Source organism: Gymnoscopelus microlampas, assembly GCF_963454915.1.
Source record: "Gymnoscopelus microlampas genome assembly, chromosome: 5".
NCBI classification, from domain to species: domain Eukaryota; kingdom Metazoa; phylum Chordata; class Actinopteri; order Myctophiformes; family Myctophidae; genus Gymnoscopelus; species Gymnoscopelus microlampas.
The window spans coordinates 12,257,895-12,329,983 of NC_139942.1; the positions used below are offsets into that span (position 1 = coordinate 12,257,895).

The 72,089-nt window shown below is 41.5% G+C and overlaps 2 protein-coding genes and 1 pseudogene across 3 annotated transcripts; all 3 read right to left on the reverse strand.

Moving 5' to 3' along the window:
• Positions 1-14,067: 14,067 nt before the first annotated feature.
• On the reverse strand, positions 14,068-15,108 carry LOC311045924 (putative G-protein coupled receptor 34; the record flags this gene model as incomplete). The annotated part of the gene is made up of 1 exon (XM_084057996.1): positions 14,068-15,108. One exon carries the CDS (start codon positions 15,106-15,108, stop codon positions 14,068-14,070), a length of 1,041 nt encoding a protein of 346 aa, XP_083914122.1.
• A 6,107-nt stretch (positions 15,109-21,215) lies between these two features.
• Positions 21,216-26,231, reverse strand: LOC311044649 (tripartite motif-containing protein 16-like; annotated as a pseudogene). The gene is made up of 3 exons: positions 25,935-26,231; positions 25,379-25,808; positions 21,216-22,181 (listed from the first exon to the last, which is right to left on the reverse strand). The product of its transcript is annotated as a tripartite motif-containing protein 16-like (transcript).
• A 13,478-nt stretch (positions 26,232-39,709) lies between these two features.
• LOC311044908 (E3 ubiquitin-protein ligase RNF135-like) lies at positions 39,710-40,873 on the reverse strand (the record flags this gene model as incomplete). Its single annotated transcript, XM_084056718.1, has 1 exon — positions 39,710-40,873. The coding sequence occupies one exon, from the start codon at positions 40,871-40,873 to the stop codon at positions 39,710-39,712; it is 1,164 nt and encodes a 387-aa protein (XP_083912844.1).
• Positions 40,874-72,089: the final 31,216 nt, after the last annotated feature.

Below are 72,089 nucleotides of genomic sequence, written 5' to 3' on the forward strand. Positions count from 1 at the left end.
CATTATTGTTTGAATCAGTAGTTCTCACACATTTTCATGTCAAGGACCCCCAAATCCTTGTATTTGTCCACGGACACCCATCTGATTTTTTTTTTTTGCCAGGGACCCCAGTTGTTAAAATGTTTATAAAATATTCCACATGTTGCACAAGAATCTTTTTAAAATAGCAGATTGCCTATCTTCAAATAGCCAATGCAAATAGGTTTAAAGTGCTCATGTATTCTCTAATAGTCGCTTCTTTTGGGCTTGTTTTCATAGACCTGGTTGCTTATTTCCAGTGTTGTATTGGTGATTTTGTTACTGATGGGACGCGATTTTAGGTCGCTTAACACCTACACTAGGTCACACAATGCACAATTGATATGCATCTACTGTAGGCTCATTCCTTAATTCATGCTGGTGTGACACCCGGCAGTCGGGAGCCTTTGTAAACTTTGTTGGGGTGTGAATTAAGGGTTGTTTTAAATCGATATGTGTGCGTGCTCCTGCTCAAAAAAGGGGTTTCACAGCGTGTTACCACGTCCCAAGACCGATGCATCCCTGCTTATTTCTCTCGCAAAATCTGATCTTTCAGATTTTGAATAATCTGTTAACCCATGCCCAACATGCATAGGCCTACTGTAGAAATCTTTCCACTGAAACTGTTTTGATTGACATGACTGATGCCTGGCAGAATGCTCTTGACCACGGTAAACTTGTATCCATTGTACTTCTTGATTTTACAAGTAAAAGTCAGGAATTCAAAGTTTACTTGAGTAAAAGTATTGGTATCAAAATGTACTTAAAGTACCAAAAGTAAAAGTACTAAAATGTTTGAAAATAGCAGATCTACCAAAAGTAAAAGTGCTAAAATGTTTGAAAATAGCAGATCTACAATCTCACAACGCATTGCATCGCGCTTGTAGATCTGCTATTTTCAAATAGCTTAGATATGAAATAGGGCTAAAGTGGTTAATGTATGTTTTATAATGTAATAATGTATATCTGCAAAGTAACTAGTAACTAAAGTGTTCAAATACTTGTGGTGGAATAAAAGTACAATATTTGCCTCTGAGATGTAGTGGAGTAGAAGTAAAAGTACTGAAAATTGGACATACCCCATTAAAGTAAAAATACTCAAAAATGTTACTTAAGTAACTTACTTGAGTAAATATACTTAGTTACTTTAAACCACTGATGTTGATAATACAATCTAATGATATTGTCCTTTTTGTGGTAATCGCAGACAAAACACAGCAACACAATTACTAGATTTTTATTTTGTTTGCAATCACAATCATAATGTAGATGTATTTTAAAATGAATGGATTAAAAGGTGTTCATCAGCAGGTTACATCAGACACTCTTCTTAGATCCTGTACCAAACTCTACACTAACCATTACATCCAGGGAAGTAATTAAACCACATCAAACTCATGTCTGAACGTGCACCTGCAAGCTACAACCATTTGATCACACCTCTGATCAATAGACATGATAGAACAAATATTCACTGCAAATCATTTCAGGGAAAGTGTGTCAAATCACCTGCTATCAGAGTGAACTTGAGAAGTGATAGTTTCAGCTTACACTTTTACAACAATTAATAGGATTACATGCATTTTTTTGTACCATCCTGAACAATAATGTTATAATTATAATGTAATTTTCATAATAAATGTTTCTGTACCATGAGTAATTAAATAAACAACAACTTAACAAATAGCTGAATAATTTGAATCCATTCGTCTGACACAGTGGGAGATATAGATTCAATTTAAAACATACTATTACACACAGGTCTGGTAAGAGATCTATCCTGCTCTCAGAACCCCTTGCATGGCAGTTTCCCAGCTTTGTAGATGTAGAGCAACGGATGAACAAACCCTGACGTCATTTCGATTGTACTTGTGATGAACGTAGCAACTTGGATGGGATTAGTCAGAAAACTTAGAACATAAGTAATATGGTTCAGTATAGTCGCTACCATTACTATCAAGCTGATCAGAATGATTTTAAAAGCCCTTCTCTTCATGTCGTTTCCCTCCCCTCTGTCCCTCTGCCCTTCTCCTGGTCCAGGCTGTTTCAGAGCTCTGAGGACCGAGAAGCAGCAGAAAGACATCACAGAAATGCACACAATGCTAACGCACAGAGAGATGTAACTGGCCACTTCAATTGACCAAAACTGTAACGAGCTGAATGTAAGACTCATCAGCCAGACAACGCAGCAACAGGCCACCCTGTACTGAAGAGCTTTGTACCTGAGAAATACCACAGGGTGAACCACCGCTATGTAACGCTCCACACAGATACAGCACTGGAAACATGGACCAGAGAACCAGAACAAACAAATAATAACGAAGCCTGTAATAAAGCCAACAATAATATTGTACGTGAAGAGCCATGCTATGTAAAAGACAGAGGCCAGGGAAGAGATGATCATAGAAACAGTCAGGTTGAGATAACAGAACTCTGAGGCTATCGTCCCACCAGCTCCACTCAGTATCAGCCACACAACGTAGCTGTTGATGGGGAGACCCAGGATGATGTTGATAGAGTTGACAGCAATTCCTAGTGCCAGATAGGTGTCGATCTCTGAGGATATGAAGGGGATGGAGGAGTCGGTGCCATTTCCCTGTGTGTCGTTCATCGTAAGGCTGTGCGTGTGCGCTGCAACTGGTTCAGAAGAGAAAAAAAAAACTATTGGCTGGATTGGATTTAAGTGCAATGTAACATTGACACAAATAAACAACTCTTCTGAAAATAACTATTCTAATGAACACAAGGTTAAAGTGATCTCACGTTTTAGATGCCAGCAGAGAGTCTCAGATCTCTGAGTCGGGTGTTTTGGTGAAGTCTCTTCTTCAGACAGTCACTGTCTTCCTGACAGCAAATCCTCCAAATGATGTACTCTCTACTTTTCTTCTTCTAACCATTCCCTTCCCTCTCATCCTTCCTCTGTACTGCTTGTTGTACAACTGCACTTACAAGCATTGTCACCTTTCTTTTGATGGTTTTCCATGGAAAATGTATATTTAGTCACCCGGTCATTATGCAAACTTTGCCTTAGGTTGGATAACCTCGGACAACAGCAATGTGTTGACAATTTGTTTACCACACACCCTTAGCCCCGTAGCTGTATCCACTGCTCCAAAAAAAGTTGTTTTTCATCATGTGCAGAAAGCACTGTTGCTGCTCTTACTATCATTGTTATTGTTGTTGGTGGTGGTATACTAATACTTTGAGCCTGGGATTCTCAAATCATGTGTCGAGGGTCACACAAGTCACACAACTACTCTTTCTCTCTTTATCTCTTTCTCTCTCTCTCATACACACATTAACGTGCACGCACAACGCACCACACAATAATGACACGCGCAGACCACTTATTCAAAAACATGTAAGCGTCTCGGTCGCATCGCATTTGAACGGCTCTGCACCGACCAGAATGAAACCAAAATATTCCACGCAAAATTTCATAAAATACGCTTATTTAAAGTGCTGAATCCAAATCTGCTGTATGTCCAGCTCAAAAATGGCAGCCATGCCACTATGCTGAATATCAAAAACATCTGTTTGACTAAACAAGGTAGAAACTTGAATGTTCCTCTTTTAGATTTATGGGGAATCCAATGGCATATTCTGATTCGAAATAAATTGATAAGCTCCAGACTCTGAGGAACTGAGGTGGGTCATCGGGTCTATGGGAAAGATGGTCTCTTCAGTGGAGACACAGTGAAGAGACATGGACCCATATGGGCCTGGAGGGTGTGAGGGTCCGTGCAGAACTGTCAGAAACTACAGTGTCTACTGGGCGTCTACGCAGGGGTGGTGGAGGGCTGTAGCAGGGATAGGGTCTTTTTAGTCTCTCTGTCCATCTGTAAACGGCTAATGTCAGGCACCGCTGGACCAATCGGCGTGAAACTTTGCACGCAAACTCCCAGGAGGCCAAGGAAGAACTGCCACCCCAAATGTTTCAAATCAGCCTCATGGTAGCGCTATAAAAGGTTGCAACATAGCCCTAGGTAGGTGATAACTTAGAATAATTAGGGCAATATTATGCACCAATTAGCCCAAGCTATCACTGAAACCCGGACCCTGTGAAAGTGTAATTCGTGTAAAAAGGTGTTAGACTATAAAGGTATAGTTATAATAAATGAGACGACAACGACAGGTCAAAATAGGGTAATTATTATTAAATATGAGTTATAGTAATTACAGTTATTAATTACAGTTATATTACAGTTATTAATTGCAGTTATATTGAATTTGCACAGAGTTGCGAGATATAGAGGCGAAACAAAAACTAAGGTTATTCTAACCTTAGTGTTAGAATAAAATGTCACAACTGGATTATGGGAGAGAGATTCAGATATATAAAAGGAGCAACAGTCCGTTATCTCCAGTAGGAGGAGGAGGAGGGGGGCATGTTTGACCCTGCAGCATCGCTTCAAAGCTATCTCCATAGCTCCCGGCAGTAGGTGGACGTCAGAGGGCCCAGGCTGGTAGCTGCTGGTGAATCATATCCAATGGGGCAAGAGTCAATTTTGATAGGGAGGCTCCAGGAATCCATAACAAGACAGGGTCTCATGATGGGATAGACACAACTTTCCATGGGCAAGCGACGCCTTGGCCACAGACAGTTCTTGTTTAAAGTTCATGACTGCACTGGGGTTGGGGCAGTCTGGCCTTTGTGTAATGTCCAAGGTGGAAAGATGGCCTTCACGTGATGTTAAAAACCTTTATGCATATGTATGTCCTATACCAACAAATCATTAACAAACAAGCAATAATTCATAGTTATCAATTCTCCCTTTATGTTCATGATTTCAAGTATATGACATCACAAAAAAAATAAAATGCATCAAAGTGTTTCCCTACGACATGTCAAGATACAGATTGGCTTAAGGACAAATGGATTGGAAGTACAAATATATTTTAAGGACTGTATAATTTAAATCGAATTGTAGATTAATAAACCTTACATTGTGACAGAGTGGCTTAATACCTTTTTTAAAAAAAAATGGTTAGTTATGTATTTAATATATAGATATATATTATTAAAAACATTTTTTTTAAGGGGTTGTATAAGTTATTAACTTAAATTTATTCTTCAGATATAACTTAGAAATGTTTTTACTTCTTTGAAAGGACTGTATATAATGGTTATTCATTCAATTAGGAAGTAAAACAGGGTTATATTTCATGAGATTTCGAGACACCACACAAAGTTCTCCCCGTGTAAAAGCAGCACAACTCGAGCTTCAGCACATGGCAAACAACACACTGTCAATGTCCACTGTCAAGGACCATCCTGTTGTCAGGATGGCTTCAAAATCGGAAACTACTCAAACCGGCTATGGTTGTTATATTGAGAAAGACAGTATATATCTTTCATACCTTCATGCTGAAAAGCTACCCACCACATACACCATCTTCAATTTACCAGGGGCCTGCTACATTGGCAGCCCTCTCCAGTGGTCTGTTATTAGTACCCCTCATACTGACGTTTGAAGCAGTGAGTGGTTGGGTCTCGGTGGGATCTCAGATCCATCAGGACGTGCACTCATGATTCACCCTGGGGAGAACCACGGCAAATATTAACAACCTTACCAGCGGTCTTCTGGAAGTAGTAGTCCTACCTCAGTCCAGTGGAGGGACATTTGAACAGTGTGGTTTTGCCATGTACAACCTACAACCTGGTGCTTTATTTAGGGAAAAACGTACGTGTGATGGTCCAAACCCAAGAAATACTTCCCGATTGCAATACTTCCTGATTGTATGTATATGGGGTTTATTTTGGTAGGAGGAATCATGTTAAATGGGTTAAGTACAGCCTGAATTAAATACAAACTGTTTGTGTAATTTTCAATCAAATGTTTTCAATCTAATGTATATTCAATAAATCAAATCAATTATTCATCTACACATCTCTCCCCTTGTCACATTCAATGGGTAATGGAGGTGACATGGAAAAGAAACAAATCAGATTTAAACACAATGGGAACATGAAAATGTAAAAGAAAATATGGAAATATTTATTTGAGGTTCTATTCTGAAGGGTACATTTATTTCCACCGAGCTTAGGACAACTGTGAAAATGAATGACTCTTCACTGATTTATTATTTTATCTTTCATCCAAACTAAAAACAAACAAATGCATTCCAGGATTCGTATTAATATGTAAATCAGTTGTGGGGTTGTACCCCACTTACCTCAGAGGTCAAACTATTTACAGCGTAATACGAATTGGCCTAGAACGTGAGCTGTGTTTTGTTCTGAAAATAGACAAACAACAAAAGTGAAAGTACAAAAAGAAAACAAATAAAGAAATACATATATTCATATATCTATATACTGTACATATCTATGCATGGCATAACATCGCATAAATAAATATATATAACAATTTTAAACCTTCCAATACATTCATATACCTATAACCACGCATGGCGGAACATCGCGAAGATACAGTATATATGAAAGAATTATGATTAAAATATGTAAAATTAAAATATAACAATGAAAAAATGAAAATAAACATATTCGTTGTGAAGAGTTAGAGTTAGATAAAGTACATCAAAATAAATTGAAAAGAAAACACAAACTTTCAAAAACAGCAGATCTACAAGTTTAGTTAAAAATGATCAAATATCTTTAAAACTTTAAAATAATTCTTCTTATTCATCATTAAAATGTTTCCAAAGAATAGTATAAAGAATATTATAATATTTTAATTTATTAAATCTAATATTCAATGATAAGTATTGAATTTAATGGAATCTGTAGGAGTGACCCTGATAAGTATTGAATTTAATGGAATCTGTAGGAGTGACGTGGTAAAGTCACGTGGCAGGGAAGCTGATACTTCCTGTCGAATGAATTATGGGTAATGGAGTCTAAGAGAGGCCAGCTTTGATGTATGAGCACACAAATGGAGTCTAAGAGAGGCCATCTTGGATGGACAAGGATACAAAATTAAAGGAAATCAAAAAAAATGTAGAACTTATTATTTAAGGAATATATATATATATATATATATATATATATATATATATACATGTGTACATGTCTATATATATATACATACCCATACATGTGGCCAAGTGAGAGATGGAACTAGAACAGTCAAAATATGGTTACAGAGGTTGAGTTTAAGATGTGTTTCCATTTTCACTGCCGGAGCAGTGAGAGGGGAAATAAACAAGTGCTGCTTCTTGCAGCTTGAATGAGACCACAGAAAATAATCACATATCTGGGTTGAGTTTAATAGTCGACTTAGTCTGTCTAGCAGACGAATGAGCTCTTGTGATTGCTTAATCAACCATTTTTATCGATTAATGGTCTACCACTTGACAATAATTTATGAGAAACATATACGCGAAAAGCAATAATTTGTGAATGCAAGTCAGCTAATATTCCTACCAGAGTAAAATAGATATATTAGTTCGTGACAAACATTAACCTATGTTTCACATAGTACACAAAATTAATTTACGCGAATGACGAGGGGTCCGCACACTTATCTATATTTGATCACCACCACCTCCTGGTGTGAGACCAGCATAATGATTTATACATGCACCGAAAACCAATATTATGCACCAATTAGCCCAAGCTATCACTGAAACCCGGACCCTGTGAAAGTGTAATTCGTGTAAAAAGGTGTTAGACTATAAAGGTATAGTTATAATAAATGAGACGACAACGACAGGTCAAAATAGGGTAATTATTATTAAATATGAGTTATAGTAATTACAGTTATTAATTACAGTTATATTACAGTTATTAATTGCAGTTATATTGAATTTGCACAGAGTTGCGAGATATAGAGGCGAAACAAAAATAGCTCCTTAGTGTTAGAATAAAATGTCACAACTGGATTATGGGAGAGAGATTCAGATATATAAAAGGAGCAACAGTCCGTTATCTCCAGTAGGAGGAGGAGGAGGGGGGCATCATTAACATCAGATCCTCCTCTCCACCCTCGAGGGGATGGGTGTCTCACGCTCTGCACTCTCCCTGTTTGCATCCTACCTGACGGGTCGCTCCTACCAGGTGATGCTGGGAGGGTCTGTGTCAGAACCACACAGGCTCACTACTGGGGTTCCCCAAGGCTCGGTTCTGGGTCCTCTTCTCTTCTCTCTCTACACTACATCTCTTGGTGCTGTCATCCGCTCCCATGGCTTTTCCTACCACTGCTATGCCGATGACACCCAGCTGATCCTCTCATTCCCCCCCTCTGACACACAAGTGGAGGCACGCATTGCTGCTTGTCTGGCTGACATCTCGGAGTGGATGTCGACGAACCACCTGAAGCTCAACCTGGACAAGACCGAGCTGATGTTCATCCCAGGGAAGGGCTGTCCTCACCGAGACATGGCCATCACCATTGAGAACGCTGTGGTGACGTCAACTCGGACTGCGAAGAATCTGGGTGTGACCCTGGACGATCAACTGTCGTTCTCGGCTAACATCGCATCAGTGACACGGTCCTGCAGATTCCTCCTCTACAACATCAGGAGAATTCGCCCCTTCCTCACGGAGAAGGCAGCCCAGGTGCTCACCCAGGCTCTGGTCATCTCCCGCCTGGACTACTGCAACTCCCTCCTGGCTGGTGCTCCGGCATCTGCCATCAGACCTCTGGAGCTTGTTCAGAAAGCTGCGGCTCGTCTGGTGTTCAACCGCCCCAAGTTCTCTCACACAACTATCCTTCTCCGTTCTCTGCACTGGCTCCCCGTAGCGGCTCGCATTCAGTTTAAAACCCTGGTGCTAGCCTATAGGGCAGTGAAAGGAACAGCTCCTTCTTACCTCCGGGTTTTGGTCAATGCCCACACCCCTGCCCGACCACTCCGGTCTGCCACCTCGGGGCGACTGACTCCCTCCCCACTCAACGGTCCTTCTGGTCGATCGACACGGTCACGACTTTTTTCTGTTCTGGCCCCACAGTGGTGGAATGAACTTCCCACTGATGTCAGGACAGCAGAGTCACTGCCCATCTTTCGCCGCAGGCTGAAAACCCACCTCTTCAGGAAACACTACCCTTCCTCTTTGCCTAGCCTACTTGTTGTTAACTAGTTGTAGGAACTATTGTTGTATTGTTGTATTGGATCTATTAGCTCGTGCTCATTTGATTTGGCTATTTTATCTCATGTGTTTATGAAAGTAGATAGCTGATATATTGCACTTTTACCTTAGCGCTAGGTATACTCTTGGTTGCTTGTTTTTACAGGAAATGCACTTAAGACCTCTGGTGATTAGTAGTTTCGTTCCCTACCTATGTTGAATGCACTTATTGTAAGTCGCTTTGGATAAAAGCGTCTGCTAAATGACTGTAATGTAATGTAATGTAATGTAATGTAATGTAATGCATGTTTGACCCTGCAGCATCGCTTCAAAGCTATCTCCATAGCTCCCGGCAGTAGGTGGACGTCAGAGGGCCCAGGCTGGTAGCTGCTGGTGAATCATATCCAATGGGGCAAGAGTCAATTTTGATAGGGAGGCTCCAGGAATCCATAACAAGACAGGGTCTCATGATGGGATAGACACAACTTTCCATGGGCAAGCGACGCCTTGGCCACAGACAGTTCTTGTTTAAAGTTCATGACTGCACTGGGGTTGGGGCAGTCTGGCCTTTGTGTAATGTCCAAGGTGGAAAGATGGCCTTCACGTGATGTTAAAAACCTTTATGCATATGTATGTCCTATACCAACAAATTATTAACAAACAAGCAATAATTCATAGTTATCAGTAGGTAACCCGGCCTTGTGGGTATCTGCGCCCCAAGGAGCGCACTTTTCTAGTATTTTTCTAAACCATAGAACTACTATATGTTAAGTGCTTACATAAAATAAGTGATAAAATCCTGTCTGTTTGCCACTGCCTTTTATTTTAGTTATTTTCAAATGTCCTGTTATACGTGTTATGCTCTGTGACTTGTTTTTCTGTAAAGTTGCTTGTAAATATTGGTAGTTGCAGGGTGCCAAAATGACCTTGTTTAAACCTTGTTTGTACCCCCCCCCCCCCCCCCCCCCCCCTCCCATCTAAACACATGTTGTGCCAGGGACCCCTTACCAGATTCCCGTTGTCAAAATGTCAAAGAAAATACTCAAAACGTGTCACTTTGTTCCCACAATTGTTTTTGGAAAATAGCACCACGGCACGTTGTGACCTTGTAGAGGGTCTGTTTTGAAATATCCGTTGCATTTTAGGTTTAAATATCCGATGCATGTTCGGTTTAACGTGCTCATGTAGCACTAATAATAGTCACTTATTTTGAGCTTGTTTTCATAGAGCTGGTTGCTTATTTGTCTCGCATAATCTGGCAACACTGATTTGTGTGTGACGTTCAAATAATGATTGATGTGCTGCTCCATGATGCATCCACCACCTGCATGTTACAACAACAGCAGGCAGAATGACCCGTAGACACATGAGATCAGTATGTAAAGTTCTGACTCCACCTGACAACCTGTTTGAACTGGAGCGAGACTCATTGGAGGATTGGATTATTATGAAGTGACATAGAAAAAAATGTCTAAGGGATTTAGAATGGAGAAAATTACTCCGTGACCCAGAGGGGGGGGGGGGGGGTTAACGGAAGAGACGTCAGACGTAAGAGGGAAAGACTGAAAGCGAGACGGTAGAAGATGAGGAATAGATGTGGGGAAAAAATAGTCACGTTTCGATACGTTTGACTTCGTGCCAATAAAACTGTGTTGAAATTAAAGCCGACCCACTACTACGCCATTTTGGTCCGGGAGTATCCATTGACCCGAGATGTTAGTCAAGCATGTATCGATCTGCTAATTGGCAAACAAAAGAGCAGAGCTCATTAATAATACATGTGTTGAGCGTGGATGGAGAGGCAGGCAGGGAAACTGATCCCAGAGCTATAAACAGACTCCTGCATGCAAACTGTGTAACCTTCACGCTCTGGTCTCAGCTCTTAGTACGCACACACAAACACACACGCACATTTATACAGTATTGCTATACTTGTGAGGACATCCAACATTTTAGGATGCCAATTTTATGGATGCCATTTTAACCACTTAACCCCTATATGGTTGACCGGTGGTCCCTCATGGCTTCTATAGTGTTTTCTGTAATTGTGGGGAAAGCTTTCGCTGAAAATAGCAGATCGACAAGCTTGTCGATCGTCTATTTCGGCTATTTTGCTATTTTGGCGACCGGCTTGTCGATCGGCTATTTTCTGCGAAAGCTTTCGCCACAATACGGATGCTGGTGTTTAAGTGGTCATTCTCAGCCTCAACCCTATTGCAGAAAATAGCAGATCTGCAAGCTCACAGCCCGTAGCACTGCAGCGCGCTGTGAGGTCGGCTAGAGCGGCTCGGGCTAAGACTGGCATGCAACCAATAATAAATTGTCCGACCTGAACCTTTGCCTTATTGTAGGAACTTCTGGGATCATTTGGCCCTCACAAGTATATTAATACGAGCACACACACACACACACACACACACACACACACACACACACACACACACACACACACACACACACACACACACACACACACACAAAGGTTAAATGAAGTTGCAGAGCTGCAGATATTCCTGTGAGAATATCTGATGACCGAAACAAAAGGGTGATACTAAAAACAGTACAACAGCTCCAAATCTGGACCATTTATATATAGAGACACAATGAGAGATAAAGAAACAGAACACGAGACGGAGAGAGTTGACACTACAGTTCCCATGCTGTTGTTTTACAATAGTGGAAACATGAGGACAGTCAGTCAATTCTGAGGCTCAGATTTACGCTTTGATGGAAAATAAACCCACTGAGAAACATATGACGGCAAAAAAAAAGGATGATAAACGACAGTGGTGGAAATAAATATTCCTTTCTTTTTTTAAATCTACAAGCTCACAACGTGTTCCGACACGTGTGATCAGTGGGTTGGGTGGTTTAAACTGATTCTCATACTACACTAACACATTTGCCTGGGAACCCCAAGGAACCCCCTCAATGACCCCTGGGGGTCCCCGGACCCCACTTTGAGAACCACTGATAAGGGGACCCGGTTGACACAATCTGGCATATCATTTATGTATGCGTAGCCCTGAATACAAACACATTAGTGCAAGTAACACCAAAATAAAAATAAAGACAGTGCCCCTTTCGGCGAAAGACTAATTTCACGCACTATATTGTCACATAATACATTGTACACAATACAAGATGCCCACACAAGTGATTTTCACAATCTCTCACCACACCTGGAACAATGGGACAACACCCACCGATTTGCACATGCATTTGATTTATTTAGACATCATGTTACATTAGCCCATTAAGACCTGAGGCCGATTCTACAAATGTCTTCTTAATCCCAACAGTTTTCTATTGCTATATTTAGACCCTCCAGAAAAATGCGATTATGTGATCGCAGAATTTACCGCATAATCTACAAAATGGCGCATAATTATGTGGGGGTAACGTTTTTTCAAAAAGGCTGCATCGCATCGCATGAAAATTCTTGTTTTTTTTTTCCTTTTATTTGGGGTTTTTGCTAATTTAATTCTGCTAATTCGGTAGGGTTATTTTACAATTAAATTTTGATCATGAAAAAATATATTTTTTTTTGGGGGGGGGCTGCAGCCCACCCTAGCCCAACGGTAAGTCCGGCCCTAAGTTCCGCAGTTAAAGCGCCACGGCGCCATGCTTCTACCGTTTGAAACCCTAGTGCGCCTGCTCGGTGCTCAAGTCTTCTGCATTTGGGCACCAATATTTGGTGCTCAAATAAAGAAAAATGCGGAAGTAGAGCGTTCTTCCGGGTGCTTCAAACGCTGGTGAGCTACTTTCATTGAAATTAATAGCTGGGGGCGAGGCTAGATATATTATAACTCTATGGGGAAAGGGTGTGTGTCAAGTATGGGCATCACTTCCTGTTAGACATTCAATTCATTTGAGGGATCAAATCAGTCAACAATAATGTCGGAACACAACCTGATCAATGTCAAGCACTGGCAACATTCTTAGACAAAACATGGTTTGGATGGGTTTCTTTCCAAAACCAAAAACTTCCTTATAGGAATAAAGTTGATGTTCAACTCTTAACCATGTTTTCATTGTGTTTTCATATTGCTTTGCAAACAACTGTTTAAACTGATCACTAAACAACTAATCAATGTTGATATACTGTATTCTCAGGAAACAAAGTCATATGCACACCTGATCTTCTCAGAGACGGGTGCATAGGCAAAGGAAGGAGTGAATTCCATAGTTATATCTACTGCAGTGTTCTAAGCAGACCGGTTTGCATGAATCAGATCACAGAACACTCATTACAACTGTAAGAGACTTGACTGGGACTCTTGAACAATGAGACTTGAGACTTAAAGGGATATTTCACTTTCAAAACATGTTTGTGGTCATTCATTTTAACGTCTATCTCTGGCTTTTGTGTTTCATGCCAGACAGTTTTTAAGTTGCTTGATTCAGTATTTAGATATTTATCAGACACGCCCCCTTCCTAATCAAACCCATTGTAACTTCAAACTCCATTTTAACCATGTTAGATTCATTAAAACCACCCGTCCTTTATTATCTTTTTTATTTTTTTTTATTTTTTTATTATAAAACATAAATGAAAAAAGTATTTGAAAAAACACGGCCCCTCAGGCATTAGAAAGACAATATCAGTCACCAGAACCAAGGACGCGTGTTTTCAATGAGTCTAACATGTTAAAATGAAGTTTGAAGTTACAATGAATTTGTATTAGGAAGGGGGCGTGTCTGATAAAATGAATATCAAATATCTAAATACTGACTCAAGCAACTTAAAAACTGTTTGGGTTTTTAACGCATATTTCACCAGAGCAGTATTTCTCTCACTTCATTTCATACTACCACCAGGATGTTGTAATGCCCATGATGTCAGGACCCAGTTAATCCAATATCATAATATTCCTTTACTGAAGTCATTCTCCGTCCCGTATCCTGTATGAATGTAGCCTGGTTCCATACCACTCTCTGAGTGGACTGCCTTTTGGTCTGGACTTGTAAATGTGAACCTAGGACTTCTCCGGTACAAAATGCGTTGTCTGATAATCAGGCTAGTATGAATGCGTGCCTAGCGCACGCGCAGCCGCTTTGAGCATCAAGCCGGACATCAGGAAGTACATGACGGGGTCCAGGCAGCTGTTGAAGGTGGCGATCAGCACCATCACCTGATTGGTCTGGTACATCAGGCTCATGTACTCGCAGGACGATGGGCGGAGCTTTTGGGAGAGGACGTAGACGGGACGGAAGGCGTGGTACGGCACAAAGCACACAGTGAACAGGAAGAGGACAAAGAGGGACTTCCTGGCCGTGCGTCCGTAGCGGCTGGCGGCGATCTTCCCGTAGGAGGCCACCTGCACGATGAAAACCACCCAGAACATCACCTCCAGAGCCGTATTAATGTACGCTATGCGGCTGCCGTCACTCCACTGCGTGTCCTGGAAGCACTTGTTGTCGGGCGCCTCGTTGGCCCCTGCAGAGATAATGTAGGCTATCAGGCCCAGCCCCAGCCCCCACATCAGGCCACATACCACCCAGGTCCACCACACGCCGCACGGACTCCTCATCGTACACCGCGCTCCGCCCGCACGGCGCCTCAGCCAGGCATAGCGGTCCAGACTGATGAAGCCCAACAGGGCGATGCTGACATACATGTTCATGTAGAACGTGTCGGTCACCAGACGGCACGCCACGGCGCCCAGCTCCCACTGGCTCCCGTTGGCGAGGTATTGCACCCTGAAGGGCAGGCAGACCAGCAGCAGCAGGTCGGCCACGACGCAGTTCATGAGGAGGACGTGCATGGAGTCCCACCGGCGTTGGAGGAAGAGGAACACCCACAGGGCCAAGAGGTTCCCCGCCAGGCCCAAGAGGAAGAACAGGGAGTAGAAGACCTCCAGTGGCACGCGCAGAGCCTCGTCATGGGATGGACAAGTTGTCTGGTTGGGGTCAAGGGTGGGGGTGTTCTGTGAGGGCAGGAGGTTGGAGGAAGGTGACCAGAGGATGGTTGACATGGTGGAGGGTGCAGGGAGGATGGTTGACATGGTGGAGGGTGGAGAGAAGATGGTTGACATGGAGAATGGAGGGACGGATGGCATGGTGGAGGGATGGACAGAGGGGTTATAGTATGTGACAAAGGAAGGTTAGGTGGACAGAGTGGGATGTCTTCAGAGAGATGAGATCTTCTCTTCTGAGGGAGAAGGACAATACAGATGTTACACAAGTATTGTTCATTTAGCAGACTTTACTGATCAGGGTGTTCCACTAGTGGACACAATGTCCAGCTGGGTTTTGTTTTATATAATCGCCTACTTACTCCTGTATTTAATTGTAAAATGGTGGCATAAAGTAATTGTGAAAATATTTTTTATTTTATTTATGTTTCTAATAATTTTATCCCACAATTTTGTAACCCCTTTTTTCACCCAGTGCCAATGCCTAAACTTAACCCTGGGCGGTACTATCCCTCTGCCAGCCTGGGGAGAGCCCCGAACTGAGCTCATGCTTCCTTCCAATGCCTGAGGAGTTAGCAGACCGCTTCTTATCACCTGACAGGGGGAGTTTCCCCGGTAGGACGTAGTGCGTGGAAGGAACACGTTATTCCAACCAGTTCCTTTCCCCTCCATCAGGCGCCCCGGCTGACCAGGGGGAGGCAGTATAGAGACCAGTATTACTGCATGTTTTTGTAAGGGTATACCTACCCTAGGGGACACGGGGAGAACATGCAAACTCCACACAGAAAGGCCCTTTCGCCAACCCCACCTAGGCTATGGGCACTGATGACACGGAGGAGAGAACATACGCCCCCAGCGCCCACAGTGTCGAGGCAAAAGTTTACCTAACAACTCCCTGGCTGACTGAACACCTCCCTAACTGAACACCTCCCTGACTGACTGAACTGTTTAAACCAGTGGACATTTTCATGTCAAGGACCCCCAGATTAATATGAATGTGTCTGCAGACCCCCATCTGAAAATATTTTGGGCAAGAGACCCCACAAGATTTGTGTTTAAAAAAATATTCCAAATATTATTATTTTACAAAAAAGATACAAAATAAATAAAATAGCATATCTACAAGCTCACAAGTGAACTTGTAGATATGCTATTTTCTAATAGCTGATGTAAATTATATAGGGTTGAAGTGGTAAAACAAATTTTGATATTATTTGCTATACTAACTTATTTTGCTTTGGACCCCCGTTACCCCTTGTGAGACCCAGTTGCTTCTTTTAGACTTGTTTTCATAGACCTGACTTGTGAATTATGGTAACACTGGTTGGAACCAAATGATTATTTTTTATAATTATTAACAGGATGCGTTGTTAGTATTGCAGTTATGTGTCCTAACTTCAGCCTTTGAAAGGTCAAGTGTTATTTACCAGCCAAATGTTATCAGCATAGCAATTATTTCATCAGATTAATAAATCAGTTTACAAAACAACCAACAAATAAACACATTTTTAAAACTTACAAAATGTTCTGCTCGCTCTCTTCTCTCTCCCCTTTTCTCCGCCTTTACTTTGTGCAGGGTACCTCCAGTGTTGCCAGATTTAGCAAGAGAAACAAGCGGTCAGGTCTACGAAAACAAGCGACTACTGTAGGCATTCTCTCTCTGACAAGCACGCACGCACGCACGCACACACACACACACACACCCCCAGGGGGTCCCCAGCTAATTGACTTAATATAGCATCAACATCTGTTTTACCACTTGAACCCACATCTGCTGTTTGAAAATAACTGATAATAATAATCTGGAATATTTTTTAAACATTTCAACAACACAAATCATGGAGGGTCTCTGGCACAAGACATTTTCAGATGGGGGGTCTGTGGACAAATACATATTCATTTGTGGGTCCTTGACATGAAAATCTTTCAGAACCACTTGTTTAAACAACAATAGGAAACAAGACCAAATAAGCAACTACACTTTAGAAACAAGACCCCCAAAAACACCCGCAACTACCAATATTTACAAGTGACTTTACAGAAAAACAAGCCCTAAGTCACTTATAATAAGCAGACATGGCAACTCTGTACACCTCATCTCATCTCTGCCCCCCCCCCCCATTCTGTTATTTATTTTACTTAAGTAAAAGTACAAAGGTATTGGCAGCAGAATATACTTACTGTACAAAGGTAAAGTACACAATAAAAATGTAAAGTTATGTCTGACAGTCAAACAAGGCCAATAGGAAAACACGAAAAAGTCCAGGGGACTCGAGTAAAGTAAAAGTACCTCAGAATTGTACCTAAGTACAGTACTTGAGTAAATATACTTAGTTACTTTCTACCACTGCTCATCCGTGTGATTTTCTGCACGTATACCAAATATCTTCGCTGTAAGGCAGAAACCTTGTATCTCCAAACTTCTACTTTTTATGTTTTTTTCATAAATTAATGCCCTCCTTCATTATACAAGAGTGTCGCACAAAAGTAGTGAAAAAGCAGATCCACGAGCTCACAACGTCTCGAGACTTTGTGACCTTGTAGATCCACTATTTTCACTACTTTTACGTTTTACGTTTTTTTTTTAACTATTTATTTATTTTATTTTTTTATTTAACCTTTATTTAACCAGTAAAATCACATTGAGACCAATGTCTCTTTTACGAGTGCGCACTGGCCAAGAGAAGAGGCAAATAAATGTTACACAGCTCTGCCAGTAACAACATAACAAGACATAACAAAGACAAACATGTCATCCATAATACCGAAAATCTACTACCAAAAGCACCAAATACAGACTAATTATTAAAAGGCTAATAACAACAATACATCTTAAAACTATTAAACTAATACAAAACTAAGATCACAGCATTTGCTACTCGTCAAAGCAGGAGCAGTGGCTGGAGAATGTGCCCATGGCAATCCTCTTAAAACTCACTAGGGGGATCAAAGAAGCCAATTTTAGTCTGGTCTGTAGGTCATTCCATGACCAGGGCCCAAAAAATGCAAGGCTCTTTTTCCCTGCCTCAGATTTGGTGTCTGGTATGACGTAGCGCATCCAAGCATTTGATCTGAGGTTAAGCGAATTTTGGACTAAATTACATTTTGAACCAATATAACTAGGGAGATTACCAAGAATGGCTTTGTAGATAAAAGTGTACCAATGTAGCAACCTGCGAGATGCTAAGGATGACCATCCTACTAAAGAGTACAGCATACAATGGTGTGTCCTGTACATATGGTGGTGTTCATAACTAATTATGAAAAAAGCAACAGTTTTGGACGTACCCGGTTTCCACCTGACAGCAACGATATGTAAGCATATCCTGCTTCCACCTCAGGAAGTCATATCTATCTAACTGATCTAATAGCGTGTGTGTGTGTGTGTGTGTGTGTGTGTGTGTGTGTGTGTGTGTGTGTGTGTGTGTGTGTGTGTGCGCGCACGCGTGCGTGCGTGCGTGCGTGCGTTGGGTTTTACCATGCACCCACTTCACACCTTTCTACCATCAGTTCTGCAGCTGCGATTCAAACATCAGCGTTCTCAAACCTTTGCATTTCACAGACCCCAAAATTGATATTTTGGTCATCTGAGAAGGTTTGTGTGTCGTGGGAGGGAGGGAGGGGGGGGGGGGGGGTCAAACGAAAAATTTGTGTTTAAAGTTTCTGTCTTTTTTTTAAGATTATTCAAACTGTAGATCTGCTATTTGTAGGATTTGAACCCGACCTTTGGTACATGTAGAGAGCATCTTAACACAGTGAGGCCTGTACTTGCTGTGCAACAAAAAGCCAAATGGATTCAACACAAAAAAGCCAGAGGCTTGTTTCCATTGTGCTCCATAAACATTCAAACATCTAGACAAGCAACAAACAATGATTCAAGTAACAAGTGTTTGTTGTTAAACATTTGTTTCATTGATGGCTATACTATGTATTGAAACATACACATTAAATCAATTATTTCTGTGGTAATTGATTGATATGATGGCTTTCCTGCCCATGGAATTTGTCCTTTATGCCCTCGAAAAAACGTACAATACCAAAGGCCAAGTGGCCTTGTACATAAAATGATTAAATTCCTGTCCTGCCGCGCACACACATAGCCAAAGTACCAACGTTTAAATGTTTCAGACAGATAAAACTGCCTGAAGAGGTAAAAGGAAAGCATATTTCATACATGCGTTTTCACAGAAAATAACATGTCAAGGACACAAACATGTTAAAGCCAGATACCTATTTCCACTGTGGTCCATGGCCTTGTACACACAAAACATAACAGCTGGCTTACATTATATAAATATAAAAACACTAAAAATTATCAAATTGAAGGCTGTTCACAGCATGAAAATAAATGAATGTTTGCAACATTTTATAAAAGCCATAATTTGACTTTTTTTTCTTAAAGAAAACAAAGACTGCTATTGCTCTTTATCGTCAAGGGAAGCATGTTCCAGTTTACTTCTCCAGCGTATCTAAAGGAGCATTTACCCATTAGCTCTGAACTTGGGCAAGTATAGAGCAATGCTGGCTCTGGTGTTATGGGTGTGCATGTTATCCTCTGAAAGACATGCGTGACATACTATGGGCAGTGGTGGAAAAAGTGCTCAAATATTTTACTTGAGTAAGTATACTGCAATATAATATATAATAATAATAATAATAATAATGATAATAATGATAATAATAATAATAATAATATAATACTCCGGTACAAGTAAAAGGCCTGTGTTCAAAACGTTACTTAAGTAAAAGTACAAAAGTATTGGCATCAAAATATACTTAAAGTATCAAAAAGGAATACCATATCAGATTATGGAAATAACCCAACCCGCCAGGAGAAAACTAAATACAAACTACAGTATAATCTCAAATTCGACCAGTTTAGTGTTTCACTCTGTTTTATTGCTCCTAAGCAAACGTAGGAGAAACAAAAGTGATCCACAAATGAGAGAACTTTCTCTTGTTTCTGTCTCTTGAGCAATAGAAGATCTTGCACTGAGAAACACATCGTCCCTCTGCGAATCATCCAAACAAGAATTCCTTCTTCAAACCTTTGGGGTGCTTTGCAGCAAGGTTATTATAGTGTTGCATTTTTCATACATTTCTAACTTATTTTCAAAGATTTGTTTTCATTGTTTTGATGTTTTGATGTTTTGATAGTTTTAATGAGTTTTATTTGTTGGGGAAAAGGCTTAGTTTTTGTTTAGTTTTTATTGGGTTTAGTGTTTGTTTTTGTTTAGTTTTTTATAGGATAAGTCAGAAGCAGTCAAAACATTTTAGACAAATGGTGAAAGTAGCAGATCTACAAGCTCACAACACATTACAAAGTGAGCTTGTAGTGTGACTATTATTGTATTGGAAAATGTCATATCCACCCAAAATACTATCTTATGTATGAAACTAAAACTAAAAATAATTAATATTATTATAGTATCTTTAAACAAACAAACAAACAAACAAACAACAATACTAAAATATGTCCGTCTTGATCACATAGATATACTGTGTACCGATTTGCATGATGTTTGGACAAAATATGTAGGAGTAATATCAAAAACAATGTTTTGAAAAAATCTGCCTACTGGTGGCACTATAACAGGCCTATATGAAAACTTTGGGGTAGAGGTTCTGCTGGAATGTGTGTGCAGTTTCACATCGATTGGGCCAATGGGCAATGGTCATCGATATGTGTTTATAATGTGTTTATAGCCATGTGTAACGTGAAGCTTGACCAATCACTTTGTTGACGGGTCTGACCAATCAGAACGTTGACGGGTCTGACCAATCAGAACGTTGACGGGTCTGACCAATCAGAACGTTGACGGTGAACACGGACAAAGTCAGGTATAGAGCAGGATCCGCTCTATAGCGCTGCTAAAAATGTACACGAATCGTGAGCATTTTTCAACATTTGTATTTTTTTCTCTTTTTACTACATTTTGATTCCAATTTTGGCAACTAGGCATTTAGAGGACACACACAAAATAAAACAAAAATCAGCCACCATGAGGCCAATTTGAAACATTTGGGGTGGAGGTTCTTTCTTCTACTGGGAGTGTGGGTTTAAGGTTTCATGCTGATCAATCCAGCAGTACCCGAGATTACTGTCCGTCCGTCCGTCTGTCTGCTCACAGACAGACGGACGGACTCCTAGGACACAATCGCTTGCCTTCGGCCGTTCCGGCCTGGCAGGGGTAGCTACAACAATTATAAATGCACATCATTCTGGATTGAAGAGAAACGCAACCAAAGATCTACTTGAGGTCACAGAACTCAACCGAGGATCCATTAACTGATGAAAGCCCAACTCCAGCATAGAGGGGCTGGGTGAATGTGGTCTGCACCCTGTGGAGGAGAGTCATGGTGTCACAGACCTTGTAGAAGGACAGAGTACCTGCTCTGTGATCCAGGTACACTCCTACTCTGGAGGACACACGGCCTGCCATTTGAGTAGTAATGTTTTTGTGTCTGAAAGCAACACTGTATAATCCAAGATTTATCATTGCCTCCGAATAAGCTTTCATTTAGGCCTGTCCTGCTGATATCTTTATATGAGACAGCTACATTAACACTGAATCCACTCCACTCTAACTCCCAGTAACAGCGTCCAGTCAGACCCTCTCTACACAGAACCTGAAACCATTGAGTGAATCTCTCTGGGTGATGACGTCTGATGTCAAATTGAAATGTGGGGTAGCTGGTTACTTTTCTGTTCCCTTTAGACAGAGACAGGTCTGTATGTGCTGTGTTTGGGTCCAGTGTGATTGGACATAAATATTCTAAGAACTCATCTCTGGTCTTGGGTCCTGAGTTTGTCTCTTCCTCTTTAAGAATATCCTCTAGTTTTCCCCTTATCTTTGACACGGCCACAGTCACATCTTCAAAGTATCTCTGACGAATGCTGCTGCTCACTGGGTGTGTAGATTCACTGATCTTTGAGAGGGAGGAGTAACGCTGTAGAAAATGGATGTCATCCTCTGTATGTGAGAGCTGCTCCAGCTCAGCATGTCTCCTCCTCAGTTCAGTAACCTCCTGCTCCACACGGTTCCTCAGTTGTTCTTCGGCCCAACTCATGTCATTTTTCAGCTGGTCTCCGATCAGTTTAAGCACCTTGACGTGTTTCTCTCTGTCCTGGATTCTCTGCTGGATGTTCTGCTGACTCGTATGAAGTTCTTTCTGTCTCTCGGTCCTTTCTGCTGCAGCTGAGATCGTATCGTGACCTTTGTGTTCTTCAACGGAGCACAGATAACAGATACACTGCCGATCGGTACGGCAGAAAAGCTTCCTCACCTCGGGGATTGATAGTGAGGCTGGAGGTGAGTGTCACAGTAAGAGACCAGACACTGAAGAGAAGCCTTCACAGATTTCCGTTTTCTCCCGGTGCACGAATCACAGGCCACGTCTCCAGGTCCAGCATAGCAGTGATCAGGAGTGACAGCTTTGCTTCCGGTCTTCTTCAGGCTCTCCACCACGTCAGCCAACATGTTGCTTTTCTTGAGAACAGGTCTTGGGTAAAAGCTGTCCCTGCACTGTGGACAGCTGTAGAGTCCGTACTCCTTATGATCCTCCAGATCCCAGCAGCCTGTAATACAGCCCATACAGTAGCTGTGTCCACAGGGAATGGTCACTGGATCCTTCAGTAGATCCAGACAGATGGAACAGCAGAACTGCTCCTGGTTCAGTTCAACTCCTTGCTGTGCCATTTTAAAGCCGTTTTTTATCTCACAGACTGAATTTAGATTTATTTCACAGAACAATCACATGGTTGTGATGACTACATTGTGATGTCATCGCCTGATGACATCATTAAGTTATTAGGTACAATACACAAATTACACTGACTGGCCTCTCGCCAGATATATTATTTGAAATTAGATTTTCACTCTGGCATAGCCTGATTATCGGACTGAGGCTAGAAGCCATCTGACATTGCCTCAACTCTAGATGATTTGGAGGGTACTTGATTCTCCCCAACCAATCACCAGAGATCAACGTACCTGGTCCTATTGATAAACTGCGTAATTTGGGCCACTTTTCAATTAAATACAATTTTATATTAAGTTTATATTATTGAACTATGAGGCACAAGCCTGGTCATACCATAGCCTGAGGGCACGTTCGCCTGAATATAGCTCTCCTCTTCCATCTTCACCACTTCTGAAATCACAAGGTCTTTCCTTTCCTTCTTTGAGGCTTCATTATTGTGAACGAGAAGGTTGCGCGTACACTAGTCTGGCTCAAGGGCGCTTTGAGAGGTCACATGACTGGCATGGCCAATGAGTGTGTTACCTTCCGTTTGTTTACCCATGTGACTATAGATCTGCCCTGGGGGGTTGATTTTGACAGGTATTTGTTTTATTTTGTCTCGGTCTTAGTCCAGTGTCAATCACGGTTGTTAGTTTTTATCATATTTAGTCAAACTCATCCTTTTTTTATTTAGTCAAGTTTTAATCGACTTAAAGTCAAGCATTTTAGTCTCTATCTTAGTCCAAGAAAATGTGCATTTATTTGTCTAGTTTTAGTCGTCAAAAAGTATATAACTGTCATATCATGACAGCCACGACGAAACTTCAACCTGGTTTTTGCACTTTCTCCATTTACCCAACGTGGTGCTGCATGTCGGCTTAATGTTCCAACAATAGCGCTAAACTGACCCCAAACTAATGCTGGATAACTTATGTTAGCTTCTTAGCATGTAGCAACCTAGCCATGGATCACACAGCGCTCATCCGTTACAAGCATGCGTTACATCATGGCTGATTTCAACCTGGTATTTGCACCTTCTCGATTTACAGCCCGTCTACATAAACATTCAGATTTAAAAAATAAAGTGCTTACCCCATGGCCATGGATGTTACAATTCACTTTGGGTGGGTATAAGTACTGGTAGGCCTATCTTCCGTATTGTTCAATAAAAAGCATTTTAATCTGATTGCCGGCCATTTTCTCATAGTTATAATGTATCAGAGTGCAATACACCTCCCAACCGATAGGGTCACGTAGTTAACCCTGGAGAAAATACGGAGAAAATGGCCACTGATCATATTAAAATGCTTTTTATTGAACAACACGGAATATGCAGGTACTTAGGGTTACCCAAACAGAATTGTAACATCCGTGGCCATGAGGTAAGCACTTTATATTTGAAATCTGAACATTTAAGATGTACGGGCTGTAAATGGAGGAAGTGCAAACACCAGGTTTAAGTCCAGCCATGACGCTCGTGACGGACGAGCGTAGTGTGATCCATGGCTAGGTCGCTACAAGCTAAAAAAGCTAACATAAGTTAGCCAGCATTAGTTTGGGGCCGGTTTAGCGTTATTGTTGAAACATTAAGCCGACACGCAACACCACTTTGGTTTTATGTTACGTTGTAAACACCACCACCAAACTTTTTGTTAACTTACATAGATTTCTTTGTGGTGAACGCGTGTCTCTTCAGGTTTGTTGTGTTTTTTCCCAGCTATCTTGTGCCCACAATCATTGCTTCCCTTTGGATAAAATCAAGCATTCTGTTTTGTTTTTCACATCGATGTAGCGAAAATGTGTCCATGCAAAGTTTTTTACTGTTTTATTTTTAAAGTTTCGCTCTGAATCCTCCTCCTTTCATTTGTCTGTGTGTGTGCCCGCTACAACTTTGAAAGGGGGTGTGTGCGAGAGTGTGAGGAACAGCATATGCTGCGCATCAAAGGAGACAGGAAGTGACTAACAAAATTGCATAATGATTTAGTCCCAGTTATTGTTTATTCATGTGGGTGGTCATCTTGTCTTCTTCCTTTGAAAAATGTGCATTTCGTCATCGTTTTTGTTAAAGGGGAACACCACTCCTTTTCAACATTGAACCATGTCATAATATTCCTTGGAGCTGTTGTGTGGAAATAAGAAAAAAGTCCCCCCTTCTAATTTGCCTAGAACTGGAGAATTGATTGTTGGGGTCATGTGATCAGTGACATACGGAGGTGTACTCTTTGGCCCGCCCTCTAGGCTGCCTCATCCAGCTGAAACAGTGCGACTTTTATATAAACTAGAAGCTCGGCAGCCAATTGATTTCTATTATCTACAAGTACAATGTCTTGCGAAATGTGATATATAACTGTTTCAGCTGGAAGTGAGATTCCCCATTCTAGTGAATGAGGCAGCCTAGAGGGCGGGCCAAAGAGTACACCTTCCGTATGTCACTGATCACATGATCCCAACAATCGATTCTCCAGTTCTAGGCAACATAGAAGGGGGGGGACATCTTATTATCATTTCCACAGCTCTAAGGTATATTATGACATGGTTCAATGTTGAAAATGAGTGGTATTCCCCTTTGACAAAATCAAGACTGGTGCGTGTGTGCTTCCTCACCTCGCCGTGATTAGGGAAGATGCTCCTCTGTAGCTTGCTGCAGAAAGCTGAGAGAGCGTATCGTGACCTTTGTGTTCTTCAACGGAGCACAGATAGCAGATGTGCTGCTGATCAGTACGGCAGAAAAGCTTCCTCGCCTCGCCGTGACGAGTGCAGATGCTCTCCTGTAGCTGGATGTTCTGCTGACTCATACGAAGCTCTTTCTGTCTCTCAGTCCTTTCTGCTGCAGCAGCTGAGATCGTATCGTGACCTTTGTGTTCTTCAACGGAGCACAGATAACAGATACACTGCTGATCCGTACGACAGAAGAGCTTCCTCACCTCGCCGTGACGAGTGCAGATGTACCCCTGAAGCTCGCTGGCGTTGACCAGCTTGTGTTTCTTAAAAGCAGGGGATTGATAGTGAGGCTGGAGGTGAGTGTCACAGTAAGAGACCAGACACTGAAGACAAGCTTTCACAGATTTCCGTTTTCTCCCGGTGCACGAATCACAGGCCACGTCTCCAGGTCCAGCATAGCAGTGATCAGGAAGGACAGTTTTGCTTCCGGTCCAGTAAGAGACCAGACACTGAAGAGAAGCCTTCACAGATTTCCGTTTTCTCCCAGTGCACGAATCACAGGCCACATCTCCAGGTCCAGCATAGCAGTGATCAGGAGGGACAGCTTGGCTTCCGGTCTTCTTCAGGCTCTCCACCACGTCAGCCAACATGTTGCTTTTCTTGAGAACAGGTCTTAGGTAAAAGATGTCCCTGCACTGTGGACAGCTGTAGAGATCCTTCTGAGCCTCCAGATCCCAGTAGCCTTTAATACAGCCCATACAGTAGCTGTGTCCACAGGGAATGGTCACTGGATCCTTCAGTAGATCCAGACAGATAGAGCAGCAGAGCTGCTCCTCGTCCAGCTCAACTCCTGGCTGTGCCATCTTAAAGCTGACTTATCTCACGGACTGAATCTCGACAGCGCTTTACATTTATTGTAAAGGACTACACTGTTGTGATGACTACATTGTGATGTGATGTCATTGCATGATGACATTAAGTCATTATGTACAATACACAAATGACATCACTTATGCTGACCGGCCTCTCTGCCAGAAATGTGATTTGAAATAAGTTTGTTTCGATTTCTACTCTGGCATAGGGGCCTAGAAGCCTCAGTCTGACATTGCCTTCACTCTAAGCGATTTACAAGTGGGAGGGGACTTGATTTTCTCCAACCAATCACTAGAGATCAACGCACCCGGTCCTATAGGTAAACTGCATAGTTTGAGGCATTCGTCCATTAAATAAACATGTTTATATTATTGAATTATGACGCAGAAGTATTAGAATTATTCTTGTGTGTTATGCAAGTCAAGTGTCTGGTTCCTGGTCATACCATAGCCTGAGGGCACGTTCGGCTGAACGTGTCACATTGCGTTGAACCAAATAATTGATAATGCTGAGCAAAAGCAATGTTCAGGATTTTTCTTCATGAATATTTCTTCATGAATATTTCTTCATGATTCATGATTTGTTACTATCCAGCGCACCTGCGTCTGAGCTAAGTGGATGTGCAAATATTTTCTTTATGAAGTTCAGTGACAATGCAACGCAGGTGGAGCTCCAGCCAAGCACTGGACAAATTGGTGAACGAATCATTTGAATGAAACTATTTAGTGAACTGTACTGTATGATTCGGTACTGAAAATAATGATAATCCCACAACAATGTAATTGTTACTCCTCACCAGTCACCTCAGCTGTCAGCACCGGCCGCATGGGCGCTTTTTGTCTAATCGTTAGACTCACCCGCACCCAGTGGACATTGGACAATCACTTCAACCAAGAAAACTGTAGGTTTGAGTGAAAACACTATAGCCAAATTCCAATACCTTAATTTCTGCTCACTCGTTCACTCCGCACTCCGTCCTCCAGTGGGACCCACATATCGTTCGTGTCCGGCGTCCCAAATGTTACTTTGAGGAGGCTCCCCAAGCCGCTTGGAGGAAGGATCAGTGAGTGTACAATACATGAAGTGTTAACTTCAGCCAGTTTTGCAGAAGTGTTGACTTTATTTTTTTTGTGTTCAAGACAACATGACATGTGGAGCAGGGAGGAGGCGAGCAGGCATACATTTGAGTATTGGAATGTGGCTATTAGTCCAACCCGCTCGATTCCTCTGGACTCGCATCTAATCCATTGCCTCCTCGCTCGGAGGGGCTACTAAGGCGCGAGTGGAGGACATGAGTTGAGGGCACGAGTTAGAGTATTAGAAACTGGCTAATGCCAGACCAGAGAGGAAGCCTATTTGGTGGAGTGGGCGTCTCTGTTCTGGCCTGCCAATTCCAATTACTTTCAGAACTAAAAAATATTGTTAAGCTATGAAACTAATTGCAAACATTCCAGTGTTAAATACATAATTTACACTGTTAAGCTATGAAACTAATTGGATACATTGCAGTGTTAAATATATATTATTTAACACTGCAATGAACATTACTTGTATTGCGTGTCTGTCTGTCTACTTAAAAGAATGATACAATAACTATTTAAAAAAAACGTTTTTAGTCCAAGGACCCCTTGGGTTGCAGATTAAACTTTTTCATGGATAGCTTCATAGTCTTGGTGGACAGCACTATCATTGTGTAGCGTTGTGTTGGATTCATGTTTATGTGTATTTTCAGACGGTTAACCACTTAAACCCTCAATATTTGGAAAACTTGTACTTGGTCTGCTCTTTTTCCCCCAGATGACAGTACAGTGACAATTTAGGGCTTTTAAGACCTTTTTAATACCTCAAAAAGAAAAAGACCATTATTGCATCAAAAGTAATCAACAAATTATACGATAAAAACTGGTCAAACATTTGCCAAATTGTCAAATAATATAAGAAAGAGGGGGAACAAATTTAGATAGCCAATCTACAAGCTCACAACGCCTTGCAAAGCGAGGCGTTGAATCACTGAAGCCCTATTTTATACTTTGGCATCACATACTCCATTGTCTTGTGAGACAGAAGGAAGCCGATCTACAAGCTCACAATGTGTACAGCTTCCACTAGCTGTTGTTTGAAAATGTTAGCCATGGCAACAATAAAAAAAAAAATCTTTCATACTGCACATCCTGCTCGCTAGCAGAGATAAGACACTTCACACACCAAATGAACTCATTCTGTTTCCAAAAGTAGCGTCTCTATGGATTACAACGCTGGGAATAGACACTGTGACATCATTATCGTCAACGAGCAGGTTGCTGTCTGGCTCAAGGGCACTTTGACAGGTCACATGACTGGGATGGCCAATGAGTGTGTTACTGTACCTTCCCGTTTGTTTCCCCATGTGACAACCTGACTGGTGTGTGTGTGTGTGTGTGTGTGTGTGTGTGTGTGTGTGTGTGTGTGTGTGTGTGTGTGTGTGTGTGTGTGTGTGTGTGTGTGTGTGTGTGTGTGTGTGTGTGTGTGTGTGTGCGTGCTAAAGTAGTGCAGGTTCAATTCCACTGGCCACCTCAGAGCAAGGCAGATTATTGATGCCACAGACTGGCAAGCACGTGCACGCACGCACAGAATGCATGCACATAAATATACAGGTATATTTACACACATACAGAAGCTTAAACACATGCACTGAGTGACATGCACACACAAAGAAACACATAAATGCATGCACAAAAATGCACAGGTATATATAAGCTAATATACACGCACACACACGCACGCACGCACGCACGCACGCACGCACGCACAGACACACACACACACACACACACACACACACACACACACACACACACACACACACGCACGCACGCACGCACGCACGCACAGGCAGGACAGTGCTGTCATGGGCAGCTCCATGGGGGGTTGCATGTGATGTTTTTGGGGACACGTTTGAGTCCAGAGGAGAGGACAGTGTGTCCTCAGCAGATGGACGGACAGACATACAGACAGACAGACAGACAGGCAGGTAGACAGATAGACAGACAGCCTGTCTGTTTACTCTGAGACAGACCAGGGACAACTTCAACCCCAAGCTAGATGACATTTAGTTCCCAAACACTTGACATTTGGAAGTGTGTGTGTGTGTGTGTGTGTGTGTGTGTGTGCGTGTGTGCGTGCGTGCGTGCGTGCGTGCGTGCGTGCGTGCGTGCGTGCATCTCTCTCCGTCTCTTTCTCTCACGCACACCGCCATTCTGCAGCGCCGTTTAAAGCAGTAGTTCTCAAACCCTTTCGCGTCAAGGACCCCCAAAATGATCATGTATTTAGCCACGCGGACCCCCGTTTGTAAAAGGTTTTGCAGAGACCCGATAAGAGAGGATTTTATTCAAGGTGTTTATTAACATTGTCAAGAATAGTATAAAATATGTTTAACGTGGTTAAACTGATCCTGATAATATCAACTAATCAAAAGCTTTGGAGTGGTTTAAAGCAGTGGTTCTCAACCAGTGGTACGCGGACCACCAGGGGTCCTTGAGGAGTTTCCAGGTGGTCCCCAGCTAAATGATAGAGCTTTGGTAACCGATTGGACCCTTATAGTTCTTAACTCTTGAGAGAGTAAAATGAAACCAAATGGACCCGTACGGGTCCATTGGTTTCATTTTACTCTCTCAAGAGTTAAACTATTGTTAAACATCCGCATTACTGAATTTACAAGACGTCTACACAATTAGAGAATGGAGAAGGATTGTTATTTTGACAAAAAAGTTGGGTCTGAGAGGCTAAATCTCATCAAACGGTGGTTCCGTGGCTCAAATGGCCAATGAATAATGGACGTTGATATGAAAAGGGTTGAATAAACCAGCGGTTTAAAGTGTGCGAGCAGGTCCTCGACCTTCGTCAAGGACACTTTGACGGACAGCTTGTCTTGGGAGATTGACAGCTGTTGCTGCACGGTGACGGTCGGTGGCCCTGTGGACAGCTTGTCTTGGGAGATTGACTGTTGTTGCTGGCGGTGGGCCTGTGGACCGCCTCCAGGCAAAACACTGATGCAATACTGAGGCAATACTGAGGCTGGTGTGGTGGTGTTTACCTGCGGTGGTGGAAAAAGTACTCAAATGTTTTACTTAAAAGGTAGGGTAAGTGATTTTCTTTGGTTACAATAAGTGTTAAATATAGCTCTATTCTGATAGTAATCATTGCTATAGAGTGTTTGTTCAGTAACAGGAGTCTCCATGTCTCTCCAGCCCTTTGTTAAACAGAACATGCATTTTCAGGTCGGGATACCAATTTTATCCAATCAGGATAGAGAACTCAGACAACAAGGGACATTGGAAGTGATGACACAAAGAAATGAGCCGGCAAAATTGGAGCTGGAACATTAAAAATTAAGCTGATAAATGGGTACTCTCTCCTGATTGATAGGGAGACCCATTTTACTAAACAAACACTCTATAGCAATTGTTTTAATCAACAAATATCACTTACCCTAAGTAAAAGTACCAATACTGCATGTAGAAATATTCTGTTACAAGTAAAAAGTCCGGAATTCAAAATTTACTTGAGGAAAAGTACAAAAGTATTGGTATCAAAATGTACTTAAAGTGCCATAGAAAGAACTCATTATGCCTCATTTCACAAGTTATCAAATGTATACAAATCTTTTGGAAATAGCACATCTACAAGCTCACAATGCGTCACATTGTGAGCTTGTAAATCGTCTTGTGAATCGGCTTGGGGACCCCCCACCCTGATAAGGAATTTATTTTTACTCGGCCCCACAGATAGATATTGTGAAAATTGCAGATGTACAAGCTTGTGTTGCGAGGCGTTGTGAGCTTATAGATCGCGGCTATTTAAAAAATAAAATATTTGTATTGCCTTTCTTAAATGATTTGACAATTTAGCTATAGCTAATGTTTGATATCATGTTTCATTTTTTATTTTTTTGGTATTAAAAAAGATCTTAAAAGTCCTTAAATTGTCACTTCACTGTCATCTGGAGACCCCCCACCCCCCAAATAATGTGGGGGTCCCGACTCACAGGTTGAGAACCCCTGTAATATAGAGGGAAACGATGGGTCCAAACAAATATCATAATATTAAAATGTTCTGTTATGTAAACACAGGACAAAGTGGCTTAGTGTGCATTTAACTATAATAACCCTGGTTGTGATCAGGCGATTATGTAATAAGTGGGATGTAGGCCTGTTCTGTGGCTGTGGAGCACTTTGAAGGTGTGAATCAGGGCTCCATTACAGGACATCATGTCTTGCGGAAGACCTGATTGAATTTCAAGCAGGGCAATAAGCACTTCAGCAGCGAGGGGAGCCTCGCCACTGTGGCTTCAAGGGCCGAAATGTAAGGCATCTGAAGAGACACTTGTTTTAATGAGATGGGGCGCTTAGTCAGCAAATGGCAGTGGTGGGTACATTTACTCAAGTATTGTGCTTGCTTAAGTACAGTTTTTAGGTACTTTTACTGTTCTTGTGTATGTTCATTTTTCAATGGACTATGGCTGTAATTTTTCAATTATATATAGTTGCGTTGTAGATTATTACAACCTATATGTTATTAATCACTCAATTTTGTACCTTTGGCTATTCAAAAATAGCCGATCTACATGCTCACAATGTATCACACTGGTACGTACTGTGAGCTTGTAGCTTTTGTAAGATTTTTCAAAAATTTGAATTAGAAAACATACTGTATGAAATAAGGTATTTTTCCTAATACATACTTTTACTATTGATACTTTTAGTATTGTGAATACACGACTATTACTTGTAACAGAGTATGTGTACACTGTGGAATTACAAAGCACAGAGTACTTCTTCCACTACTGGCTTCAAGTAATGCACTCTGAAATCTGAGGGACTTTGCAAGAATGGCCTTTGAAGAGACACTTGTTTTAATGAGATGAGACGTCTCAGATAATGGTGGAATGATAGAGGTATAGTACAGTAGTCACTTGTACCTGCACACCGCGTCTCATTGATGTTATGTAACCTGATCCTTCCTCTCTCTCTCTCTCTCTCTCTCTCTCTCTCTCTCTCTCTCTCTCTCTCTCTCTCTCTCTCTCTCTCTCTCTCTCTCTCTCTCTCTCTCGATATAGATATATCTCTCTAGAGATATAGATACTGTATGTATATAGATAGATAGATAGATAGATAGATAGATAGATAGATAGATAGATAGATAGATATAGATAGATATGTCACCCCCTCACTTATTTCAATGAATGAAACCTTATTTTAACCAATGCATATGATAGAGCAAGGGTTCCCAAACTGTTCAGGCTGCGACCCCCCCAAAATAATCATATTTGAACAGGGGACCCGACCCCCCACCCTGAACTTTTCAGCCCGCGACCCCCACAACTAATATTTGAACTGGGGACCCCCCACCCTGACAAGCACTTGGAATTGTAGGCATTACATTTAGTTTGACTCGGTTCCACAGATAAATATTGTAAAAATAGCCAATCTACAAGCTCACAACGCTTCGCATTGCGAGACGGTGTGAGCTTCTAATTCGTCTATTTTCAACATGTTTTCCTCTTTCTTATGTAATATTTGACCATTTGGTGTTAAAAAGGTCATTTAAATTGTAACTTGAAATTGAGACTAGAAATGTGCTACCCTGTATACACTTAAACTGTATGTTGGTTTGTGTACTGTTGAGTGAGAAAACAACGTTGCCCATTAAGCTAATCATCTGGGGACCGCCCAAATTAATTTTACCCACATGTTGAGAACCTCTGTGGAAGAGTATGTTAATACATTTATAACTAGTACATGTGCAGTGGTCTCTCTACTCTTCCATTGTGACATTTACACCCTCCCTGGTGCCGAGTAGGCCACCTGCTGGTTGACAAGTAGTGCTGCCTGAAGTTCAAAAGCCCCACCCACCTCTCTCTCTCTCTCTCTCTCTCTCTCTCTCTCTCTCTCTCTCTCTCTCTCTCTCTCTCTCTCTCTCTCTCTCTCTCTCTCTCTCTCTCTCTCTTTTTCTCTCTCTCTCTCTCCCTCTCCTATATCGTTGCCCAAGGCTCTGGCAGAGAGCTATGATATCGCATCATGGAGAATGACGCACGATATAGGAAATACACTTGAGGGCCCAGTGCATCTCCACAGGGGTGTGTGTGTGTTATTTAACATTTGGCTCATGCAGTTACTTTTCTCAGAAGATAATCCTATAACGTATCAGAATACTCACAAAAAAAGATAAAATAATAATAACTCTTAAAATGCCACTTTTGTCAACCACTTGCCCCTTAGTATCCATTCTGGGGAGCCCCATCCGAAAAGGTTTTGTGCCAGGGACGTTAGCCAAAAATAGCAGATCAACAACACGAGAGGTTGAAGATCTGCTATTTTTCACTTCTACTCCATTACATCTCAGAGCAAAATATTGTACTTTCACTCCAGTAGGCCTACCTTTATTTGAAAACTTTAGTCACTAGTTACTTTGTAGATTTAGACTTTTATTACTGAACATACATTAACCACTAAAGCTCCGTATATATTTAGGCTATTTGAAAATAGCAGATCTATAAGCTCACAACGCGTCGTGATGCGACTCGTTGTAGGCTTGTAGATCAGCTATTTTCAAAATATTTGTATCCATTTTGAAAATGTAAATGGGACATTCTGCATAATGAGTACTTTTCCTTTTGGTACTTAAAGTACATTGTGATGCCAATACTTGTGTACTTTTTCTCGAGTACATTTTTAATTCGGGACTTTTACTTGTAACAGAGTATTTCTACATTGCAGTATTGATACTTTTACTTAAGTAAAACGTTTGAGTACCTTTTCCACCACTGCCTACCGTAGGCCTACACTCAATCAGTTCTCTTTGTTGTCGTCTCTGTTGCATTATGCTCTTTCAAACGTTAGATCATCCACCCACACAGCGTTGTTCAGCGAGGCCTCCCCCCGATCGATCACACCTCGATTCAGCCGTTACAGAAACAAAGACCATAGGCAGGATATCGTTGAGCCGCGCGAACACGTATAGCGTCTTTTGAAGATGAGACGTGAAGCTGTTTGGCGGTTGCGTGCGCATCATTAACCTTGCACATATTAGAGCGCCCTCCAGGCGCCGGCCTCTATCGCAGGAACCATACTCACTGTCAACCTGGCAAGCTTTCATTTCAAATTGGCAAATTATGCAGCCAAGATTACCTAGAAGCTAGAAGCAGGACTATGTTATCCCATGCTCGGATTTGTCTGCGGACCACCATCTGAACATAGTTTGTGCCAGGGACCCCCAAACAGGATGTGTGTTGTTAAAATGTTTCAAAGATATTAAAAAATATATAATTCCCTTTTTTTTTTTTTTTTTAAATAGCAAATGTACAAGCTCACAACATGTCGCAATGTGACAAGTTGTGAGCTTGTAGATCTGTTATTTTCAAATAGCCGATGTAAAGTGATAAAACATTGCCAATTGACCATATTCACACAGTGGTCATTTTGGAATTTTACATTGAAAGTGCCACCCCGTTGCCGTGGCAACCGGGGTGGCACTTAACATTAACTTAATAGCAATATGGCCGCCATGTGAATATGGTATATAGTTGCTTCTTTTGGGCTTGTTTTCATAGACCTGGTTAGTTGTTTCTCTTGCACAACCTGGTAACACACTGATTACCTGCATTACCCCTGCAGTCTACTAGGGAGGAAGTGAACAGATATCGAATGAAACAGCAGAAAAGGGCAATGGCGCCGCCTTGGAGGAGGGCCGGGAATAAGGTGAATAGCCACGCTCTGTGTTAGGCCGTTACCAGGCTCTTCTCTATGAGAAAAGGCCCGGGAACGAGGTTACACCCATTACTGGTTGCCGCTGCGTTTCAGGATTTATTTGTCCTGTGATTTTGACTATTTGAAGTGATTGATTACCTTTCACAGCCTGGCAAGGCCAGGCTCCCAGTTACAGCTTAATCCATTAAGACCTGAAGAAGCATCTGTGTCACTTTTTCATTTGAGCTAAAAAGCATGATTTTACACTTTGGCTATTTTTGAAAAACCAAGAAAATGTGTGCAAATTAGTATATTTATATTCTTTTAAAGCGAACATTTATAACTCAAATATTTGCGTCTAGGGGTCCCTGGAACAACATATTTTGAGATGGGGGTCCGCGGTCAAATACATATAATTCTGGGGGTCCTTGACATGAAAAGGTATGAGCACCACTGATATAGAAACATATGTTTTTCAGAAAACTGTTTGGATTTAGAAGACATTTTGTAGAAATCGGCTTCAGGTCTATATCATCTCTGTCGGGAGGAAACCTCATATGTCCAAAACTGTTACTTTTCAGGATTCAAATGAATTAATTTACGAGGGAAAAAAAGTCCCATATGAGCATGTGTGTGGCCTCAGACCCTCAGGTATAGGGCTCTCTTGGTTGTCTTTGTTTTTTGCAACCTTGGCACCTTTTTAAATCACTTCTGAAAGCATTCTTTTATATCAAGGCCTTTTCATAAATTGTATTTCAAACACTTCCTAGCACGAGTATGTCCTTTTTTTATGTTTTTATTTAATTGGTTAATTTAATTGGTTATTTTTTTATTTGGTATTAGTTTCTTTAATTATTGATTGTTTATTTTTACCTGACAGGTTTTTCCCTTCTACATCTTATGGCTGTATGTGTGTTTCATCTTGCTATTGGAAAGCACTTGTTACAAAAAGAGACATGTACATGCCATTGTTGTCAAATACTGTATGTTAAAACAAAATAAAAACAATACAAATGACAGACAGGGAGGAAAACATAAGGGCCGTCATATATTCATATGGATGGCAGAGTCCACACCACAACCATAACAAAGGTAATGGTGAACAATATTAGTTATGAATTAGTTGCAGTTTCTTTACAATTATAGTGCTTGGTGAGAACGGCCCTGTAACCACCAGCCCTCACCATTCCCCCTCGGCCTGGTGCAGATAGTTACAAGAAGTTAAATTAACCCCCCCCCCCCTCCTCCTCCGAGTAGATTAATTTCTGAAATAGGATATATATCTTTGTTGTCGCTGTTTAGCAGCTGTCAGTCATTTGACAGGATGGCCCTCTGTGGAAGCCAAAGCTCTTAATCAGGGTTAAGTCCTGTCTGTGTGTGTGTGTGTGTGTGTGTGTGTGTGTGTGTGTGTGTGTGTGTGTGTGTGTGTGTGTGTGTGTGTGTGTGTGTGTGTGTGTGTGTGAGCGCGCGCGCCCGCCGCCAAGGTCTTTAAGAGATTAAAGGACTTTCACGTGATGTTTACTGCAGTGTGGTTCTCAAACTGTGGTCCGGGGACCCCATGGGGTCCTTCGAGGGGGTTCCAGGGGGTCCCCAACAAAATGAGGTACAGTGTTGTTACCAATGTTGACCCTATTTTTATATAGCTATTTGAAACAAGCCGACCTACAAGCTCACAACACATTGTGGTGCAGCATAATTTGTGCGCTGGTAGATCGGCTATTTTTGAGAACAATGAAAATAATCTTTTAAGAAACATATGGATTTTTTTTAATATAACTTTTTGCAACACAGATCCTCTTAATCCTGGCACGGCATATTTTCAGACATGTACATTTTAAAGGTTTCATGACATTCAGTTTTACCACACATTAAAAGTCTTTGTCATGGTCCTTCAAACGTGTATAGAAAGTTTTAACAAAAAAATCCACTCCATTGATCCATGGCAGGTGTTTTTCTCTCACATTTCTAAAGCCTTTTCAACTGCAATGAAAAAAAGAAATATTTGCCTGCGGGTGTCGCTAGTGAGGGATTTTGCCTGTCAATCATCGCCTCTGCTCCGCCCCCCCAAAGGAAAGGATAGGGGAGGGGAGGGGCGAGGAGGAGAGTGGGCGGGATTAATCGACTGTGACCTCACTGCCGAAGGGCCAAGCTCAGATTACTTTTCAGCCTAATTATTCAGAAAACCCCAGACCACAGAAAATCCACTGAATGTTCAAAGTTCTGATTTTTTGGGTGTAATTGAGGTCATAAAACCCCCCAAAAAACATAGAAAATTAAAAAAGTGAAAATGAATGTCATAGAATATTTAAGGTCCTTGACATGAACCTGTTTCAGAACCACTGATGAACAATATACAGCATCAGAACTGGAGGGTGCTTTATCCATGATTTGCGGGCATCATAAATTGTTAATGACATTGTCAAATTGTGATATTCTCTAATGTAAACATCAATGATATCAGACAGTATATTTCCCGAAAGGAAATGCATTTATTACATTCAGGGGATGATGGAGACATTGTTTTGCACCATGTCCGTCCGTCCGTCCGTCCATCTGTGAACAGCTAATCTCTGGCACTGTTGGCTTGATCGCAACGAAACTGTGCACACACACTCCCTTGATGCCAGAGTAGAACCTCTGCCCCAAATTCTTCACATGGGCCTGTTATAATGCCACCAGGAGGCCGATTTTTGCACACAAAAAATGTACAACTTGTTTTTAAAGTAGGCCTACTCCTACAGATTTTGTCCAATCATCACACAAATCAGTACAAAGTATCTCTATTATAGTCATTAAACAAAACGGGTCTTTCAGATTCTTCATATTCCATCCTGATTGGCTAAGATTGGCTTCCAAAGTTTGCAAGAGTGCTGTGTTTTGAACAAAATAAGATTTTGTGCGATTTCCGTGAAATTTGCACACATTCCCACTAGGCCGAGGAAGAAATGGCACTTGAAATGTTTCAAATCAGCCTCATGGTGGCACTATAACAGGCTGATTCGTGTTTTAATTTGTGTAAACAGCATGAGGTTGTCAGACATTTGAGCTAAAAGGATATCCATTGTGGGGTGTGTGTGTGTGTGTGTGTGTGTGTGTGTGTGTGTGTGTGTGTGTGTGTGTGTGTGTGTGTGTGCGCGTGCGCGTGTGCGTGTGCGTGTGCGTGTGCGTGTGCGTGTGCGTGTGCATGTGTGTGTGTGTGAGTGTGTGTGTCTGGGGGGTGTGGTGGTGGGTGGATTGGGATCTCAGAGAAAAAAATAGATAAGGGTCCGTGGCCTAATGCATATCAAACTGGGGGTCCTTGAAATTAAAAAGGTTGAGAATCACTGATCTACCCTCTTCTCCAAATCTTCCGTCTTTATGTATTGGCCTCTGTATTTGTCCGCCTGGTTCTTGAGTTCCTATAGTCTCTCTGTTTCTGTTTCTATATTTATATATTATATTTCATATCATTGTTATGAACTTTGCATCTTTGTCCCTCGTGTGGGCACAGGAATGCATAGACCTCAAGCTACTCTCTCTCAAATGCAATCTGAAACCGTGTCAGACCTTGAGTTAAGTAGAATCCCCTTCTACCCTCTGTCAGTGTCCGGACCACCAGGGGTCCAAATGCACGCTCATGGGTATGTAACTCTGAGAGGATTTTAGGGTGTAGATTGGGGTCCCAGAGATTAAAGCTATGGTATGAAAAAAAAAAAATCAAAATATTTAATGTTTCCTAAATGTGAATAAAATCCAATATTTTTTCAAAAGGATTTCAGAAAAAATAATCTATCAAAAAATCAATAATGATAATTAAGAAATGGTGGAAATAGCCTGTCTACAAGCTTAACATGCGTCACATCACAAAGCATTGTGAGCTTGTAGATTGTGAGCATAGTGGCTGTTTTCATATTATTCATTTTTTTAATAGGACTGAAGTGATTCATTTCTAATGTATTAATGCTGTAAGTTTGGGTCTCGCGGGGAGAGACCAGATTTATCTTTTGGGTCACAAGCTTTAAGCTTGGGAAACACTGGCATAGACCCCTGTGGGACTCCGGTCAACAAAGTACTGTATATAGTGTTTAATCTTAATGACATGCAGCACTGCTCCTAATAGTTAGGATGGGTCAATGACACAAACCAGTTCAGTGGCCTTTTGGTTAGAGTGTCCGCCTTTGGGAGGTCGGGGTTCAATGCCCCGGCCGGGTCATACCAAGGATGGTGGATATTTAGGAAAATCTGCCATCACAATTTTAACCACTAGAGGCAGAATGGTGCACACATGACGACAGATCTATGTTTACTGTCACTAGATCTCGCGAGAGTGTGTTGTTGGGACAGAGAACGGTCGATAGCAAAGTTGTCTCGTCTCTCAGAAAAAAAGCCATTATGGTGTCAGAATGTTAGGGAAATCGTGTGGTTTGTGGCGATTGGGTCCAATATTGAGTCCAGTGACCCTGGGGCTGAAGAATCGTTTAGAAGCTGTGTTCACGTTCACTCTGACATTGGACTCCAATCTAATTCCGTTCTACTAAAGAGGCGGTGACTACATGACGCAGATACAGGAAGTCAACCGGAGATGGCGGGTCTTGCTTTTCTACTTGTCTTGGGTCATACCAAAGACGATAAAAATGGATTTAGCTCATTTCACATTTTGCAAAATTAGCCCTGGACACAGACAAACGGGGGCAAAGACATGATCTGGCAGAGATATACATAATAATGAATAAACTATTCTGGGGTCGTGAGAGACAAAGCCTGATCTAATTGAGGCCACACAACTCAATTGTGGTTCCATCAGAAAGCTGGAAGCCAACATAGAGGGGCTGGGTGAATGTGGTCTGGACTCTGTGGAGGAGAGTCATGGTGTCACTGTGGACACTGTAGAAAGACAGAGAACCTGCACTGTGATCCAGGTACATTCCTACTCTGGGGTACACATGACCTGTGATCTCAGCACCAATTTGATTGTGTTTGAAAATACAACTGTTGTGTTGGTCTTTCCAGTGTTGTAAAGACCAAGACTTATCATTGAATCCAAATCTATTATCAGGATAGTCTCTGCTGATTTCTTTGTATGAGACCGCTATATTAACGGATGTCCCGCTCCACTCTACCTCCCAGTAACAGCGTCCGGTCAGACCCTCTTTACTCAGAACCTGATACAATCCAAGGAATCTCTCTGGATGATGAGGATGTGATTGTTGTTTCTTCATCTTTGTTACTTTTCTGTTCTCTTTAGACAGACACAGGTATCGATTTGCTGTGTTTGGATCCAGTGTGATTGGACACGAATATTCTAAGAACTCAGCTCTGGTCCTGGGTTCCGGGAGCACCCTCACGCCCCTCTCTCTCTCCTGGATTCTCTGCTGCTGGATGTTCTGCTGACTGATATGAAGCTCTTTTTGTCTTCCAGTCCTTTCTGCTGCAACTGAGATCACATCATACCCTTCATCTTCTTCCACACAGATGTTCTCATGAAACTTGTTGGAGGCTTCGTCCAGCTTGTGTTTCTGAAAGGCGGGAGACTGATAGTGAGGCTGGATGTGAGTGTCACAGAAAGAGACCTGACACTGAAGACAAGTCTTCACAGCTCTCAGTTTTCTCCCAGCGCACGAATCACAGGCCACATCTCCAGGTCCAGCATAGCAGTGATCAGGAGGAGCGGCTTGGAGCGATAATTTCTTCAGCATATCCATCATGTCGGCCAACATGTTGTTTTGCCTCAGAACAGGTCTTGGGTTGAACGTCTGTCTGCACTGTGGACAGCTGAACCTCTCTCTTTGATCATCCTGGCTCCAGTATCCCTCAAGGCACATACTGCAGTAGTTGTGTCCACAGGCAACAGTCACCGGATGCTTTAATAGATCCAGACAGATAGAACAGCTGAACTGTTCTTGGTCCACTTGAACCCCTTGCTGTGCCATTTGAAAATGTACTCCTCTAACAAATTGTGCCACTAACACATTTACCTGGGAAGGTGCCTAAATGACAGGGCATGCCTAAATGAGGTTACTTTATTACAATTCGGTTGTGATGACGGCATGGTGATGTCCTTGTGGGATGACGTAATGGCAAATATGAAATGACTATTTGTGTGTTGTCATCTGTGATGCAGCTGGCAATAACAGTGTCGTCAGAGAACCTCTGGAGGTGATATGTCTTTGAATTGAAGCGGAAGTCGGAGGTTCAGACACAACAGCCGGCCTCTTCACACTTCCTTGATGAAAGATGGAACGTGAAATGACTCCATTTCACACCTGGCAAATGTCCCCCTTTCCCCATGACAAAGCTTGGACGTACCCTTGACTTCCCATTGAAATGCCAATGGCAGATGTCGTATCTGTATAGAGCAGTGGTTCTCAAACTTTTTCATGTCAAGGGACCCCGTTACAGGATTTGTGTTAAACATTTAAAAAAATATGAAAACAGCAGATCCACAAGTTCAAAACCGCCCCAAAAAGAACACCTGTCAGAAAACTACAAGTGGAGATAGATCTTAAATACCCTTCAAATGAGAATCATACACTGCCGCCAGTTTTCCTTTTTTCTACTCTGTAAATATAGCTATTTGTTGATGATGATGATTGATGATGTATTCATGTGTTAATATTCTATGCTCTGTTGCTGAATTGAATACATAGGACCACAACAGAAACAAGTCATCAGGACTTTTTTGTGTTCATTTTAGCATAATTTTAGAGTAGAGAGTTTTACTGTATTTCCGTGCTGTTTACATTTTTGACTAATAATAACGTATTCTTTCAATCAATCAATCAATGGTTCTCAACCTCTTCTTGATCAGGACCCACTCTAAAAAGATGTTCACAGTCCACCCATCTGAGACCACTTAATATAATACACCTGGTGGTGATATTCGGCCACCAGGGAAGGATGGATGCCACCATGCTTCTCCATGAAAGCCTCATCCATGGCATTGACCAGACGCATCAGGTTCTTGCCCTGTCGCGGTCTCGGCCAATCACACAGCTCGCTGTCGTCCTGCTCCTAAAGAAGCAGCAGAAGCAGCAACTGATGTCCAACACAGAGATTCTGTCACACTCACTTATCATTCAGAGCCCACACATACAGCAGTACGTTAACAACCCCAACCAGCCCCCCTCCTGATTATTTGATCAGGAGGAACAGCTTGGAGTATTTGATCAGGGGGAACAGCTTGGAGTATTTGATCAGGGGGAACAGCTTGGAGTTCTGTCCTCTTCAGGCTCTCCACCACCTCAGCCAACATGGTGTTTGTCTTCAGAACAGGTCTTTGTAAGAACATCCTGTCTGCACTGTGGGCAGCTGTATCTCCCTCTTTGATCATCCTAGTTCCAGTCAGGGTTGCCAGATCTGCTAATTATAATTTCCCCGCAAGATTGTATTTGAAAATAGCCAATCAACAAGCTCACAACGCGTCGCATCGCATCGCCACGCGTTGTGAGCTTGTTTTCCTAGACCTGGTTGCTTGTTTCTCTCACAGAATCTGGCAACACTGGTTCCAGTATACATTGACGCACCTATTGCAGTAGTTGTGTCCACGGGGAACACTCACTGGATGCTTCAGCAGATCCAGGCAGATAGAACAACAGAACCTTTCCCGGCCCAGTTGAACTCCTTGTTGTGCCATTCTGTCTTTTTAGTTGACGAAATGATGTCACAAGTCTCCATTTATAAAGCCAGGAATCTCTGTGCCATTGCCTGCGTGTAGCGTGTACTTGTCCCAATGTCCCATTCATGCCCTGAAATCTAAGCTAATTGGTTACTTGAAACACTTGACTATGGATATCACCGAACTCTCCCAAATTGGTGCGTCATCTACTGTATATGCATGTCATAGATTTATCCTTCAAGTACCCTGACAACAGGAAGGAGTACAAATAATACCCGCCTGAGGACAAGCACTGCACCATTTCTATTCATTCATCTATACATGCTCAAACTCTGTGTATGTGTGTCTGTCTTTCCATGTGTGTCCCGCATATCTCAACACATTCACTGCCAGGTATTATTTAATGAATTCATCCGGAGGTGCCGTTTTTTGGGATGACGTCACATCTGTCCATTCCTTCTCTGAGCGTCAAGGGATATTTCTTTTTTTTTTATTTGTTGAAAAGACGTATGCTTACGTCCTTACCAGGCAATGTGTTAATGAAAATCGAAATAAAACATTTTGAAATCTTGTTTGAATAAAATAAATCTGCCTAACGATGATGTCACTGGTAGGCGGGTTTCTGAACTGTCCACAGCCCTCCTCTGAGACACAGACCGAGTAGAAAAAAGATGGTACCAATTTATCATGAACATTAGTGAGGAGGACCAATTATCTGAAGAAGATACAGTAGATTGAAAATGGGTGAAGTCGTCCTTTAAGTAGCCTACGTTTTTGGAGTATTTGTACTTTACTTGATTATTATTGTTATTATTATTGTTGTTGTCATCTTAAGAAGCTTATGACTTTAACTCTACATTTCAAATATTGTACTTTTGACTCCACTACATTTCTAGGATGAAAAGAAAGTACATTGAAATTGACCACTTACGCCCTATTTAAATTTGTTTACGTTTTAACATTTCTCAAAAAAGTGAAAATAAATAGATACATAAATGCATAGATACATCAATAAATAAACTCCAGTACTTATATTTTAAAATCATGCACTGTTTTAATACATACACATTTATTTTACAGCAAATACTCCAGTATTCAAGTAAACAATGTTACTGGCAGACTTCCACTTGTAGTTGAGAAACATTTTGACCAGGAGGGTTAAAATATTCCATCACAGATCGTGTGATAACAGTGGTGTAAAGTAACTCAGTACATTTACTCCTAATGTACTTAAGTACAATTTTGAGTTATCTTTACTTTACTGGAGTATTTCCAATTTTCTGCACTTTTACTTCTACTCCACTACATCTCAGAGGCAAATATTGTACAAATATTGTACTTTTACTCCATTATTATTATGAATACTTTTATTATTCTTATTATTATTATTATTATTAACAACAATATTATTATCATATTTTTACAAAACACACATTGCCAACTTCAACCCTATATACATTTCGGCTATTTGAAAATGATTTTTATACATTTGAAAACCTGTGAAATGGGACATTCTGCATAATGAGTACTTTTACTTTTGGTACTTTAAGTACATTCTGATACCAATACTTTTACTCAAGTAAATGTTGAATTCCGGACCGAATTCTCTTGCAGTATCGATACTTTTACTCAAGTAAAAAAAAAAAAAAAAAAAAGTACTTTTTCCACCACTAGTGTGATAACATTACTTCCGCGTTGTAGAGTGCAAAGCAGCTCTATTAACAGGAAGCCAGAGTGTAGTAATCTGCACGCTCTAATCTCTCTCTCTCTGTGTGTTGACAAGGTCGCTCTACCGTCCACAGGTATTTACATCAACATAACTGCTACACTGTATCGGTGCGATCACACTGTCTGTCCGTTGGAACAACAACACAACGGCAACATTTGCATAGCGCGATCAGCCTGTCAGATTGACACGCACGCGTGCGCGATCACACACACACACACACACACACACACACACACACACACACACTTTTTTTTATTATTATAATTTTTCCGCGCACGCACACACACACACGTAACTGTCAAAAAAACTGCAGTGTTTTTTTTTGGGGAACCTCCGGAGGAAGAGCAGCTACAGCGGGGTGACGACCGAATCCTCCCCGGATGAAGTGAGCTGAAGGGCGGACAGGCTGGTCAGGGAACACCCGCTCCCCCCTCCGGTCCCCCCGGTGGATGAGAGACTATAGACACAAAAAAAAGCTCCATGTCGGTTCGATCGCCGCCGCTCACAACAACCACAGAGTATACTGCCTGGTTTAACCCTCCCCGATCGCCATGCCAGCGGGTAAGCGTGTGTGTGTGTGTGTGTGTGTGTGTGTGTGTGTGTGTGTGTGTGTCAGAGCGTGCTTGCAGATGGAAATGCCACTGTGCACGACTTGACTACGTCTTCATTGATTACCATGGCATCGCTTAACACCACATTTTATCTACTACGACGTGACGATGGCACGATCCCGGGTGTCGCTAGCCGACAACGAGAGCTTAGATCCAGCGTTGCCAGGTTTCGTGAGAGAAACAAGGAACCCGGGTCTATGAAAACAAGCTATTTGAAAATAGCAGATCTACAAGCTCACAAGGAGTTGCTGTGCAACGCGTTGTTGTTGTTGTTGTTGTTGTGGGGTTTCCTCTGCTGGTGTTGACATATTGGGCTATGGCAGGCCTCTTTGCTTTGTATACAAAACATTACACACACACACACACACACACACACACACACACACACACACACACACACACACACACACACACACACACACACACACACACTATAATCAAAATCTATAAAATATCTAGTAACTAAAGTTTTCAAATAATTGTAGTGGAGTAAAAGTATAATTGCTCCTGAGATGTGGTGGAGTAGGAGTAAAAATATTAAATTGTGAATTCTCCAGTGAAGTAAAAACTCCTCAAAAGTGTACTTAAGGACAGTACTTGAGTAAATGTACTTAGTCACTTTACACCACTGACAGACAGACAGACAGACAGACAGACAGACAGACAGACAGACAGACAGACAGACAGACAGACAGACACACACACACACACACACACACACACACACACACACACACACACACACACACACACACACACACACACACACACACACACGTGCGCACCACATGCTTTGTCAGTGATTTTAAATGGAAAACAAAAGAGGAACCAATGCCTATGTGCAAATCTAAGGGCCCCTACACACTGCCCGATATTTGAAATGGTCGGCGAGTGAACAGATCGTTAAGCATTTCACATTGCACGAGTTTCTCTCTCGAAATCGGGATAACTACAGTATATCGTTGTGATTCTCGCACGATTGATTGGTCGGCGACAGGGGTTCACTGATTGCAAGATATTTCACCACGATGTGATCCCGACCCAATACATACATTTGTTTTAATTCCAAACGTCTCACGAAAACGTGAAAGGCTCCCGTGATATATGTGCGAGACCGAGACAGGACGCTAATGATTGACATTAAATAATTCTCAATTTCTCTGTATTTCTCTCTCTCTCTCTCTCTGAAACAAACGTTTCAAAAGTCAACCTGAGTGCAATTCAGATCAGAAGCAGTGTTGCTGTGTACGCTTATTATAAGCGAGTTGCTTGTAAAAAATAATGGTGGTTGCGTTTCTTTTTAGCTTATTTCCAAAGTGTAGTTGCTTATTTGGCTTTAGTTCTTAATGTTGCTTTTTTTCTTTGAAAATAGCTGCGACACGTTGTGAGCTTGTAGATCGGCTTTTTTATTTGTATATAGGTTTAAAGTGCTCATGCAGCCTATAGTCGCTTTTGTTGGGCTTGTTTTCATACTGTAGACCTGGTTGCTTATTTCTCGCACAAACCTAGCAATACTGTTCAGAGATACATACGTGCGTCACACACACACACAGCTCTCTCTGTCTGCAAGCCCTATTCCTCTCTAATAATAAACAGCCCCATCGTCGAGCAGGCTCGCTCACTCTATCAATCTGTTTTATCATGTTTAACTAATACAGGACTGGACTGTCTGGACGGTAGTATTGCGGTTCTATGCGGGAGGACTAGCCACGGTGCGTGGCTGTAATGTGCTCTCATTGGCTGTAGCGTGCACTAGATCGGGGCCGATAGCCCCAAATATCCAACAAGTTTGAAATCTAAAAGTTATCGGGAACCCCTCGCCGACCGTACTTTATCGGGGTGTTTCTTCTCGGAGTACCTTACACACTGCGCGATCAACACCTCGCCGAGGAATGCCCGATCTTAACTGAGATCGGTGGTTTTGTCGGCGAACACCGAAAAATATCCCCGATAGTGAAATCGGGTCAAATATCGTACAGTGTGTAGGGGTCTTTAGTCAGTCTATCTGTCTAGTCTTATCCAATGACTCTGCAAGTTGTGTGATCACAGTGCAATTATGCTGTGATATGTTTCAGCTGCTTTGTAATAGTGATATCATTGAAATGTACAACTCATTGTCCAAACAGTGCCGCCCAAGCAGAAACACTCTTGACGTGTGTCGCAATTGTTGCATGCATGGTTGTGTAATGCCCTGTTGCAGCATATGAGAATGGACTCTTATAAGGTGTGTGTGTGCGCGTGTGTGTGTGTGCGTGTGTGCGTGTGCGTGCGTGCTTGTGTGCGTGTGTGTGTGTGTGTGTGTGTGTGTGTGCGTGCGTGCTTGCGTGTGTGCGTGTGTGTGTGTGTGTGTGTGTCTCATAGCCGATCTACAAGCTCACAATGCGTCACATCGCGACGTGTTGTGAGCTTGTAGATCTGCTATCTTTAGTACTTTTGCTTTTCGTACTTTAAGTATATTTTGATGCCAATATTTTTGCACTTTTACTCAAGTAGCATTTTGAACACAGGCCTTTTGCTTGTAACAGAGTATTTTTATATTGTGGTATTGCTACTTTTACTTTTACTTAAGTAAAATATATGAGTACAGCTTCCTCCGTGTGTGTGTGTGTGTGTGTGTGTGTGTGTGTGTGTGTGTGTGTGTGTGTGTGTGTGTGTGTGTGTGTGCTCGTGCGTGCGTGTTATAATGATGTCATTGCAATCATTGTGCCAAACTACATTCCTTTTATGAGGCCCATAGTTTATGCAATCTGCCTGATCCTCTATAGTACCACTGTAGTCATGGGTTTGCAAGGGTTTTATTGTTAGTCGTATATACAGTAGGTGGGTGTAACTCTATATCTATCTATCTATCTAGCTATCTAGCTATCTAGCTATCTATCAATCTACATTAAGTATACATACACACATGGGACCCCTATACGAGAATATGTATTATCAATTATTTGAAAATAGCCGATCTACAAGCTTACAACTTCACATCGTGACACGTTGTGGGCTTGTAGACCAGCTACTTTCGAATAGCCGAAAAACTAACTCACTTCCCTCGTTTTGTTGTGGACCCCCTGGAACCCCCCCCACCCCGAGGACCGCTGGGGGTTTTCGGACTCCACATTGAGAACCAGTGTCACAGCTACAACTGTAGCCATGGTTTTGCAAGGTTTCGTTGTTACACACACGAGTGCACAATAGTACAGCTCATTGGTTTTGGTTGGACAACAATGTTCAATTCAATTCAAAGTGGCTTAATTGACATGGGAAACGTACCGTACATTTACTTTGCCAAAGCAAGTGTCAAATAAAACAACGAGCTAGAAACAAATGTACTGTATGTACGCACTGTACAGTTCAGGATATAGGTCTACTACATAAGTCAGTGGTTTCCAAACATTTTCAGGACCACCATATGAATACAGTATGTATTTGGTGGCGGACCCCCTTCTGAAATGATTTTGTGCCAGGGACCTCCCATACATGATACATTATGTGTTGTGAAAATGTCTCAAAAGTATTCAGAAAATCCCCCCCACCCCCCCCCCCCCAGATTTCTTTGAAAATTGCCAATCTATAGCCAGTAAGAGCTTAAAGATCAGCTGTTTTCAAATATCCAATGTACTGTAGCATTGAAGTGGTTGAACTGATTGTGACTCTATATTAAGTAACTTCGCTGGGGACCCCCTGTAACCTCCTCAATGACCCCTGGGGGTCCCCGGACTCCACTTTGAGAACCACTGTATAAGGAAATATATAAACATTGGCGTGTGTGTGTGTGTGTGTGTGTGTGTGTGTGTGTGTGGTTTCTTTAAAGGACAACTTTAGTTTTTTACAACCAATGTTTATGTTTTAGATTGTAATTAAAGTAAATAAAATATGAGTGTTAAAATGTTTAAATTGACTGCTTTCTATAGTTTTAGCAATTTTCGAGATATTTTTTACAGTGGGCGGGGGCATTCTGTCCGGTGGCTAAATATGTATTTCTTTACATAATAACCCGGCGTTTTCTTTATTATTATGTACAGTAGCTCTTCTAGCCCCCAATAACTCACATCTGGCCATCAAAGACCACAGGACCTTTTTTATTGTGTAAAAAAGGCATATTTAGCCACCGGACAGAATGCCCCCGCCCACTGTAAAAAATATCGCGAAAATTGCCAAAACTATAGAAAGCAGTAAATGAAAAAAAAAAAAATAACACTAATCTTTTATTTACTTTAATTACAAGCTAAAATATAAACCTTGGTTGTAAAAAAACAAAGTTGTCCTTTAAGGCACTACATTGTCCTCTTTGCACCCTACTTACTATGGCTATATGTTTATTGAATAGAGTTCATGCTGACTCTGCTCTGCTGTGTAGATAAGAGCGTCTGCTAAATACTTACACTGTAATTGGACTTTGTTTTGTAGTGGACACTGCTGTGTGTGTGTGTGTGTGTGTGTGTGTGTGTGTGTGTGTGTGTGTGTGTGTGTGTGTGTGCGTGTGCGTGCGTGCGTGTGCGTGCGTGTTAGTGGTGGTGGTGGGGGGGGAGCATCCGCTTTAGAGTCTTGAACAGTGTTGCCATGTCCCCTTATTATAAGCAACTTTGGCCTTGTTTTTCTGTCAAAATCGCTTGTAAATATTGGTGGTTTCGGTCATTTGGGCTTATTTCTAATGTTGTTTAAACCTGTGGTTCTCAAACATTTTCATGTCAAGGACCCCCAAATTAACATGTATGTGTCAGCGGACCCCCATCAGTGACGTTTTGCCAGTGCCAGTGACCCCGGCCCATACTAGACTTTTTTTTAAAAATAGCTGATCAATTTGAAATGTGTGTGATCATGCAGTAGTCACTTCTTTTAGGCTTGTTTTTGAAGACCTGACCGCTTGTTTCTCTTGCAAAATCTGGCAACAGTGGTCTTGGACAGTTTCAGTGCTCCTATACTGTACAGACTGTACTACGTGACGGAAGCATTTGTAAATGATGTGAGGCAAGTTAACAGCCTTCTCCCCAGAGACTACTTAACCTCTAACTGCTCCCCCGGTGCCATCATCAAGGCACTTCCCCACTGCTCCTAATAGTTAGCCTGGGTTGAATGTGGAGCATTGGTTCTCAAAGTGGGGTCCGGGGACCCCCAGGGGTCCTTTGGGGGGTTCCAGGGGGTCCCCAACAAACTGCTGTTAATATAGCATCACAACTCATTTAACCACTTTAACCTTTTATACTTTGGCTATTCAAAAATAGCAGATCTACAAGCTCATAGCGCGGCACCGAGCCGCTCTATGAGGTTGTAGATCTGCTATTTTTGAAAAATGGTGTAAATTTGTGCAAATCTTTGAATATGTATATTTTCCAAGCGAACATTTGTAACTCAAATCTTTGCTTCTGGGGGGGTCCCTGGAACAAAATATTATGAGATGGGGGTCCGCGGCCAAATACATATCATTTTGGGGGTCCTTGACATGAAAAGGTTTAAGAACCACTGATGTAGAGGACACATCTCATGTGTATGTGTGCAAATGTACATTGACAAATACCCCCTTGAAATAACTACAGGAGACTACATTATGAATTATTATTATTACATGGTACTGCAGAGCTGCATACACAATTATTAACCATGCGAGTGGTCTACAGGTTATATACAATATTGTTGGTGTCAGGTGGAAACCTTGTATGTCCGAAACTGTTACTTTTCAGGAAATAAATAAAGGAAAAAAAAATACCTTGTGTTCCAATGGATCCAATGTAGTTATTTAGTCACAAGCTCTTGTTAATAATTTCCATTGGTTTTAATAGTTTAAAAACCAACAGACACACTTAACCACTTTCACATATTGGGCATAGGAACATTGTCACGTCTTGTGAGCTTGTAGATTGTCTATTTTCACTACATTTGCATGCCACTGTTTTTTGTTTTCCATTATTATTATGTTATTGAAATATGGAGATGCAAGGTTTCTGCCCGACAGCAGGCGACATAACCCTTTTCAAAAGTCAAATCAAATCCCGGTTCTTTGCATTGGCTGGTCAGTGGTGTAAAGTAACTGAGTACATGTACTCAAGTACTGTACTTAACTTACATTCTGAGGTATGTGTCACTTTACTTGAGTATTTCCAATTTTCAGTACTTTTACTTCTACTCCACTACATCTCAGACCAGGCAAATATTGTACTTTTACTCCACTACAATTATCAGCCACTTCAGCCCTATATACATTTCGGCCAATTGAAAATTGCAGATCTACAAGCTCACACTGTGTCGCATCGCAACGCATTGTGAGCTTGTAGATCTGCTATTTTCAAAGGATTTCTATACATTTTATACATTTGAAAACGTGAAATGGGACATTCTGCATGATGCGTACTTTCTACTTTTGGTACTTTAAGTACATTTTGATACCAATACTTTCGTACTTTTACTCAAGTACATTTTGAATTCCGGACTTTTACTTGTAACAGAGTATTTATACAGTGCAGTATTGATACTTTTACTTAAGTAAAGTATTTTTTTTTTCACCACTGGGGCTGGTGTCATGTTGTTTTGATCACTTGTCTGTGTGCTGTCTGACAGCCAAGGTGCAGCAGATTCACTCCAGATAGCAGGAGATTGACTCCAGATAGCAGCGTATCGCTTTCTTCATTTATTTCTTTCTTTCTTTATACATTTTCATGTCAACTTGACATGGAACAGTTTGAGAACCACTGGTCTAAATCAGTGGTTCTCATACGTTTTCAAGTCAAGGACCCCCAAATTGATATGCATTTGGCCGTGGACCCTCATCTGAAAAAATGTTTTGTGCCAGTGACCCTCGGAAAAGAAGATTTTTGTTAAAAAAATTCAACATTTCAAGATTTTTCAAAAATGTAAAAAAAAAAAGCTGATTTACAAGCTCGCACTGCGGCACGAAGTGACACAGTGCGAGCTTGTATATCTGCTGCTATTCTTGCTGGGGACCCCATGGAAGTCCCCCCCCCCCCCCGACGCCCCTCCCAAGGACCCCTGGCGGTCCCCACTTAGAGAACCACTGGTTTAAACGAAGACCGCAAGGACCCCCAAATCGATACATATTCATCAGCCACAGACGCCCATTTGAAGAGATTTGCTGCCATAAGGGAAATCTCAATAGTCATTCTTCAACATTCTCTCGTTGGATTTCCTTCTAATTGCTGAAATAATACTGAAATTGACCACTTTTTTTCAACCTGGTGTCCCTACTGTGTGAATGTCATAGGCGACAATGTTCAAAAGTAGCGAAAATAGCAGATCTGCAAGCATGCAATGTGTCATGATGTGTCACTTGTGAGCTTGTAGATCGGTTAGTTCTGCAATATTTTGTTGTTGTGTCAAAGCTCTTTGTAATTTATTCTGGGGGCCCACCTGGAACCCCCTACGTTTGGAAAGAATAAGATTATTAAATATGTCAGTCATTTCTTATGTAGTATGTCCTATATATTATCCATATTCACTGCAATAATAACAACAGACAAAAAGTTGTTTCGTTTTATAAGTTAGGCTATATTATGTTTACAATCTACATACGCATTTTTGGTAAGACAGCCAACATTCTTAATCCTGTATCACACAAACCAAACCGTGTGTAAATCGCTGTTGAGAACACGGCGAGTTGTGGTGCTTTTCATGCCTCAATAAGCTTGGTTTATACTTACTATGACGCATGACTGTGTCGCACGTCGATACCGTCTCGACATAGACATAACAGGCATAGACAGTGAAGCTCACCAGTTGGAATGAGCAGCAGCAGTCTCTAGTGCAGTTCTATGTGTATATCTATGCGCTCACTTGCATTGAAGAGTGAACTACGCATGTGCCAAACTTAACATGGCGAGTCAATGGTAAAGATTTTTGCGCACACAGCAGTAAGTTTAGAAAACGTAGAGCGTTTTGTATCTACATTATGGGAGATTATACATTTTACTCACTAGTAATTAACAATATAATATTTACCTTGTTGGTTTGATAATTTAAGATATATATAGAATATATTTTAAAGTCATTATTATTTATTCAAGGAAGATCTAGAGGTGGTGCGGCGCACTAGCGCCCTCTATTAACTGGCCGCCGCTGGCCGGGGGATTGAACCAGCCGCTCTGCCTCCTGAGCTACTGCTGCCCCACCACCATAGAACACCACAGAGAGAATCACAGCTATCTGCAGTATAGTGTTGTCACAATCATGAAAATGCAACTTCTCCATTAATTGTCATATAAATAATTGTGATTAACAATTCAATTGTGCGTTTTGGCATTGGACTTTGGAACATATGCATACAAATTACATTTCTGTCTGGCTTTTAGGATTTGTAAAACAAAAAAAAGTGTAAAAAAAATGCACAGGGCAGATATGACACATAACAAATACATAAAGAAATGACTGACATATTTAATAATCTTATACGTTCAGAACATAGTGGGTTCCAGGTGGGTCCCCAGAATAAATAGGCCACAGCAGCATTTTATTATTAGCCTATAAGTACAACAAGGTGTAGTATTTAATCATAACTTTTGCCCATGCCATTGGTTATGTCTGCCTTTCACAAATGAATGACTATAGCCTAGGGCAGAGCCTATCAAAATGAACTGGTGTGATAACATAGATACATGTTATTGGCTTAATTTTTGGTGTATCACCACCTGGGTAAAAATCTACCACAGCCCCCCCCGACTCTTCCTGCCTTAGTTGTCCTTAGGTGTCCTTGAGCAAGACACTGAATGCCAACTGTGTTCAGTGTGTGCGTGTGTGGTTTGTACCGTACGTGTGTGTGTGTGTGCGTGTGCGTGTGCGTGTGCGTGTGTGTGTGTGTGTGCGCGCGCGCGCGCGCGTGTGTGTGTGTGTGTGTGTGTGTGAACTTGTATTACTATACTTTTGAGGGCCAAACGTCCCCACACGTATTGTCGAATTTGAGAAATAGACATTGTGAGGACAATTTTCCTGGTCCCCAAAATGAAATACTTGTAGACCTACACTTAGGAAAAAAAGATTCAGGTTAGGATTAGACATTTAGAGGTTACGTTTAGTGTCAGGGGTAGACTTATGCCTGATTTTTACCTAGCTGTGTGAGCCTCTGTCGCGCTGCGACATGTTGTGGCTTTAGGTTTAGGGTAATGGTTCTCAAACAAACATTTCAGTACACAAATGGAACCAAATGGACCCGTCAGGGTCCATTTGGTTCCATACTGTCATATACTGTCAGAGTTACAGACTTGTAAGGGTCAGTTTAGACCCCCCCTTAAAGGAACCCAGAGAGTCCCTAGAATCCACAGGGTTAAAACATAAAAAATATCATGAAACATTGATGTCCTCACAAGTATAGTAATACAAACGTGTCTGTGTGTGTGTGGTATCGGACAGTGCTGACATATTGCTGCAGACAGCATGGTTCCTAGGCAGTCTCTGGTTGTCCAGCAGTCTCTCTGCGTCTCTCTCTGGACTGTTACTATAATTACTCTCATCGTAGCTGATGGGATTAGCAGCACAACCAAGCAATTTACCATTTTCATTTACAATTTAGGCATTTAGCGGGCGCTCTTATCCACAGAGCCTTGCAATAAGCAAGGCAATCATTATGCATAGAATGCAGGGAGACAGTCTTAGTGCCTCAAGCAACTAGCTAGGTACCAGCTAAACAATGAACCTAGCATCCGTCTAAACAATAATGCTATCTAAATAACATTAGGGTACAAGGTAAACAATGAACCTACAGTAGCATTCGTCTAAACACTAATGCTATCTAAATAACATTAGGGTACAAGGTAAACAATTAACCTAGCATTCGTCTAAACAATAATGCTATCTAAATAACATAGACAATGAACCTAGCATTCGTCTAAACACTAATGCTATCTAAATAACATTAGGGTACAAGGTAAACAATGAACCTAGCATTCGTCTAAACACTAATGCTATCTAAATAACATTAGGGTACAAGGTAAACAATTAACCTAGCATTCGTCTAAACACTAATGCTATCTAAATAACATTAGGGTACAAGGTACACTAAACAAACATAGCATCCGTCTAAACAATAATGCTATCTAAATAACATTAGGCTCAAGGTAAACAATGAACCTAGCATCCGTCTAAACAATAATGCTATCTAAATACCGTACAAGGTAAACAATTAACTAGCATCCGTCTAAACAATAATGCTATCTAAATACCGTACAAGGTAAACAATTAACCTAGCATCCGTCTAAACAATAATGCTATCTAAATACCATTCTCTACATTGAAACTATAGACTCTAGAGCAGTGGTTCTCAACCTTTTCAGGCCGTGACCCCCCAAACTAATCATATTTGAACTGGGGACCCCCCCCGGGGACCCCCCCCCCCCACCCGGACGAGGAGTTGAGGCATTACATTTAGTTTGACTCGGTTCCACAGATATATATTGTGAAAATAGGCAGTCTACAAGCAAGTAGATTTTCAATTTTCAAAACTTTTTCTTTTTGAGGTATTAAAGAGGTTCTCAAAGTCCTTAAATTGTCACTGGGGGGTCCCGACCCACAGGTTGAGAACCACTGCTATAGAGTACCAGGTAAACAATGAACCTAGCATCGGTCTAAACAATGTATACTCAAAATATGACAATATGTACATTGAAACAATAGAGGCTATGCACGTGACATCATCGTACCCGGAAGTTATGCGGGAACGCAGGCCTACTGAGTGGCAAAGAACAACTTTCTGGCCTTGACAGCCCATACATCCAAACAGAAAAGTCCTATTTGATCGTATTAAACAACGTTAAACTCACCAACATGGCAGCTATACCGAAAGCTTGAATTATCCTCTTTCTATCTGCAAAGTTTTTGTTTCATAAAAATCCACCGTAGACATGTTTTGAGCTACTTTCTGTCAAAAACTTCCGTGCAGGTGATAAGTGTCAGAGTTTGGAAGCACTCGTTTTCCAGTGGAAAAGTGATGCATGTGCATACTCTCTAGGATGTACCAGTTAAATAATGCATCGAACATCTGTCAAATAACAAAAAAATAAAGATATTATAATAATAATAATAATAATAATAATAATATAGTTGGCCATATCTTGGTCAGTCTCTAGCATCAATGGAGAGAGAAGGTGGCAGGAAGGGGTATAGGGGGGAGTGAAAGGCTCGGGACCTGAGAACGATTCTACAAATGTCTTCTAAATCCTAACAGTTTTAACATAATGTTGCTATAATATCAGTGGTTCTCAAACTTTTTCATGTCAAGGAATATGATAATGTATTTGACAGAACCCCCAACTCAAAATATTTAGTTCCAGGGACCTCCCCAGAAGCAAAGATTTGAGTTACACATTTTTAAATATATAGATATATATTCAAAGATTTTTACACATTTTCATGATTTTTCAAGTGCCGCGCTATGAGCATTGTAGATCTGCTATTTTTTAATAGCCAAAGTATAAAATAATGGTTAAAGTGGTTAATATCTAAAATAACAGATCTGCTTTCCCAGTCTTAATGGGTTAAAATGATCCCTGGCTTATAATTATATAATATGATTGCCCTCAATAGGGACCACTCCCGTCGCAAGTTGATTGGTAATTTGTCCATGTGTGGTTCAGCCCTATGGAATAGGGCTGAAGTAGTCTCTTTGAGTCTCCTACCGGAAACACACCCGGTCATCAAATTATTGGCTTATTAGGAATGCGACCAAAATAATAAAATAAATCCATGAATTTTAAGGCTTCAAAAATAAGAAATGTTTTGGGTGAACTACTCCTTTAACAGGTGTGACTAGCAGCATGCCAAGCCCTGAGCTTTGATCTGCCATGGGCTAATGCTAATAAGGATGTAGGCCTAGTTGCTCACCGAAAATAGCCAATCCACAAGTTCACAAGTTACACATTGTAGCACGACACGTTGTGAGCTAGATGGTCTACTTCCGGCTATATAGGTTAGGGTATTGACAAAAAGAAACATTCATAAAACCGCTGTCCTCAAATGTTGATGTCCTCACGAGTATAGCAATACAAACGTGTGTGTGTGTGTGTGTGTGTGTGTGTGTGTGTGTGTGTGTGTGTGTGTGTGTGTGTGTGTGTGTGTGTGTGTGTGTGTGTGTGTGTGTGTGTGTGTGTGTGTGTGTGACGGACAGATAATGAAACGTGACATAGCGTATTATGTAGCATCATTGTGGTTGTCCTCTCTCTGTGATCTGTTATAGTCGAATGGCAGAGGAAGGGTGTATGTATGGTCTGCTTCTGATAACATGCGCTGTCGGGTAGAAACTAGAAACCTCCAAAACTGTTAGAGAGAGAGAGAGAGAGAGAGAGAGAGAGAGAGAGAGAGAGAGAGAGAGAGAGAGAGAGAGAGAGAGAGAGAGAGAGAGAGAGAGAGAGAGAGAGAGAGAGAGAGAGAGAGAGAGAGAGAGAGAGAGAGAGAGAGAGAGAGAGAGAGAGAGAGAGAGAGAGAGAAATCAGCTCTAGGTTTAGGGTTAAAAACGCCATTAATAACATCTCAGTTAAAATGTCCTCACAAATATAGATATATAAACGTGTGTGTACGACAGATGTTGCCAGTCAATCAGCCTCAATTATACTCATGGTGCTTCATTTTAGTGTTACTGTTATTAATAATTTGCAGTGTGTGTGTTTGCCCTCTGAACATATTGCCACTGCTATTAATAATTGGTGTTAATTGTTGTGTCGTGTGTGTGTGTGTGTGTGTGTGTGTGTGTGTGTGTGTGTGTGTGTGTGTGTGTGTGTGTGTGTGTGTGTGTGTGTGTGTGTGTGTGTGTGTGTGTGTGTGTGTGAGTGTGTGTGTGTGTGTGTGTGTGTGTGTGTGTGTGTGTGTGTGTGTGTGTGTGTCTCTCTCATGGGTGAGTGTTGTGGTCTAGAAAGTGTAACTACTGTGTCCTGCACGCACACACAACTGAACAGTAACTGTGTGCGTGTTCATTTCTTTGCACTCTCCCTGCTGTCATTGTATTCACAGTGGAATTCAGTCTGTAAAGAGACTGAATAAATATAAAAGAGAAGATAAAGATAAATATAACTTCAAAAGAGATTTGTTTCTCTCTCTCTCTGTCTCTCCCTCTGTCTGTCTCTGTCTCCCTGTCTCTATCTCTGTCTTCCTTTCTCTGTCTAGTATCTTTCTGGAGCCTGGCTTTTTGATAATTATTGGGGGCATTTTTTCAGCCTTTATCTGACAGTGATAGCAGTAGAGACTAGAGAGAGAGAGAGAGAGAGAGAGAGAGAGAGACCAGAGATGATGAGATATTTGGAGGACAACATGTAACAAACAGACCGGGCCGGAAATCAAACCGGGGACCATCCGCCCGTCCGTCATTCAGTCTAGGCCTGTCACAATTCTTATATAATCGCCTAATCGCAATTATTTGAGATAATCAAAATGTTTCCCTTTTTTTCCTTAATCGTTATAATCGTCAACCATTTCCATGTTAAACGTTTTCATATATTTTTAAACATTTTCAAAAATAGCGGAAGATTTACAAGCTCAAAACACACTTGTATATCATCTATTTCCACAATTAACGTTTTTTTTTAAAAAGTAATTAAATATGTATGATATTTGTCATATCTGCCTTGGGCAACTTCTTTAGAAGCCTAAAAGCCAAACAGAAATGTAATTTATATTTCATGATGCTCCAATGTTCAGCGACAGAAACACAATTAAATCGTTAATCACAATATATATTTTTAAAGTTACATTTCATAATCGCGACAGCCCAGTTCCGTCCGTCTGTCTGTCTGTCTGTCCGTCCGTCCGTCCGTCTGTTTGGCTGCTTGCACAGCTGTCACCAGTGGAGGCATAACGATCCTGCTACCTCTTTCCATTATAATACAGTCACTTCCCTGTTATAATAGGAACAGTTTGAGCACTCTGTGGATTTAACATCTCCTTTGTTTGCTAGTTTATTTGTTTCTCCTTTGTTTGCTAGTTTATTTGTTTATGAAATAGGTCATGAACACATTATATGTTTCTCTGCAGCTCTGCTTTGTTGTGAGACCCTCTGGTGAAGAGTCTCGTCTCTGAAATTGAAATAGAAGAAAACATCTCAGTTATTGTTGTGAAAGGGAGTAAACATGTGCGACTCATCATCCATGTAATGTCTGAATGTGTGATAACAGCCAACACCCAGTGAGTGACACTGCAGCTGTGAGACTAGGGCTGTGTCTGGAATGCTATACTAACACACTGTTTAGATTAGGGCTGTCAACATTCCTCAGAAATTAAATTTGAATATTGGTCTTAAAAATTGGTTAATATTCAAATAGATTTGATTATTATTATACTTTTTTATTTTATTTATATATATTTCTTATATACATGTTTTTTTTCCGAATATAATTCCCCCCCGTCCCCATATTCTAGGAATATTCAAATACCAAATATTAATTTACCATCCCTACTAGGGATGCACCAATCTGGGAATTCTTTTTGTTAACATCTTTATTTGTGTTCACATTTAACAAGAATGTATTGAACACAAACAATAGTAGGTGCACAAACTTGGGAAACTCAACAAGTGTTTCAGGAAACAGATCACTGATACAGGAAGCATCGTCTCCTCCATTATGTGGCGACCACCAATTATCAGAGACACTGAACAGAATTTAGCCAATGCCTTAAAGGACAACTTTGTTTTTTTACAACCAAGGTTTATATTTTAGCTTGTAATTAAAGTAAATAAAAGATGAGTGTAATTTTTTTTTTTTTTTTACTGCTTTCTATAGTTTTAGCATTTTTTGCGATATTTTTTACAATGGGCGGGGGCATTCTGTCCGGTGGCTAAATATGCCTTTTTTACACAATAAAAAAGGTCCGGCTGTCTGAGATGGCCAGATGTGAGTTATTGGGGGCTAGAAGAGCTACTGTAAATAATAATAAAGAAAACGCCGGGTTAATGTGTTAAAAAAATACATATTTAGCCACCGGACAGAATGCCCCCGCCCACTGTGAAAACACTGTAAAAAAGATTGTGAAAATTGCTAAAACTATAGAAAGCAGTAAATTTAAAATTTTTAACACTCATCTTTTATTTACTTTAATTACAATCTAAAACATAAACATTGGTTGTAAAAAAACAAAGTTGTCCTTTAAGCTCTTGACTTGGGCATTCCTGCAGTCTGCAGGCCTCTCACAACATTTTTTCCCCCAAATATGAACACAAGCAGTTTACATTTGTTAGTGTTACCAAGCTATATAGCATCCTTAATACGTTGGTTCTTTAGCACATTGTTAAGGAATGCTTCTTCCATTTGTGGGCGGCAACTTATTTGTCGATATACAGATGCATTGTGTCAACAAGGCAAATATTGGCTGAAGCCAGTATACGGCTGATATATCGGTGTATCATATTCACTGTGCCAAATTAGTATGTGAGAATTATTTCTATTATGTCTGAAAGCTAAGTAGCCACTCAACAGTATGTGAAATGCATCCTAAATAGTGGCAATGAGTCATGCTCACACTGACTGTGCTGCGTTTTGCTGTCGGACGGACTACTGGGATTTTCCACTGGCTTCACTTCAGATGCCTGCTGTCAGTTTGTCCGTTTTATCTTCTGTCTGCTGTGTGCGTGTGTGTGTGTAGTTTTAGATACTGTTGCTTGTTAATGCTTTTACCATGGTCTTGTTTTTATGTGCAGCCCTTTGGGACATATTGGGCTATAATAATATTTGACTTGACTTGAAAAATAAATCACTGTGGTTGTATTGTCCATTTACTCTGTGGTTATATGGTCTATTTACTCTGTACTGTCCATTTTGAAAAGTAATAGTTTTGGACATACAAGGTTTCCACCCAACAGCGTTAATCTATTACGTGTAAACTGGTTTATCAGGTGAACTGTACTCGGCTGGTGTGATTCAGTTCTACAAGTCTGAACTAATCCTTTGCTTAACCCATTTTGGGCGGGAACCCCTATTTGTAACCATACCTTTCAAGACGGGAAGTTATTTTGGGGTTCTTGTTGCTATGTACAGTATATTTGAAGTTTTTCAGAAAACTTAGGTCAGGTTTTAGAAGGCATTTTTAGAATGGGCCTCAGGTCTCAATGGGTTAAAGGGGCATGAAACCCCTGAAGTCTGATTCTGTAGCTTGTTTTCCACTTCAGGTTAAACACTACAGCAGGGTGAAAACATGGCAGGCTGCGTAACACTGACCTTTTAATAGTACACTGCACAGTGATGTAAGCAACTCAGCTGCACCTAATCAAATTAATGGGTGTGTTAGATTGCAGGTGTGTCAGTAGCCTACTGTCTAGGCAAACACAGAATATGGAGCGCACACCTGTGTTGATGAGGTGCTGGCCACGGCAGATAATAATGTTGAAAAGGATGAGGCCGCACAACTCTTAGCCACGATGCATAAAGTTTAATGAAATGAAACCAACGTTTCGACAAATATAGTCTTCCTCAGGGTTTAACAGGGAATGGTGCAAACATCACTTGTAGCCTACTGTCTATCATGCTGGCACATTGTCATGCCCTAGGCTCGGGACACATCTATGAAAATCTAACACGCTCGTTATTCATGTGTTTGTTGCAGCTGTGTTGCTTACTAGTCGCCCATGTTTTAATTAAGCAATATTACACAAGAGGGTGTGCTTTACCGTCATTATTGGCACGCCAGTGATGCGGTCAGGAACGAGGCGAAGCCGAGTTCCGCGCGCATCACTGAAGTGCCAATAATGTAAGGTAAAGCACACCCTCGAGTGTAATATTGCGATTATACAACAGTTACCAACAAAACACATCCAAATGTATTCATATTGTGGGGCAATTAATAATAAAAATGTTTCGCTATTGTCCGTTTCCCTGTAAAGAGAAGAGTTTTTGACTGAGAGACATTAAATAGTCCCTGTAGCAGCGCTTTGAGTTTGAGGCACCGTCTCATCAACACAGCTGAGCTATCAATGCTTGCGCAGTGGAATGAATTCCAGTAGGCTATAGCCTATATGCTCCGTCGTACGACCGTGTCACGTGGCCAAAATAACTGATCTACAAGCTGACAACGCGTCGCGACGGCGACGTGTTGTGAACTTGTATCGGCTATTTTCGCCGTGCGATACCTTCGTACGATAAAGTATAACATACACTGGACTGTTAACGAAATGGGAGTAATGTTACTTTACACAGGAGGATATTTATAACCTTCTAACCATTGATCAACCGTAAGTCCACCAAATAAGTCAAAATGAACAACATAGTCCATTTATTTTTGCATGGCTGTTTGTTCTCCAGTGGCGACGGTGGGTCAGGCTACTGTCTGTTTGTTTTCCTACCGTGGGACAGCGTGACTTCACAGCACAGCTGTGCCATATATGGTCTAATCAGGTGCGGACTCCAGTGCGGAGTGATTTATTAATGTGATTAGGCCCGTGCTATGATGCTGGTTTGAAGCACGGCTAGATAGCTATTTCAGCCAATCAGATTGCTTGGTCGGAACTACCTGTTGTATAATACACGTTCGAAGGACCACGATAAAGACTTTTAATGTGTTGTAAAACTGAAACCCGTGAAACCTTTAGAAATGAAAATAGCGGAAATTGCTGATCTACAAGCTTACAACACGTCGTGAAACTCCTAGATGGGGGGCCATGCCTCTGCTCTTGTCATTCATTCAGCACTACCTCGGGTAGATGCATGGGGGGGGGGTTCATCCCTCCCTGCAGCAGACTGTCTGAATGATGTGTGTGTCTGTGAGGCTAATGACTTCTACAAGCACTGTGTGGGCTCTCTGCACCTGTCAGCTGTCCTGCATGCACACAGAAACTATTTACGATTTAGGCTTTTAGCAGATGCTCTTAATCCAGAGTGATTTACAGTAAGCAAGATAAACACGAGTTAATGCACCAAATGCATAGAGATAGTAATCCAGGATCATAGACTAATAACTTATCATCAGTCTAGACAGTATAATATTAAAACATGCATGCATACGCTTTAGACCGGTGGTTCTCAAATTGGGGTCCCCCAGGGGTCCTGGGGGGGGGGGGTCCAGGGGGTCCCCAGCTAAAGTAGTTAACATAGCATCACAATTATTTTAACCACTTTAACATTTTATAAGTTGGCTAATCAAAAAGAGCAGATATACAAGGTCATAGTGTGGCACCGAGGGCCGCGCTATGAGCTTGTAGAGCTGCTATTTTTCCAAAAATCTTGAACATTGGTGAACATTTTTAACACAAAGCTTTGCTTCTGGGGGTCCCTGGCACAACATATTTTCAGATGGGGGTCTGTGGCCAAATATTTATAGATTTGGGGGTCCTTGACGTGAAAAAGTTTGAGAACCACTGCCATAGACTGTAAAATACCAAACTTGGACTTGGTGGCATGCTGCACACTGGAGTTATAGCTGTTTAAAATCCCGTGCTCATCCCGTGCTCGGACATAACATACGCTGGGGGTCCCTGGACCCCTCTTTGATAACCAGTGGTACGTGTGGGCAATGAGAGGAGAGATGGCATAGGCAGTCTCCACGTCCGTGTGTGTGTGTGTGTGTGTGTGTGCGCGTGTGTTTGTATGTGTTTCTTCTTTGCCGTGCTCATCCCGGGCTCATACGGACGACGGACGGACGGACGGACGGACGGACGGACGGACGGACGGACGGACATACGGACAGAGTCAAACGTAGAGCGGTTGGCACCGCTAAAAACATTATGGACGAAGGGAGCCGTTGCGTCACCCATTGGTTTCTACAGAGCCGTTGTGAAGTCAATAATTCGGCGCATTCAAATCCACCATCTTGGAATTTCCAGTCCCGAATGGAACCGGAAAACAAACGCTATTTTGGGTCGAAGGGCAGCAAGGGTTTTAAAATGAACATGAGCATGATATCGTGATAATTGAAAGAAGACTTCAAACTAGCGACTGAAAACATGTTGTGAAATGTTTTACTAAAACCACGTGTAAAGTCCGGTCAATCATTAACTCATCCAGTGCCACATGACGTCAAAGACGTCACGTGGCCTGACGCCCTGTGCGCCACATGACGTCAAAGACGTCATGAAAAAACATGTTCAGAACCCAAGATATGATGATTCGAAGATTTGCTGCTCTCACTCTTTGTTTAACTTCTAACTTAAAAAGGCTGTATCTCGGCTCCTAAGCACTTTTTTTTTACAATGAATTTTAGCTGTGGCACTCAGAGCCAAACATCCATAAATAAGCTGGGCACTGAATGAGTTAAGATGGGTGTCATTTTAGATTTTTTTGGCTATTCAAAAATAGCAGATACAAGCTCATAACACGGTACCGAGTGCCGCGCTACAAGCTTGTAAATATGTTATTTTTGAATAATCGTGAAAATTTGTGCACATCTTATTTTTAAGCAAACATTTGTAACTCAAATCTTTGTTTATGGGGGTCCCTGGAACACAATATCTTGAGCCATACATATAAGTTTGGGGGTCCTTGACATGAAGAAGTTTGAGAACCACTGGTATAGCAACATAACATAATATAACAAAATGAAAATAAAAAACTTTGCTTTTCGATTATTCCGTTATAAGTCGGTTAGTGTGTCATAATCATTTCATCCTTTCAAACATTTTCAGAAATAGTGGAAATAGCAGAGCTACAAGCTCAAAACCGTCGAGAGCTTGTAGATCGGCTATTTCAACTATGTATAAATTATGTAAGTTATGTATGTGCCCTGTGCACCTTACCCTAACCCTGTGCAACATAAATGTAATTTTTATTCATAATGCTCCAATGTTCAACAACAGAAACGCAATTCAATCGCTAATCGCAATTATTTGAGCGACAATTAAAATCCAAGTCAAGTTTCTTTGGCTATTTTTGAAAAATCTTGAAAAAAGGTGTTTTAGATTTATTTTCCAAAAACTGTTAGGATTTAGATTTTTTTTTAAGAATCGCCTCAGGTCTTAATGGGTTAAACCCCGTATGGTTGACCGGAGTCCCACAGGGCTCTATACTAGTGTATTTTCTGTTATTGTGGGGGAAAGCTTTCGCAAAAAAATAGCCGATCAACAAGCTCACAACACGGTGCAAACGCTACGCGCTGTGAGCTTGTCGATCTGCCATATTCTGTGAAAGCTTTCCCCACTATACGGATGCTGGGGTCGAATCGGTTAATTGCCCAGCCCTAGCGGTTGGGGCTATTTGCATAGCCCCCTGTGGGCTCTTGGTAAGCATGCACACACTGACTGTAGCATTTTAATGCTGGGCTGCAGATTTCTCTACTCTCACTGTACCTGCAGGGTGGGGAGAGAGACACACTAACAGTGAGGAGAGAGCGAGCTCTGCAAGGTCAGGAGAGAGAGAGAGAGAGAGAGAGAGAGAGAGAGAGAGAGAGAGAGAGAGAGAGAGAGAGAGAGAGAGAGAGAGAGAGAGAGAGAGAGAGAGAGAGAGAGAGAGAGAGAGAGAGAGAGAGAGAGAGAGAGAGAGAGAGAGAGAGAGAGAGAGAGAGAGAGAGAGAGAGAGAGAGAGAGAGAGAGAGAGAGGTCCAGTTGACAGACCACGGTGACACAAGATGGACTCTGAAAACAACGACTCTGGTAGGATGACTTCATATTCGGGTGTGTTTGAGAGTGTGTGAGGACATTGTTTGGGTGTGTGTGTGTGTGTGTGTGGATGCGAGGCTGTGCAACCACGTGTGCACACGTCCGCTGATGTCCACCCACGTTTGTGTGTGTTAGCTTGAGACCATGTGTTTATGCACTGCTAACACGGTCTATGTATGTAATGTGTGTCTGTGTGGGCATACTACGATGAGAGAGAGAGAGAGTATTGATCCGCTTGCTCCCTCCCCTTCCTCTTCCCGTGCCTCGACCTTCCTCTCGGTGTCATTAAAGGGACAGTGTTGTCATCGTCGACACGTAGATACCTGATTGGCTGCCGCTGATCATTGGAGCGACATGCGTCATCATCTGTCGCCATGTTGACAGGGTCAAGCCGTGTCTCCTGATGCATTTGTGCCCCATGCTGGAGCTGCTCTCTCCACAATTAAAAAACATAACTAAGTCAGTGACTTCTTAACCTGATTGTCAAGCAGTTTGGCTTGGTATGTATATGTGTGCGTCTGTGTATATGTGTGTATATATATATATATATATATATATATATATATATATATATATATATATATATATATATATATATATATATATATATATAAACATACACATACATACATACGTATATATGTATGTATGTGTATATTTTTATATATGTATTTATATACATACATACATACATACATACATACATACATACATACATACATACATACATATAACTGATCCTCGTTGTGATTTGTTCTTAGGTCAAGCCCCGCCCACAAATCCTAGCTCTCCAATTCTAGCCCTGTAAGTCTTTGATTGAGATTCACACTGACCAATGGAAGGGAAGGGATTTGTGAATGGGTAGTAAATGGTTGAAGACAGGTTTCTGCTGATCTTTCAGGTTTTGGGTTTTTGCTGACGCAGCACTAAAACGGCTGACTTGATTCTGATTGACAGTGCTTACAGTGCATAACATTTCAGATTGCACGGTGACTTGATTTGGCAGGTCCAAAAAGCTACTTGGAATGATCCATCTTGATGCAGAATGCATGGACTCCCTCAGTAATATGGGAGCAGTGGTGGACACTGGGCAGTAACAAAGTACGTTTACTTGAGTACTGTTTTTTTGAGTACATATATTGTTTATTTGCAAGCACATGACTTTCACTAAACTACATTTCAAGTATTGTACTTTTGAATACTACGCTTCTAGGAAGGGACTCTTGGGACCCAAACTTAAAAATATAAACTACCTGATAAGTTGTGAGCCTGTAGACCGTATATATGTATATATATTGAATACACTTATTGGAAGTCGCTTTGGATAAAAGCGTCTGCTAAATGACTGTAATGTAATGTAATGTAATATATATATATATATATATATATATATATATATATATATATATATACACACACATTTTAGTACAGCAATGCATTGATATGGAATTTACTTCAATATGTGTCCACCACTGCATGCATGGTAGCATAGGCTACTGGCACAGCAGCTCAGTTCAATAGAAGCACATTGGACAACGCTATAAAATACCTGACCAATAGTTAATACTGAGACGCCTCACCCAGAGTTTCCGCTTGGCAATGGGCCAGCCACCTTGAGGATTATATTTTATATAATAAATGAATCGGCCATATTATAATTAACATCACTTGCGTGTTTGCAGATAGGCTATATGCACCCAACTGATAATTACACCTCATTACGTTAGCGCTGCGCTTCTTTCCACTATATCACAGATGCAATCTGTTCCTGTGTTTACCTAAATAATCTATCTACTAGCCTACTCCATCATGCAGGTGTCGCTCGCACAGTATAAACAAATTAATATATGTTTTGGGCTTTACATCTCATTCAACCTTAATATGCAAAACGTACAGCCTTTATTTTGTTTTGTTAATGTTAATTATGTCATCATGAATGATGGCACAAGGAGATTACTTGCCTGCAATACATGTGTGTCACTAACTTTCTACAACTTTCCCCGCTTTATCCATTGCAGACAGACAGTCATGCTTTCTTGTATAATATCCACGACCCATACGAGTTCGGGGTCCCTGTGTTTTATTTTCCACAATTGGGTCCGGCTTGGTTCAGATTCTATTACCTCGGAGCGAACACCCGAGCGAACCAGACCTGTATAGGCTAATCAGCACTGATTAGGAGGAGACGCAGCTGTGTTGATTTGTGCTTTGTCGTATGACGGTGTTGATCTGTATAGAAAATAGCAGACATACAAGCTCACAACGCGGTGCCTTGCAACGTGGTGTGAGCTTGTACGTCTGATATGTTCAATGCGCGACAACATCATTTTCCCAATCGGCCACGGTGGCTGGTGATTCGTTATAATTAACGGCCAATTAAACATTGTATCGGTCAATGGCCGGTAAATACCGGCTAAAGGAAACCCTTGCCTCACCTCTCATGTTAACTAGTCCGAAGACTTGTCTGTTAACCACTTAAACCCCAGCATCCGTATTGTGGGGAAAGCTTTCGCTGTAAATAGCCGATCAACAAGCTCACAACGCTCACGAGCGTGTTGATTGGCTATTTTCAGCTAAAGCTTTCCCCACAATAACAGAAAACAGCAAATACACTAGTATAGAGCCCTGAGGGACTGCGGTCAACCATATAGGGTTGACAGGAGTGCACCTCACCCCCTAGCACTTCACTCTCCTTGCATCCCTTCTTGTCACATTTATTTTCGATTGATGCTAGCTGCTATGCAGATATAGCCGACTGTATGTTGGTCACCTACTGTATGTTTTTATGAACCACACATGCTAGGAATGCGATGCGGATAGCATACTGTTTAGACAAATGCTAGGTTCATTGTTTACCTGGTACCTAGTTTGTACTCTCTGCACTACTTGTGTGAATATTGACCTCGTTCATGCTTACCCTGCTTATTCCGATCCAGCACTGGATTAGGGTGTCTTCTAAATGCCTCAAGTGTAAGTTGAACATACTATACACAGTACATACTGACACATGGTAGAGACGGCAAACCTCAACAAACTGACATAGCAACTAGGGATTTGCTGACCAAAATAATGTCTGATTATTCTGTACGTATAACAAGCAAACACACAAAAAAGGAAAACAAAACTCTAAAACAAATAATTTTCAAAGAGTAAATAGGTGAAATAGGTGAGATACTCCTTTTGAATGGGCTCAGTTGATGGGCTCATTTCAAAATGTAACCATTCAAATCATAGCCTCTCATAGCAGCATTGTATTGGCCTACCATCAATAATAAAACAAAACAAACAAAAACAAACTATACAAATCTTTTGCATTTTAGTAGTCCTCAGCTATACCCCCCCCCCAAAAAAAAAGGTTGTCAACTTGTCAATGAATCGCTGGATAATATCAAATACCATTGCAAGCATAAGTTAATGCTGCATAAGCACAAGTTAATGCTGCATATATAACCTATAAATATAAAATAACATACTATCTTAATTAGAAAATACCAAAACACTGGTTTAGCCCTAGACATGACTGACATTTCCCACCTCATGTCCTGTGGGAGTCCAGACTGCTCCAGTCCGTACAGAATAACTGCTAGCTTGCATAACGTCTTTAGACAAGGACTTAAGTCTAAGATGCACAGGTCTGACGTCATGCCTTCGTCCTCATCTTCGTCTTCAGGACCGTCAACGGGTCTGTATCCTCCAAAGTGTATTATACTGTCTCCCACCATGCAACAGCACATCCTAGACATGCAACCCGGACCTTTCCCCTTGGGCTCAACTTTCTTCCAGGAGAAGGTCTGTGGATTGAATTTCCAAAGATCACTGAAGTTCTGGTCCAAGTTATCACCACCGATTATGTACAGTTCTCCATTGTAGGCAAAGGCTGAATGACCCTCGCGTCCTTCTGGAAGAAGCTGCGCAGAGGGCGCGCTCGACCAGCAGTTGGTCTCTGTGTCAAACACTCTGACGTTATTGTAGTGGTCCTCATCTCCAAGGCCCCCGAATACAAACATCTTTGTCTCGATGAAGGTGGCTGAGTGACATTCTGAAACAGACGGCGTAGTGCCTCTGGTGTTGATTAAGGACCAGACCATTGTGGCGGTGTCCAACTTGTAGAGGTCATTTTTGATATCTTTAGTCATCCAGTTGAATCCTCCAAAGACATACATGACCTTCCCAGAGACACAGGCCGAGTGGTACAACCTCACCCCTGGAACGGAACCGGAAACCTTTGGCTTGAACCACGCGTGGGTGTCGACAACAAACGCGTAAAGCATGTCGCAGTGCCCCCCTGTCTCGGTAACCCCTCCACATATGTAGATGATATTGTCAATCAGCACAGCTGTGTGGCCCATGTTCATGGTGGGAACCTCAAAGGGACATTCTCCTCTTTTGGTTGTCACCGGGGGCAACTTCGACCAGTGCAAAGACACGGTGTTGAAGACGTGCACGTCGAGCTGGTCCCTGTAGTTAATGTAAGTCCCCGTTAATCCCCCGAAGGAGTACACCTTGTGTCCCACCGCCACGGCGGCGTGGAAGGCTCTGATTGGTCCTCCGTCTATATGCACTGTCCAGTGCAACATCTAACGAGAAGACCGCAGTGGGACGAGATATGATTCATTCAATCGTAGTTCTGTAAAGAGAATAGCGTTTCTATTGCAACGCGCCACCACTTATAATCGGTCCCGCGGCACAAATGCCAAGGGAAGCTTGGCCAACCCGACAAATTTGGTGATTCTCAAACCTGTGCGGCCGGAGACCACTGGTGGGCCACGTGGGTATTAGCAAGTGGGCCCCCAACATAATTCGCAAAGGTTTTGCACACGTTTTTGACAGGCCCACCCATCTGCCGGTTTAACACATTCATTGCCAGGCATTAATTAATGAATTCATCCGCCACTGCCAGCGGTTTTACCTTATTTTTAGTCTTTTTGACAATCCACATGTAAACAAACGACGCAGATAGATGCGTTTTTTATAAATCTGATAACACTGTAGTGGACGGGGTGAAAATTTCCAGGTGGATCCCTCTTTCAAAGTCAAGGCATCATTCATAGGTTGGCGAAGAGTGCCCTCTAGAGTAATTACTAAAAACACCATGATGAGGTAATATTACATCTTTGGCAGTGAAGCGTTGGATTTGAGATGACGTAATATTAAGTCCTTGGCAGTCAATGTGTTGGTAAAATGGGTTAAGTGGTCAGATGGGTTAGATGAGTTTTGAGCTTGTAGAGGAAATAAAGTACAGAACCAAGGTCAAGTTTACTAAGTATTGAGCGTTTAAGTGGTTAAAATTCTGAAATACACATGATCATGAATCCACAAAATTAATAGAAAAGATAAAAAAAAAAAAAAACTAAAACAATGAATTTACACAACACTGATGAGAGTGCTGTCAAACAAGTCTATGAAGCTAGTTATGAAATCTATGAAAACTTTTAATCTGCAACACAATTTTATACCACTAGATTCTCAGGCCAGTACGTGGCCTTAAAACCTAGTCATTATGTTGCGCTGATAAGAGCAATTGTCACCGTCTAAGAGCACCAGCCAAGTTTTGGCCTCTAGCATGCTGGGAACTGTAGTTATGGCTGTTTAAAGCCCAGCTAATAGGAACACAGAGAGGGCGGGGCTTAAGCAATTGCAGCCTGTCCCTATTGGCCGTCTAAGAGCACCCACCAAGTTTGTGGTGTTAAGCATGCTGGAAAATAGAGTTATGGCTGTTTAAAGCCCAGCCAATAGGAACACAGAGGGGCTGTGCTTTAAGATCCAGTGCAATGATATATTCGGTCATTTTATTTTGAAGTTTTAGTCTGAAACGTCGTCTCAGCCTGGTCTCAACCAATCAGAAGGTACCATCCCTTCAGGCTACAGTATGGGACGTTGGAATCTCAATCACTGCAGCCGTGTGCAACAGGGCTAGTGTTTGTTTACAAGTGAGAGAGAGACGGCCAGTTAAGCACGTTTGCTACTACATGGCTTATTTTTAACCTATAATGTTTTCAGATACATATTTTAGTTTGCAGATTAAGTTTAAAATGAGTAATACACCGTCTGGATGAAGGAGATTGAATGAGATTCAAAACGGAGTAGCTCTGTAATTAAAATCAGCTGTGATTGAATAACGTGCAGCTATGGGAATCAAACAAGTGGATGTAATCAAGATTCGTTTATATTCATGAAAGTTGATCTATGTCATCACGCAGCACATTTTCGTAATTAAGTAATTGTAATTAAGGGAACTTTTGATATAAAATGTTTTATTTTATTTTTGTTATTTTTTTGGCATCTACTGTATTGTTAGGTATGCCAATATGATGACCAAGGATATGCTCTAAAGGTGTGAAAAACATATTTTTAATTTCACTACATCTTGCATGCTACCATTTTAGGTTATCACCCTTTCACCTTATAGGTGGAAACATTTTCACCTAAAAGGTAACCTCGGTCCCAGCCTCACTCATCTGCGAAAAGAAGAGCCTGGTCACGACCTAAAGCAGCGAGTGTCTAGGAAGTCCTGAGTGGACAGGATTTCCGTTTACCCCGGAAACTATATTTTTTGACCAATCACAACACTCGTTTCATTCACGGAGAATGTTAACAGATTTGTAAAGCATCAACGTCATTTCCTTGGGCGGTACTTCCGCCAAATTCAACCATTTCCGGTTGTCAACTTCCTAGAAAACCAACATCCCAGGTCTTACCC